The 72,089-nt window shown below is 42.1% G+C and overlaps 1 protein-coding gene across 4 annotated transcripts; it reads left to right on the top strand.

The window, feature by feature from the left end:
* The first annotated feature begins 17,638 nt into the window (after nt 1-17,638).
* On the top strand, nt 17,639-52,669 carry TENT5A (terminal nucleotidyltransferase 5A). Of its 4 annotated transcripts, XM_048495444.1 has the most exons (4): nt 17,639-17,688; nt 43,310-43,526; nt 45,659-46,176; nt 47,705-52,669. In XM_048495444.1, the coding sequence occupies exons 3-4, from the start codon at nt 45,739-45,741 to the stop codon at nt 48,482-48,484; spliced, it is 1,218 nt and encodes a 405-aa protein (XP_048351401.1). In that variant the 5' UTR covers nt 17,639-17,688; nt 43,310-43,526; nt 45,659-45,738; the 3' UTR covers nt 48,485-52,669. The 4 variants fall into 4 exon arrangements, with proteins under 4 accessions (XP_048351401.1, XP_048351384.1, XP_048351412.1 ...); XM_048495427.1 differs by lacking the exons at nt 17,639-17,688; nt 43,310-43,526 and adding an exon at nt 44,995-45,199; XM_048495455.1 differs by lacking the exons at nt 17,639-17,688; nt 43,310-43,526 and adding an exon at nt 44,995-45,195.
* The last annotated feature ends 19,420 nt before the right edge of the window (nt 52,670-72,089 follow it).

Raw genomic sequence — 72,089 nt, forward strand, 5'->3', positions numbered from 1 at the left:
CATTATTAAACTGTGGGTATAGGAAACCATAGAAAGGCGGACATTTTAAGAGAGAGGTGCTGAAATCTTCCTAAGCAAAACTAAATGCCCTGCTTTCTTTATTCCCAGCCATCTGGTCACTCCATATTTAGAGCTCTGAATTTGGCACATCCAGCAGCGCCATCGGCTGAAATTTATTTGGGTTTATCTTTGATATTTCAGAAATTCATCCCAATTATATTACAAGGTAATAAAAGTCCACATAAAAGATTAATTTTTAAAAAATGTCCATGTGAAATGTGTGAAGGAAAGACTTGGTGATTCCATATCTGAAAAATCGTTTGGTTAAGCTTACTGAATGGAAATTATGAGTGAACTCATAAATTATGAGTAAACTGTAGCTTTATGAACACTGCTGTATCCACTGTGGATAGCATCGGCCAGTACTGCTTGCTGGGAGTGCACAGGAAAGATTCAGGTTATGCCTGTAAGAATGCATCAAGTTTGAACATTACATTAATTCTGTATTTAATGAATTTGTGATGGTAAAATTCTGATAATGCTTAATTGGTATGGTTTATTTATTTATTCTTTCAATTTGTAGTCCAAATTCCACGGGGAAAAGAAAACTTCACACTGACATAGGTTGGAGACTGGAAGGAAATCCCAGGACACAGGGAACCAAAGGGAGCGGGAACCCAGAAGCAAATACCTGAAGGGAGAGTACAGAGTAGGCAATAAAACTGAAAAATAAAGAAAACATGAAGCAGAAGAAGTAGGGAACTGAGGTAAGATAGGTCTAACCAGAGAGTGGGCTAACAATCAGGAGGGCGGTAAGTGATCACAGTGAGAGAATACTAGCAGTGGTATAGCTAGGGGTTGGGGGGGGGGGCTAAACCCCCAGGTGCCACTCTCGACGTTCACATGGAGGTGCACTGCAGTGCTGCACCCTTGAACTGCACCCCAGCACAAAACTCAGTGTGAAGTTCAGGGCAGGTGTCCACTTGAATGCCAATCAGCAGACTGGCCTCACTCCCAAACTTCACATGGAACTTGGGAGCATTGCCAGCCTGACTTGTCCCACCCCCAAACACCACATGGAGTTGGGGGGGGGTATGGGACCATTTGATCCTGGCAACAGCTCACCTGGCTTCAAGCATGCAATTCAAAGCATCCAATTCAAAGCTTGATCCAAGTCTTGCTGATGCCAGGATCAAACTGGGCAGGGGATCGACTGGCTCCACCTTTTTATAGTTGGTTCTGCACCTAAGCTTTACCTTTCTGGAGGTGAAGCTTGGGGGTGAAGTCAATAGTATAAAGCTGGAGCTGGACAGCTTCCCTGCTCAGTGAATTATGCATAACAATAACCATCTGGATCTAGAGCACAGTGGTGCACGTTCATATTTGTATGTATGGTGTCATTATGGAATTACAAAACATCACTTACTAAAGATAACATCTATCTGCCATAACTGTGTTGCTCATTAAAGCTAATTCTTCTTAGTATCCAAATGCAGACAGTAGAAAGAGTGGGCATAGTTATCTTAAGATGCTAGTTCATAAAATTACAATTGAATTACCAAGGAGGAAATATCCATAGGGAATAATAGCTTTTCTGTAAAATTCAATTTATAGACCCAAATCTGGTTATAATTATCACTAACAGTACAGTCCTATACAGAGTAACTCCAGTCTGAGCCCATTAAAATAAATGGGCTAAATAGTGGTAACTTTGTATGGAATTATATTGCAAATCTATTGAAGTCACTGCGTAACACTAATTAGGACTGGATATGGTGGGTTTTCCGGGTTGTGTGGCCGTGGTCTGGCAGATCTTGTTCCTAATGTTTCACCTGCATCTGTGGCTGGCATCTTCAGAGGTGTATCACAGAGGGAAGTCTGTTACACACTTTGTACAGTGAGAAAGGAATGTTTTAGTGGGGTATAAATTGTCATGTCCCAGGGTGGGGAGCCAATCAGTAAGTGTTTGGGTGGAACTTGCTATGCAAAGGTGTGGTTGATAGTATAGTATTGCAGGTGGGTTTTTTCATGACAAATGTACAATCAAAAAAATCCAAAGACAGACTAAAACCATATATAACCAAAATCAGCAATATAAAGCTTATCCAAATCCACAGCATAAATGTTAAAACACTTATCCTATATAACAGGCTTATTTATAATTTAGCTCTTACAGCTAGTACATCAATTAACTTTACCTTCATTCTAGCAGCTAAAAACATAAAAATTGCAACATTATATAAGACATCCTCAAAGATGTCGGCCATGAGAAAGAAGACTTTGCCTTCTCTGCTACATGTCATATTTCTTATAATGTCGTGTAAATATTTTTGCCATATATAAGCATAGAAAGGGCAATGTAAAATATAATGTATAATTTCTTCTACCTGCTTTAAGTCACATTTGCATAACCCAGTCACGTAGCTACCATGGGGTGGGGGGGATTGCGCCAAGGGTGCATGCTGTTGGGGTCATGTGGGGGCAGAAAATCACCCCCACATCCCTTTCCCTTCCCCCTCACCCTGCCTCGCCAGGCCCAGCAGAAACTGCTGCTGGGCTGACCTCACTGGGCCAGGCCCGGCAGAGGCCACTGCTGGGCACCCCTGCCCAGCCCCACTCCACCAGCCAGGCCCAACAGCCCAGAGCAGCTTGATGGACTGGGCCATGTGGCTTGGTTGGGATGGGCAGTGGCCCAGCCAGGCTGCTTTTTCAGCCAGCCGCTCTTTGCAGCCAGCTGAACTAAAGTAAGTGGAGGGAGGGGGGCTGTGGGGAGCCTGCCCCCCATGTGCCCCCACCCCCATCCTTCCCCACTTACCTTAGTTCAGCTGGTGACCCAGCCAGGCTGCTTTTTCAGCTGGTTTCTCTTTGCATCCAGCTGAACTAAGGTAAGGGGGGGGGCACAGGGGCGTGACCCAGGCACCATTTTGCCCTCGCTGCCATCCCCCCCCCCAATGCCACTGGCATGACCTAGACTCCTCTAGGCATTTGTCACATCTCCCTTGTAAGTATATTGACCTAAAAGTCTGGAATCTTAAGCTTGTGAACACATTCCTCTGATGGGTCTCTTTAAGTGTGTTTAAGTATTGGGCTCAACATTTGTACATTTTTACCTTAGGAAACCATGGGGCATAATTCATCCTGGAAGCTGTTGTAAGGCATCCCTATTGAATATCGAATCACAAAGTTTACTTCTAACCCAAGATATAATGTTCTTCAAGGAAGGTATTTCATATTGTACAAGTAGAAGGTGAATTTGACTTCCCCAGATATTTAATTTCTCCTTAAATTTATGACTTAGACTCTCCAAGTAGTCATTATTTAAATGTGATCGCTTTATATAGTAAAAGAGTAACCTCAAATCTATCCTAGCAGTGATAGCTGGTAAGCCCAAATGGAGTAGGGGAACAGGGGTACACAGTGACAAACGTAGGATCCTTTTTAGAAATATATTTTGAATAATTTCTAATTTTTCTACTGACTTGATCTTCCAACCCCATATTTCCGCTCCATACAAAACCTGGGAAATAACTTTGCTTTGAAATGCTCTAATGATTGTAAGAATCAATTGACCCCTTTGCCATTAAAAAAAAACACTTTATAAGTATGTTTACAGTACGTTTTGCTATGGAGATCTTTTATTTTAATTGAGTCTTCCAGGAAAGAGATGTCTGGAAGATTAACCCTAGACATTTGTATAAAGAGACTTTTTCAGTAGGTTGGTTCATAATCTGCCAGTTATGCTTCTTTCTGCTGTTACCAAAGACGACAATCTTGGATTTGTTACAATTGATTTTTAATTTGTTATGTATTGTCGAAGGCTTTCACAGCCGGATTCAACTGGTTCTGGTGGGTTTTCCAGGCTGTGTGGCCGTGGTCTGGTGGATCTTGTTCCTAATGTTTCGCCTGCATCTGTGGCTGGCATCTTCAGAGGTGTATCACAGAGGGAAGTCTGTTACTCACTGTGAAAAAGATCCACCAGACCACGGCCACACAGCCCGGAAACCCACCAGAACCAGTTTAATTTGTTAGTTCTGCAATATTCAGCTAACCTGTTCAACATTCTGTTAAGCCCTACTTTTGTAATAGACATAACTGCCATATAAATATAAAGAATAAAGAAGGATAGGGATCTGTCTGCCCTTGAGTACTGGTGGAAAAAAGGCTGGGTCGTTTAAACACTGGCACAATAATTTATATACATGTTAAACAAGAAGGGAGCTAGAAGGCATTTTTATTCCCCTCTTCAGACGTATTGGGTCTGTCAACTGCCTTTGTTGACCACTCTCACTCTAGCCATGGTATTTGTCTGTAATTCTTTCAAAATGGTTAGCAGTTTTCTGTCGATGTTTGTTAATCCCAGCTTTCTCCGAAGTATTGACCTGTCAATGGAGTAAAAAGTGGAGGAGGTTGCCTTTGTTAAGGGCTTTATGTTTGTGAATTGCATCAACCTGGACAGCACAATGGTCAATTGTACTGTGATTTTTCTTGAAGCCGGCTTGTTCTATGTTAATTATCTTGTTCGCCTCATCCCATTTGTTTAATTTCTCTAAAAGGAGGTGAGTGTATAATTTGTATGAGATATCCAAAAGGGTCTGTAATTTACAGCCTGTAGCTTGTCACCTTTGTAAAAAAATTGGGACTATAATGTTTTGCTTCCAGTTATTGGAAACCTTGCAAGTCTCATTTAGCATGGTGGAAAAGCTGGCCAAAGTTTGGGTCCACCAGTTGCTGTTTAATTTAAATATCTCAGGTGGAATAAAATCTTCACTGGGGGCTTTGCTGCAGGGAAGGGCACCTATTAGTTGCTTGTATTTAGTTGCAGATACTGTTTCCCAATCTGGTAATTAAACTATTGGCATGTCCCCCTGCATATTAGTGCCAGCTGTGGTGACATTGTGACTTACAGGATATAGGTCTGTGAAATAACTAAACCATGCTTCAGGGGTAGTCCCTGCATTGTTAACAAACATAGTTTTTTCTAGCCCTCCTGTTATTATAGCCTTTTATAACCTTTTCTCCTGCTTCAGCACCACAGTGTTACAGAGATCTTCCCACATCAACTTACTACAGGCCAAGTTTTTCTTCCTGATCATCAGAGAGCAGGGATTTTCTTTTTCTTTTACAATCCTGATCAAACCACGTATCTCTCTTGACTACAGGTAACCTAAAGGTTGTAAAATGGAGAGTCAGATGTTTAATAAGTGAATTAAAAAGTAATAAAGAGTCTGAGGTAAAGTGAATTAGCTGGGTACTTAAAGATTGTAAGGGCGCCTTTATCTTCCTCTCTATCGATAGGTTCCATGGGAGACGCCTTCTACAGCAGGGCATATGGTGTGCTGTTTTTTCTTAAGGTTGTAAAAAGAAGCAGAAAGGGGCATATGATCACTTTCAGTTCTATTATGTAAGTTAAATCCTTGATCTTCCTAAAATCTTCCTAAAAGCAGCTGTGAGACAAGTATATAGTCTATTGTACTAGCACCCATTGGACCGAAAAAGTAAAAGATCCTAGAGATTCATCAAATTGTGCCCCATCAAGGAATGTAATTTCAAACTCAATAGCCAATGTTAATAGCAGTTTTCCTCCTGCATTTATAGACTGATCATGGGAGTGCCAGGGCAGTAGCAACTTATCGTCTCTCCACAAAGATGACTTTTGAATAAAGGTGGCAATGTTTGGACCCACCTTAGCATTAAAGTTCCCCAGCATTAGTTTTCTCACATTGGGATATTCATCCAACACTCTTTCTAGATTATGAAATAATAATGACCAAATTTGGTACCAGCAACTCTCCCCTACATGCCTACAAGGAGCATAGCATTTTATACAAAGAATTTGACCGGTGATTGAGTTATTAATCTCCAAAACATGTATATAGTTGATGACATACCAATCAAGAAAATGGACTGAGCCCCCTAGCTCCTCTGCAACAAACGTCACTATCTCCCCACTAGCTCTTCCATATGAACTTGATTGTACTTCAGGAAAGGTAAACTGTCCTTCTAGGGAGATACACATGGGGTTATCACACTAGGTTTCCTAAAGACAAATAATTTCATATATTTTCAAAAAGGAGGTAAAGGAACTGTTATTCATTTTCGAGGGCCACCCTGCTATATCCCATGATAAGGCCTTCCAAGTACCCTCCCACAATTCTAGTCAATTTTCAATATCTGAGATAGATGTTTGAGACTTCAGGGTAGGATTTTCCTTTAAAGGGGCAGTTTGGAAGGAGCTGCTTTGATATTCCTCGATTCTGGAATGTAATTCTGCTTGGGGTGTGGTAGGTGCATTGGTGATTTGCTCTTAGGGGGACATGGGGTAAACCCTATGTTCCCTCGGCGCCAGCCCAGTGCGGAGTGGCCTCCAAAGATTCTCCCCAGGTTTGTTTGTGTGTTTTTTGTATTTTAGTGTTTTTTCAGTTTTCAGCCTGTAGGGGGCGCAGTTTTTAGGTTATCAGTACAAAACTTTCAGGGATCTTTCAGGAGACTCTCCTGATGATACCATCCAGGTTTGGTGGGGTTTGGGTCAGGGAATTCAAAGTTATGGACTCCCAAAAGGGGTGCCCCCATCCCCCATTGTTTCCAATGGGAACTAATAGGAGATGGGGGCTAAACTTTTGAGGGTCCATAACTTTGGACCCCTTGAATCAAACTTCACCAAATCTGGGGGGTATCATCAGGAGAGTCTCCCAGAGATACCCTGAAAGTTTGGTGCTGCTAGCTTAATGATTGTTCCCCTGATAGCAGGCAACCTCCAAATTTCCCCAGATTCTCCTTTTAAATCCACCCCGTTCGGCATGGACTTAAAAGGCGAATGTGAGGTCCCCAGTTTAAACATTGAAAGTGATGCTGTTTCGGGGTGGGAGATAATTCACCCCAAAACAGTATCACTTTAAATTTTGTTTAAACTGGGGACCCCAGACTTTCCCTTTAGGGTGGATTTAAAAGAAGAATCTGGGCTCCTTAGTTTAAACACCATTGAAAATGATGCTGTTTGGGGGTGGATTCCACTGGAGGTGTTTTGTGAGAGATGATGCTGACATTTGTTTGGTAAATGTTTTGCTGGGGGTGATTTGTGAGAGATTTACATGCTTAATACCCACTTGCACTGTCTTGTTTCTCAGGCTAACAACCTACCTCATAGGGTTGTTGTGAGGACAAAATTAGGAAAGAGAGTTGATGGGGAGACAGCCATGTATGTTTTGTTGGGGGGGAGGTGTTTTGTGAGCTGGTGCAAAAATCATTGTTTGGTCGTGGTGGGGGAGGGTCTGTGTGTTTGGCCCGGGATGGGGTGGGGGGGGAAAACTCAGGTTTTGTCCCTGGGCTTCAGTTTGCCTAGATAAGCCTCTGGGTGTAGGATGGAGGGGACCTGAAACTTTTTCTGTGACTTGTGATGTTGGTGGTTCCTCACTTTCCACATCAAGCTCAATGGGCTGATTTGTGGATGAGTGAGACATTTGCGGCTTCATTTCTTTTAGAATGTCCTTATCCCAATGAAGTTCCATACAACTTAAGAAGATTTGTTTTGTTTTTTCTAATCTGTCTATCACTGACTTCTGTTCAATGTTCAGGAGATTTTTAGAAGGTGAAATGACATCGTCTTCTAGATGAGTTAGCCAATGATGAATGGTGTCTACCATCAAAGTTGCTTTAATTCTAACATCCTCAACCTGGCACAGCAGAGACCCCCTCTTGGACTCTTCTGTCAGGATATTGAAAATTGCAAGGTGGTCATATGCTGGTCTAGAATGACTGGAATGTAACAGTCAGCAGAATTGTAAAGGTCGGAGCCTCTCTGTCTGGGTCTGCAGTGATTGGCATGTAACAGTCAGCAGAATTGTAAAGGTCGGAGCCTCTCTGTCTGGGTCTGCAGTGATTGGCATGTAACAGTCAGCAGAAGTGAAAAGGTCACAGGCTTCAGGATGATTAGGATCATCTAGCTTAAATGACGGCTGGACAAAACTATATAAGAAGACCCATAATCCCAAATTCAGTACCCTCCTTCACCTTCTTACAGGTTCCGGCCTCAGATTTGTTATTGAAGAGTAGAGAGGGATAGTTATTGTTATTTTTGTTCCCTTTGAGAAACAAGAGATAAAGCTATTCCTGTTGGAACTAAATCTACCGTCTGAGTGTTTCTTTTTCTTTATACCTCGCAAGCAGCTACCTCCTGTTCTAGCTAAGGGCGAGTTGGGCACCTTGGGGTCCTCCAACTGTGCACTCCAGGGCCAACAATTTGGTTATGGGCCTAGCATCCCAAATCCACTGAAGCTAGAGAGTGTCGAGGCAGTGTGACACGATGATATCCACCATGTGCAGTTTGTCTTTGAATCGGCTGACTGCAGGGAACTACTTCCAGCATGGAGTGTGGAAAATGCAGAGCTTTCTACACGTGAAGATTTATGTGGGCTGTAGCTCGAGACCTCCCACCAACCCAGTGTAAAACAGCAGCAGAGCAGGAGGGCAGATGCCAGAGCCAAGGCATCCATAATGTTGGCTGTGGAAAACTCCCCAGCTCATCTATCTACCGGGCTGCTGAGAAGGCTTCTGACTGCTGGGTAAGGTGTTGGAAGGACCTGTACCAGACGCAGACCTGCTGGTTCCAAGGTAATCTTTGACTCAGACGCTTATACAATTTGAAGCTGAAAAGGGGAGGTGAAAATAGGGCTAACCATGTCCAACAAGCCGCGCATTAACTCATTCACGCTTTGCTGGAATGACAGAGGCATGGACTTTCAATTGAACAGCATAGGGCCTATATTAAATTATTCCTTCCTAGATGACAGCTCGGGACAATTTTGTCTATAGTATGCAGAGCATAAAGGAAGATGGATTTAATCCCTAGACTATGTGGATCGCACGGCTTCTGGAGCTCCAGGCACCGAAGAGGAGTTTTGCCTTTGAAGCCACAGCCGCCAGAGAGAAGCCTGCTGCTGCTTTCCAGGAGGGCAAAGTGAAACTCCAGCCTTTCCCTGAACTGTCCAAGGTCATATGCAGTTCGGCCGTTGTTTCCGCTTGTGGTTCTCTACTCAATCATCTTCTCCGAGAATGCCCACAGAAGGGGGGAGAGAAGAAGGCCAGCCTAAAAGCGACAATGGGGAAGAGGGGAAAGAAGGAGCACTCACTTTGGACGTACCATTGCTGAGGAACCGGATGTCCAGGAGAAAACTAACTCCATCTGCTGGCTCTTGGACTCCTGCCTGCTCAGAGCATAGTCGTGAAATGCCTCATCAATACCCATTGACTGGAGGAGTCCAAGGCAAGTGTGAAGCTTTTTTTATGTCAGCTTGGCCGATGGATCACCAGCTGCTGTTACTTCTGCAAGGAACTGCCTACATACCTATGCCTAGGTTGTAAAAAAGTTGCAAAATGTGTTGTGTGTTCCCTGGACTGGATTTTTTGCTTTGTTGAGTCAGTCCCAAGTTTAGTCATTGAACAAGGGTACAAAACTATATTTGATAGACAGGGTTGTAACAGTATGGCAGAATGACATAGAGTGTGCAAAAGGTACACTTCAAGCATAAAATGTATAAGTTATGACTGATAAAGGCAAAAATGAAAATGTAATGAATGTTTCAAGTCTAGCTTAATAAGCCTATGCATGATGATTGTGTGCACTATCTTCACAGAGTCCTAGGATGCAAGTGTCTTAAAGCCAATTCATCAAGCAGCGTTAAGCAAAAGTATGTGGATTTGGAGTGTAAAGCCTTGCAAAAACATTCCTAGACTGTTCAGTCTTTGTAGTAGGGTTAAGGTGTGAAATCCTCATCCAATCCCCAAAAGAGCTATTGGTGACAAATGGAAAGACCATTTGAGCTGGGGTCCATGCAGACTTAGCTGGTCCTTTTTCTTCCAATCAACTTAAGCCAAGGTGCATCGATATATATTTCTGCTGGTTGATGATTATAGCAGATATTCTTACCAAGCTTGCTGTTGAAATCTAAGGGATGAAGCCTCTTTACAAAGGGTTTAAGAAATGGGTTCCTCTAATGATTGAACGGAGGTTCCTCTCTACAAGGCGTGGCTTTGGCTCTGCAATCTGACAGAGTGCGCGGTGGAAAGTTCATGGGGAACAAATTCAAAACATGTATTGGACAGAAAGCGTATTAGCCACAGTGGAGAATCAGAACCGCTTCAGGCCCGGGCTGAAATGGCGTGGCTGAGATATATCGGAGACTAGGTATCTTCAAACAAAGCGGGATTGCATTGATAAATGATGCCAAGGTTCCATCTCCCATTTCTGGGAGAGGGCTGTCTTAGCTGCCACACATGTAATAAACAGGTTGTGGAGCCCTTCGCTATCAATGAAAACACCATTTTTCAGAATGTTTGGCAAAAGGCCCTCCCTGGAAACACCTTTAGAATATTTGGGAGTTTCGGCCAACGCCCTCATTCCCAGACAGCAAACGAAAAAAGGACAAAAAAGAAATGGCAGAGACTGGGCGCTTTGTAGGATATGCGAGAATACCAAAGTTGCTATAGATTTTCATTGGGTCAGTGGAAGAATTGCTATCTCACGAAAAGTGCCAACTTTGAAAAAGCATACAGGTTGGGAACATGTGCATCAAAACTCTGAAGTGTTCCTTACCACTCAGTAAGCTGGCATGACACAGTACTCTTAGTGACAGCATCACAACTCTAATTCCCTGTCTCAAGGTCACACATCTGCTCCCGAGCCTTAAGCAACAACAACAGAACAGTGATAGGGATCAGGAAGGAAGCCAGGGAGAGGAGGGGGCTGAGCAAACTGGAGAAATAGCTATACCACGCAGATCAGAAAGAGCAATGTGCTGCATACCACCAAAAGGTTTATGGTACAAGAAGTGAGAGGCGCTAATTAGGGGACAGAACCACAAGGTTTCCATGATATGTTGAAATGTCCACCTGAGGAACAGGAAAATGGAATCAGGCTATGGACAATGAGTTTGAATCCTTGGTGAACTTAAAAGTGCTTTTAACATTGTTGATAAACCTACTGATGTCGCATCATAGGTGCAAGATGGGTATACAGGCGTAAAACCTATGCCCGGCGGGACTTTGCAAATATAAAGCAAGATTAGTCGCATTAAGGCTTCTCTCTCAAAACAAAGTTTGACATGATCAGACTTCTATGCACCCACTGCAAAGGCAGAATCCATGAGATTAGTGATTGCTCTGGCTGAGCAAAGACTTTTAAATGAGGCACTTTGATTTTGGAAACAGCTTATTTAAATGCAGATTTGCAAGAGACCATATACATGAAGCAAGCACCAGGTTGCGAGCATGAACAAGTTGATAAAGTTTATAAGCTCAACAAAGCTTTGTAATGGCTGCTCAGTCAGCCAGATGTTAAACAGGTGCATACACAGCATTATGTGAAATGAAATTTGACCAAAGTGTACGATGCTCGTATATATACCAGAGGTACTGGTGATGAATGTATCATTTTGATGATTTATGTTGATGATCTCTGTGTGGTTGCAAAACAGACAACCAAATCAAACAACTTTACACTGAGTTGAGTAAACACTTAAGTTGAAAGACTTGGGGTATCTAAAGCAAATACCTGGCATTCAAGTCAGTAAATCTGAAGAAGGGATGTGTTTCTGACACAAAAAACAAAAGATAGAGGGTGTCATACAAAAAAAGCTGGTCTGCAAGATGCCAAAGTGGCACAAAACCCCAATGGTGGCTGATTTTGTAAGCAAGATAACAGCAAAGCATTTGAAAGGCAAGACCTATATCGCTCCTTAATTGGCAGCCTGCTGCACATTGCTAACTGGACAAGACCAGACATATTTTGGCTGTAGTAATATTAAGAACAAGCAAAACCTACTGAGAAAAGACTGGCAGGGCTAAAAAGAGTAATTCGCTACTCTGAAGGAACTGCTAACTATGGCTTTACACTTTTCTAACCAAAACAACAAGGACTTTAGTGGTGTATGCGGACAGCTCATTTGCAGAGGACTCCAGGATGTAAGTCAGTGAGTGGTTATTATATGCAATATGCAGCCATCCCATTTGTTGGAGATCTCGAAACAAAACAACGGTTGCCACTTCAACTGCTGAGGCAGAGTATGCTCTTAATGAGGCATGCAATGAGCTACAATGGGTTATGCAGCGTTAAAAGACCTGGGTGAGAAATGTGAACAACCTATAATAGCTTTTGAAGACTCACAGACATGTATAGCCATGGCAGAGAACCAAACCTTTAAAGTCGTATCTAAACATGTAGCTGTGAAATTCCAAAATGTAAAACAACTGATACAGTCAAATATGATTAAGTTGCAGTACTGTGAATCATCTGCAAACATAGCCGACATCTTAACAAAGCCATTACCAATACAAAAAAAACATAATGACTTGGTGTGCGTTTGGTTTGGGTTTAGCGCAGATGCAATAATTTGCGCTAATTTGCACAAAGTGAGTGAAATAAGTAACTCTGTGTACTGACTATGTACTAACTATGTAATGAGTGTAAATAATGTGAATGAATTTTGTTTGTAAATATTATGTAATGAGGCAACATTCCAACCAGATATGAGAAGGGGTGTCAGGATATTGAAAATTGCAAGGTGGTCATATGCTGGTCTAGAATGACTGGAATGTAACAGTCAGCAGAATTGTAAAGGTCGGAGCCTCTCTGTCTGGGTCTGCAGTGATTGGCATGTAACAGTCAGCAGAATTGTAAAGGTCGGAGCCTCTCTGTCTGGGTCTGCAGTGATTGGCATGTAACAGTCAGCAGAAGTGAAAAGGTCACAGGCCAGGATGATTAGATCATCTAGCTAATGATTTGCTGGACAAAACTATATAAGAAGACTGCATACCCAATTCAGTTCCTTCACCTTCAGGTTCGGGCTCAGATTGTTGTCAGAGTAGAGAGTGGATAGTTATTGTTATTTTGTTCCTTTGAGAAGCAATAGATAAAGTATTCCTGTTGGAACTAAATCTACTGTCTGAGTGTTTCTTTTTCTTATACTGCAAGCAGTTACCTCCTGTTCTAGCAAGGGTGAGTTGGCACCTAGTCCTTCCGCTGTGCACTAGGCCAACATCTTCTTCATCCCTTCTTAGTTCTAACAATACCTGAGCCCATAAGTAATTGGTTTTTTATTTTACTACTCATGAGTAATGAGATTTACTTTTCAAAGTAATCAGATTTTGATTTATCTAAAATTGTTTTATGTAATTTATTTTGTATAATCCCACCAGTCTCAAATTAAAATTTATTTTATTTCTGTATATTCCAAGAGTGTTTGCATCTTTGCCCTTCCCCTGCTGCGGGTGCCTTTTGATTTTCTAATATTTATCTATTGAGTGACCGCCAATCTGTGGGAGAGGGTAGAGAGTGACGATGTGCATGCATGAAACCCTGCCAATTGCTCTCCACTGAACTGGCTGAAAACTTGAAAAGTAACCCGAAGCTCCTGCCTCAAACTAATCACAGTGAACTATTCAGTGGGCAATTGGATCCCTCTTTGCATCTGGTGAACAGGTGGCAAGTCAAACCTGTGGGTATTCAAACATCCCTAATTCTACTTCAGCAAACAGTTTGGAAGTTCTATGCCACAGTTTAGTTTAAGTAGTAATTCAGCAATTGCTCTTTTAAATGGAAATAATTTATATGCCATTAAAGGTTAAAATGAAATGAAATTCAGCAATTGGTGATTTTTACAGGTGCTATGATTATTCTGATTCTATTCCTGTCAAATGAGAAATCATCTCATGATCATTACCCATACACAAAATGGTTTGTATAGGTAAGAAAATCCATAAAATGGCGATCAGACATCTTAAGGGGACTCCGTGGGACATTGCCCAGGGCTTGAACAAAGGCTCAACATTTTACAGTGCAGCTTGTATAAAGAAACAGAAGAAAACTGTGAGCAGAGGAACTGTTATGATTGCTTCTACATTGGCTGTGGATGAGGTATGGCACTGGGTCAATATTACCTTCAGGAAGACTTCACAGAGAGTGCCAAAGATTGTGGAATCACATTTTTGCAGTAATCATATCATAGATTCAATAGGGATTTCCTTAAAGGTGTCAGATGGTTATAATGACAGCCTTATAGTATGACCCTATGTGTACATACGTATTATTTGGCAATAATAAAATTAACCTGTGTGACTTTCTAAAACCATTAATCTTTATACTCCTGTTCTTATGCATCATAAACATTTGAAAACACTTAATTTGAAAAGAATCCTCAGCAGAGTTACAGTCCTGTAAGCCCATTGACTTCAGTGGTCCCAGAATGGTGTAACCCTGATTAGAACTTCACTGTAAAATATTCAACTTCATTGTGGTCTCTCATGTTTGTCATCTTTAAGAAAAAAACCCAGACATGAAAAATAAACATAGTAAACAGGGGGCGGGGCGGAGGGGGGTTGCTGGACATTAAGGCAGAGGCACATCTTCTAGTCATGTATTGTGACTTGGGAGCATTTTAAAAAATTAAAAATCAAAGTCTTGCCTACAGACTTTCCTATGGAAGTAAAATTGCCTTCTTTCCATAGGGGGAGGTGTCATATCAAGAGTATCAAGCACAAAGGCAAGAGTGAAGACTGAGTGTTGGAAAGAATGTGTGCCTTCTGAAAGTGCAACGAAGTCAATGGCCATGGCAGCATGTGCTTTTTTGGGGGGGGGGCATAGAAAGAAAAAGGTGCCAGTTGCTGCAAGCAGTGATTACAAATGTGTCTTTTTAAAGTGCTATATCACTATCAGGAGAGCCTTTTAAAAATATGAAAATTTGTTGACACAAGGCATAAACATTCCACATTACCAAAACTGGGGAAAGAACACAAAGTGGGGTTATCATGGTTCAGTCTAATAGTCATGGTCCAGTCACCAGGAAGTGGGGGGAACCAACAAGGGCCCTGGAAACATTTTTCATGTGAACAAACATTAGTCAGATTCAATTCTCATAAAAAGATTTGGGTAAAAGTGGTTCCAAATGAATGGAATGAAAAAAATGGGGGAAATGTAAGAGAATGTTTGAAAGATGGAGAAAACTCTACAGTAGTAAGGGGCCAGGACTGTCACAATAATAGTGTGCAGAAAACCTCCAAGAAGAAAACTGTCACTCTGTTCTAGGCTGATTATACACTGGTGCTCTGCCTGGCAGTGAGGGTATGTCTCCTTCGGGGCATGGTTTTGATTGCAGACATGTTCACACTTAGGGCACTGCAGATCCTGGAAGACCCATGGTTCTTGAGAGTGGGCAAACCCAGATGTTTTTCCTGGCTTCGTTGTTAACTCTCCTACTGGTCTCTTCTTCCATCCCACTCTTTGCAGGCATTTCTGGGGGTCAACGGCCAGTTTTTTTTAAAAAAAACCCCAAAATTAATAACAAGCCATCACAATAGCAATATGAAGAATAACAATATGAAAAAGGGATTTTTTAAAAAAGCCAGCAATCTTTCAATCAACCAAAAGTGACTCAGAAGTGGAGGCAAGCAAGCCACGCAGCAGGCAGTGGGGCACTTTCTCAAGTGTAAACCAAGAAACACGAGGAGATCCCACTGCAACCCCACTGCAGAGTGAAAAGCCTCAAGGAAAGCACTCCAGGCACAATGGGCCACAGTCAGTGGTGGGATTCAAATAATTTAACAACCGGTTCTGGTCGTGGGATTTAAATAATTTAACATCTGGTTGTTTGCAAGCACCATTTTAACAATCGGTTCTGCCAAAGTGGTGTGAACCTGCTGAATCCCACCACTGGCCACAGTGTAATTGAATTCAGTTACACTCTGCTAAGACCATTGATGTCAATTGATTTAGAAAGGCAGTACTCTGTTCATGAGCGTACTATCAGTAATCCATGTTGTATGCATATGTTAAGAGCAACAAAGTTCCAAGAATTTGTTGGTTAACTTTGCTTTTCATAGTTTCAGGAGCCAGCCACATTGATTTTCTTGAATTAAAATAGTATACCTTATTCCAAGAGTTTGGAGTACATAACATTTTAAACACACAATAGTAAAAGTCAGACATATGTACATAGTCAAAGGTTTTCACAGCCAGAATCAACTGGCTGTTGTGGGTTTTCCAGGTTATCTGCTGCAGGGGTAGGGTGGGATATACATTTAATAATAAATAAATTATATGGCTGTGGTCTGGCAGTATTAGCTCCTAATGTTTCACCTGCATCTATGGCTGGCATCTTCAGAGGCATATCATGGTAAAATATGTTTCTCTCCATAACAGTGTGAAATGTGCGATGGTGTATCTGTTTTGTCCTGAACATGCTCAAATCAAATATAGAACCTGACAACTCTGGCAGCTACTATGTCAGACTATGCAGGGAAGTTATTTAAATCCACAAATGCTGAGACAGTTTCAACAAAAAGAAAGAGTCTGAAAATCCACAAAACTTGGCCACCAGTACAAAAAAATCCCAAAACCAAAAAAGGGGACTTTTAAAATACCATCCAACAATCCATCAGATACTACAAACTCCTGTCGTCCCACTGCCTTACCTCATTCTGGTTTTTGAGATGAGTCACAAATAATTGAACCACTAGGACATATACATGCAAATGCAAATGTGCTTCACCCACCAGGACACATACTAGTGCAATTGCAAAAGAACTCCACGTGGTCGCTTGCAAATGCTTTTTAATCCCCTGCCACCAAAGAGGAGGACAAAACAGATACCCAACCAGACAAATCACTTTACATGTGCCATGGAGAGAAACACATCTTACCATGACAGGCCTCTCAAAATGCCAGCCACAGATGTGGGCAAAATGTTAGGAGTTAAAACTACCAGACCACAGCTATACAGCCTGGAAAAGCCACAATGATCAGACATATCTGTTTAAATAAAGATATAGCACAATTTATTTATACGTAAGGTGTTTGTCAACATATACTTTGTGCATCCATTGAAGTGGCCTTTTAGCCCACAAAAGCCTAAATTTGTTAGTTTTTATGGTATGTAAGAAACTTTTTCATAGTCACCACAACCTATTACTCAGTTGCCCCTAACATTAATACTGTAAGCCACTTGGGAGAGGTCCTTGTTGTTGTTACAGGTTGTGATCTCTTATAATGCATAATGTATATATATATAAATCATGATTATAACAATGAGAGAAAGAAGGCCTAATTCTCATAATCCTGCTGCCTATCAGGACCTGGAGTTCAAAGGAGGAGAATTTATATAACAAAGTTAGGAGAAAGGATAGAATAACTTGGCTGCAGTGAATGGGAAAGCTTTGTGTCTACTGATATTTGAACATTTAGATGCTGCAATTGTTTGTTTTGGAAGGTGCAAGCGATTCCATTGAATAAAAATGCTATTTTAAAGACTGAAATCTTTGTGCGGCATACGAAATCTTTTCTTACCCTTTAACATTTTGATATCAATTGATCTTTCAATGACGTTTTCTATTACTTGGGTTTGACCTAAACTCTAAATAGCTCTATTATTTCCAATGACCTCGTTCTTATTCAGTTTTACAGGTCAGCAGCAAACTAATCAGTCAGCTTCCTGCTAATTAATCCTATTTAGCAAAAGAACTGTTAGCCTGCATTATCTTATCTCTGTTAAAGGGAAGTTTTTAGTGGGACTTGGCACCAGATTACTGCAGTGAATGACAACTTCCCCACTCCCCAAGATACGCAGAGAGCTGGTTGGAGTGAGAGGAGAGAAGTTCAGAACGTCATCTGATCCATCTGAGCTTTCCTTAATATACTTGGGTATTGTAAGTACAGCAATAGCCAGATGGCTTTATAGGTATAATGCATCACACTGTTTTTACTGTTAATGGTGTTGTAACTGGACATGCTTGTACTAAGGAGTCATTTCACATGCTGTAAAGGTGCATAACCAAACATGCACAGCTGTGTGACTGCAAATGCAAACAAAATAATTTTGGGTCTGTGGTATTTGCTTTCTGAAAGAGAATATTCCTCTTATAGAAAAAGAAAGCTTCCAGTAGTACAACATGTGCAGATTTCAGATGGACTGCTGAATCTTCTTTGTGCTCTTCTTAGAAACTGTTACCAGAACTGGAAAGAAACATCACAATAGTCCCAAAGCCTCAACTTCATTTGGTGCATGGAATTGGTATATATATATTTATAAAGAGAGATTTTTAAGTAAGATTATACATGAAGGGATTTATTTCTCTTTTTCAACTATCGAGCCACAGGAAGCAGGTACAAATAGCATAGACACTTCTTTGCATAGTAGGTTAGAAATTGCAGTTATGTCTTTTTCCCTCAGTGGTTATCCCATAAATGACTGTTGGGGTTCAGGGTTAGGGTTAGGTACCATGTGGCACAGGGATTGGCACATGAAGGTGGGATCATGCACCCATGCAGTACTGCAAGCTTTGGATTAGATCATGGAGCTCACTGTCCTCGTGCAACTGTTGGGAAGGAGACAGTTTTGCCCTCTTTCTTCCTGCAACCTCTCCACCAATGCCACATGGCCTGTTGTTCTGGAGAGTCTCTTTAATAGCAGCTATTGGGGGATGCAAGGGGTTACCTCTGAAAAGGGGAAAGCAGTAAGAATCACTTCCAGAAACTTGTTCCATTTGATTGGAATCAAGATAGATAGATAGATAGATAGATAGATAGATAGATAGATAGATAGATAGATAGATAGATAGATAGATAGATAGATAGATAGATAGATAGATAGATAGATAGATAGATAGATAGATAGATAGATAAAGATTTAGTGAAATTAGTAGGAGCTCAAATCCTGAATCTTGTGGCGTTTAGAGACAGGATTGTTGAGGAAAACTGCAGAGATACAAAAAAGGCAACGGGCATTTTAAAGCCAGTAGAGTATAATAGTTTTTCATTTCATTTCATTTCATTTCATAACCTTTATTGGCTCTGAGCCCTCCAGGGGAGGGCGGTATAAAAATGAAATAATAAATAAATAAAATAAGATACAATGGTTAAGAGCAGCAATTCTGGTCTCAGGAACTAGGTTTGATTCCCTGCTTCTCCAACATGAGTGACAGATTTTATTCTGGAAAACCAGATATGATTCCCCACTCTTTTGCATAAAGCCTGCTGGGTGAACTTGGGCTAGTCACAGTTCTCTCAGAGCTCTCTCATCCTCACATACCTCACAAGGTGTTTGTTGTGAGGGGGGAAGGGAAGGTGATTGTAAGCCACTTTGGAACTCCTTATGGGTTGTAAAATCACCTTTTTTTTCTAGCATATGAAGTTCTGTCAGTCAATATTGGGCCATGCAATGACTCTCTAGATTTTCAGTCAGAGGTCTTTCCCAGACATTTTGAGGGGAGTATAGAAAGTATATCAGGATGTAACTTAGAACATGTGTGCTATCCCTGCTATACCCCTCATATACATAGATGGGGACTGGCATTGTAGAGGACCTGCCAAGGTCAATGCCCCTTTAATTTCTTGGCCTTCCCAGCTCTGCTGCTTCTGTTCTTTACAGTGATCTCTGGCAGGGGTAAAAAGAAGCAACAGTTACCACTGTTCACCTCTCTTCTGGGTGGCTGGGGAGTTTCAGTCCAGAATAATAGGACAAATGAAGAGGCAGTGTCAAGGAGAAAGTTGTTGGATGTGTAACATTCATATTTATTTGGCTGGCAACATGGTGATTTACCATGAATCAGCATAAATAAAATCTATTATCCAGATTAAATATATCTCAATCAATTAGTTATTAACTAAATATCAAGTGGAACATAACTGGCATAATCACACAAGTGCAGGAGAAATGTTACAAGCGAGAGACAAAATAATATTGCCAGTATTTTTCATTGTCTTTGGAAAACAGTATTTCTCTCTGATAAATTTCACATGCAGTTGTAAGGTAAATACAAAATATCAAAGTGGGACAGTAGCTAAACATTAAACATTAAAATAGACAAAAATGCACTATAATAAGCTGACATTCATAATTTCCCCTCTGTTTTCCCCTGCGTTTTCCTCATTAATGGAAACATATGAATTATGTACTACATTTGGAGAACAAACCTGAGCAGGTCTACTCAGAAGTAAGTTCAGCTTTGGTCAGTTAGGCTTATTCACAGGAAAGGGTTCTCAGGATTTCAGTCTTAGAGAGTCTATGGAAACTGTCTAAATTAAGAGAAGAAAAGATCACCCAGTTTTAAAAAGAACAGTAAAATATCTCAAGATTATCTTTTACCCTTTAAAAGTATTTGAAAACACTGGTTCAGTTTAATATTGTTTTAAAGGCTGACTAAGAAAACCTTGCCAGGATGAAGGCAAACATCATGTAAAAGAGTAATTACAGTGGACTGTTTATCTGTCGCCAGACATCCTAGTTTGTCTAAATAGATGTACAATATCAATAAATCAAAAGCTTGTACATCTTGTTTCTCCTGCCCTCTTTTCAGGAAGGCTACCTGCCTGCAGGGGAAAAAAATTAAATGGTACATTATGATGATCTGCTTTTTTTTTAAAAAAATAGATTTTGTATGGAGTGAGGGGAAAGAAGTAGGACTGTGACATCGCAGCTCCTGCTATTAAGTACAAACTTGCAGGTTTGTAAGAAAACCTGAGATGAGATGTCCCTATGTTTACAGAGCCACATGAAGCTCCCTTGTACTGAAATCAGACCATTGGTCCAGCACAGTCAGTATTATCTATACAGACAGGCAGTGGCTCTCCAGGGTCTCAAGCAGATGTCTTTCACATCACCTACAACCTGATCCTTTTAACTGGAGATTCCGGGGATTGAACCCGAGACCTTCTGTATGCCAAGTGGATGCCCTATTGCTGACCCACAGCCCTCTCCTCCCACAAAACATCCTTCACTACTATTAGTATAGTATCATATTCAGTGACCTTTTCCCTCCGATCAAATGTCGACTTTGCAAACCTGGGGCAAAAGTTTATTCAGAATGTGGAAGGACTCCACAGACAGCTTTGGCATGGTTACTGTTTCTTTATGTCCCCTCTTAAATCACCACTTCATCTCTTGTTATTTTAATTCAGTAATTGGAAAATTTCTTTGTGTTATGCTTGGAAATTGTTTGCGCTATAATTACATAATAAATAACAATGGAGGCAGTAATAATAGTGGCATTGACAATTGTGCTGATGTGCATAGGAAAGTTTTACTGGAGATTGACAAGTCTGTCGTAAGTGCATCTGTATTGTGTCACATCCCTGTTCCTGCTGTGAGAATATTTTGGCTTCTCATAGCAACTGGCCAGACGCCATGGGAAAGTTGAAAAGCAGGGCAGGATGATGACTGTACACCCCCCCCCCCCGATCTGTCAATCAGAGATAATCTGTCTCTAAGTAGGGAGGCTGGGGTTCTGGCTATCACAGCTTAAATGGCCTTTAAGAGACCTGCTTTCTTAAACCTGATGACTATCAAATGCATTGGACAACTCAGGGTTCTGGAACATTAAGATTATCGGTATCTTCCAATGAAAAATCACAGTTACTCAATAAAAATGGGATTGCCAGTATATCAGCTGAATCCTCCTGAAACAATGGAATAATTGTGGCATATTTTTTCTTAAACTTTGACAAATCTGGGACAATGAAAGGAAATATGAGTGATAGTTTCCACTTCTCCCTGATTGCAATTCTCTCGGTTCTATCCATTTTTTTCCTACCTGCCACATAGTAAAGCTGAGGTATTCTCAAGTCTTTGTGTCCCCCTTTTCATTCACCATTAACAGCTTCTCCTGTATCCTATGAGTGTTCAGTTCCCAATTCCTACTCTGTTCCTCCTTTCTTCCAGTCAGTCCCTCTAACCAAGCATCTTTTCTTCATGTTCCTGCATTTCCACCAACTCTTTACTGATCTCACTCGTCTGCTCAGAACTCTTAACATTCCCCCCTCCACTTCCTGTCAAGAACACCCCCTCAGTTGTCTTTAGGCCTTGTGTGATTTCCCCCTACATGTCAATCATTTTTATTAGACTTTCCTTTTCTTTTGGCATCTGTCTTTTCCATCAACTGTTTTCTCAGGTTCTTCCCCCCTCCCCCCCCACACACAAATTTCTGCCCATCCAACCCCTGAGGATCCTCAGCCCCAGCTTCTCTGTCTTTTGCAACATATGCTCATGGAGCTTTTCAGCTTCAGTTCCTTCTACACTACTCTTCCTTACTCAAGGTGATACTTTTCTGGCCAACTAACAACTTTCCTGTTTCTCATAGAAGCTTAAAAATGCTAGTTCTGTTCATGGGGAGGGGGAATCTTTGAACTTATCTAGCATTACTTGGTCAGTTGCTACTGCAGAAATCTGCACTCAGTACTGTACATGTTATATTACATTTTAGTGTGATAACCTCCAGAGACTACATCTAGGTTGTAGGAACTGGGCACATCCTTTGAAGGAAGATAAATGGGATAAGGCAACACAATGGGTGCATAGGGCTACCAGCCTCCTGGAGAGGCCTGAAGAGCTCCTGGAATTCCAACTGATCTCCAGACAGAGATTCCCTGAATCTCTGCAGCCTTGAGGGAAGACTCTATGGCTTTACACCCCACTGAGAGGGTTTACACCCACCCATCTCCAAACCCTGTCCTCCCAAATTTCCAGAAAATACCTAATCCAAGTTGGTTCCTTTATGCACATGAAATATATTGATAGTAATAGCAAGAAGTATGAAGATTTCTTTGCAGCATGGAATGATTAAGAAAGTTTTCACAACATCAGATAGAAAGCCAGTTTAAAAGCCAGTCCAAACTTCAGGAATGCCAGTTGGCCAGACAGAGTGGTATTATTACAGTGTCTCACTGGCTTTACGCCAGAAGCACAACAGCTTCTGAATAGCGTGCAGTGTAAATTCGGCAGCATTGGCATTACAGTCCTACAATCTGGACCTACACAGAAGTATGTTTGTATAACTAGGAGTCTGGTTTGGTACAGAATTGTCTCCATCTGCTTATTGTGCAGAAAGTCTAAAGTAACAGGCATTTCTATAAGCTTGAATTTTTTTTTTTTGTACTCTTCAGCATATAGGTCTCTTCACCTAGTATAACTCCTCTTTGGTGTACTACAGCTGTTCTTCATTTGCAAACCAGCAATAATCTCATGGCTGATCAAGTAGGAAAAGCAGCTTTAAAGATTCTGAGCTAAGGCAGGACGCAATGGATAGCTGATCTCTGGCACATGAATCCTTTTGGAACAGGGCCATGACCTCTTAAAGCCACTCATTTTGAGATTAAACTTGACTGGACTTGAAATAGCTAAACCATTTCCCACCCATTTTGACCTATTGCTTTCATTAGGGCTGCCCTATTGAATAAAGGCCCAATTCTATTTTTTTTGTCTTTAGTTAATGTAGTACTGTAAAGAATATTTGTTATACTTGAAATTATAGCTAGTAGCGATGTGTTTGATATGCAGAAGCTGCTGTAGATCAGTCCACCGGCCACCAAAATTTCCCCTTTACACAATACTGAGTACATATGTTGGATCCGAGGTTCACACCTTGTGAGTGCAACAGTGCTGTTTATCCCGTTCAAGAAGCCCACATGTACATTCATGAGTTTTCCCAACTGGCAAAACAGCACCCCAGGACCATTTAAGGAATCGAGAAGAACTTGCAGCTCAATATAACTGAAACACGCAACACTGGGTGGGGACCTCAGCCCAACTTTTGTTTTCCCTGATGTATAAAAAGGCCACATGAGACGTCATTTTGCCACCTCTTTTTCAGCAGTGGAGCACAAAACTCCATGACACGCAGTGAGCCTGGGGATATCCTGTGGCTTCTCTATAGCGAGTACTGTTGCTGCATCAGCCTACCTCCCCGCCCCACTCCCCCCCCAAAAAACTGGCAGGGTGGGATTTGATGGTTACTTCAGGACAAAGTAGGTTGCCAACCTCCAGATACTAGCTGGAGATCTCTTGTTATTACAACTGATTTTCAGGAGATTGAGACCAGTTCACATGGAGAAAATGGCCACCTTGCAGGGCAAGTTCTATGACATTATGATACCCCACTGAAGTCCCCCCTTCCCCAAACCCTGACCCCCCCCCCCAGGTTCCACCTTTAACATCTCCAAGTATTTCCTAACCTGGTGCCTGCAACCCTAAGGCCAGGTAGAAAGTTCGCTGGAGAGATTTTGTTCATTGATGTTGGGTCATGGAACTGGTGGACTGGACCACATCTAGAGCCAATGGAAGGAACAATGTGGGTTCTGGCCAAAACCATACGTTAGATTGACCAGCATCCTGAGCCACTCAAGCATCACAGCAAGTTTACTCAGTGCAATTGGACATAGCACATTGGGTAGCAGGAATTGTTGAGGTCCTGTGGCTAGGCAATATCACTGACTCACCCAGTATGGGATGAGGACCATGAGACAAGGCTCCTCTCAGGACATTATTTGATGGGCAGGCTGTCATACATGAGGCACAGCAAAAGCACAGTGCTGAGATTTGAACCAGAATAGGTTTGCTTAACTGATGTTAGTCCAAATGGTTAGAACAAGGTGGCAAAGGGTTATTTATGTACTTCAAACATTTCTGTGCCACCTTTCTACTCAAATAGAATTCTCAAAATGGCAAACATTTTAATGATACAACATCTGAGATATTAACAAAAAAAGTATTCACCTGATGTTGGAAGGTAACAATACAGATCGACAAAAGTTTCAGCACCATGACATAGAAAGCCCTTTTTTGAGTTGCCACCCATGCAGCCCCAGAGGATGGGGGCAACCACTAGTCATTAAGATATGATGGCAACAAGTTCTATAGCATTTTAATGATTACAGTCAGCACCTTAAATTGGGACTGGAAGCAAATTGAGAGCCAGTGTAGGTAGAACAAAACAGATGTCATATAATCCCTGAGACCCATGCCAGTCAACATTCTGGCCGCAGCATTCTGTACCAGCTGTAGCTTCCATACAGTCTTCAAGAGCAGCCATATGGAGTGTATTGCAGCAATCTAATCTAAATATCACTGAAGCATGCAGCTTTTCTGCCCAGCAAGGCCCCCAGTTTGCTCATAGTCCTGTAGTCTGCAGACATGGCACAGTCAGGTCTCCTTGAACAGTACTAGACCCTTTGGCCTGGAGGTGGCTAGACTTGTAGGGCTGGAAACACTAGGTTTACACCTGGTGGGCTGGTTGATCCAGTAAGCTTCCTTTCCCAGCCCTAGGCTAAAATAGGCTAAAAGGGAACCCAGGGGTTCTTCTTTTTTGATCACCTGTTTCTCCAGTTTATTGAAAGCTGAAGCTTTCTTTAGTTTAAGCTTGAGATTGTACATCTTCTCATCCACTGCAGAACACTGCAAAACCACTGCAGAACACTGCCACTCAGTCACAAGTCTGAAATGTGATCCAGAAGAATACCATGATCAATGGTATCAAAAGCCACCAAGAGATCTAGAAGAACTGACATGGCCACCTTCCCCCTATTCATCTCCTAGCACAGATCATCCACCAGGTGACCAAGGCCATTTCAGTCTCATAAACAGGCCTGAAACCAGACTGGAATGAATCCAAAAGAATCCCTGAAGTTGCCCAGTCACCATTTGTTCAATTGCTGTTCTCAAGAATGGTACGTTTGAGATTGGATGGTAGTCATTCAGCTCTCCTGGCTCTAACATAGTCTTCTTTAGGAGTGAACACATTACTACCTGTTTCAAGACAGGGGCGACACCCCCACACCCGGGATGAATAAGTTCCTTGTTGCAGATCAGCCATTAATAATGTTGTATGTTGTAACCCGCCCTGAGTCCTATCGGGATAGGGTGGGATAGAAATCTAATAAACAAACAAACCCCTACTTTAATCCATCCACTTGTGTTTTTATTCTGTAATGTGGGGCAATGGATCATAATGGTGAAACTGAAGACATTGAAGTCAGTAGATGATAAAAATCTATATATTGTATTTAACTGAGAGAACAATTCTTGTTAGCCTGCAGGAGATCTGCTGGCTTTAAATTTTGTTTTTTACTATTTTACTTAACATGCATAGTGTAAACAGAAACAGATGCTAGAACAATATTCCATAGAACAGCATTTACTAAGCATGTGTCTGTTAGCAGCAAGCAAAACACATTTTCTTATAGCAATTAAGTGCAATCAAGTATAGTATTAATGTTTATCATCTGGAATGTATTGAAGATGATTGCATGTATGTGCAAAGGAAACAAAAGCTGAATTGGCACTCAAGGAAAAGGCTCTGCAACACAAATTATTTAAGTGATGTACATCCTCCAAGTGTTTGCTTCAGAGTGCCAGTCTGAACTTGAATGACAACATAAGACCTTTTGGTCATTGAATGAACTCCTAGTAGGGTCAGTCCTACTGGTTATGGAGAAAGTGAGTTGGGAGAGCATGGTACTTCTCAATTAAGGTAGATAATGTCATAAGCATTGCATAATAAACTGGCATCCCTTTGTGGGGATGATGAATGCAGCAAAGTCGGGTCAGCTGCAGGGAGGGAAAGGGAAGGTCAGAGGACTTCCCAGGTATGCAGGAAAAAAAAGCAGGGGAGACTGGCTTGATTTCTGAAATTACTCTGGAATGGATGGACTGCTTAGAAGAGCCAAGTGTTTGTTAGAGAAAAAGGGAAGGAGGAACAGCCAACCTGATGATCTCAAGAATTCTTGAGGGACAATTTTGACAGATGGCATACCTTCCCATAATTCCTTGCAGGCCTCCAGCTTGTGACCCCCAAATCTGTGAATCTCAGAAATCAACAGGCTATTTAAAATACACTGAAATGTTTATGACAGTTTCTGTTGTCTCCCACCTTCTTCTCTTTTCCCACCTCTCTTGCTTGAACTCCAAAATCTTCTCCTTGTTCATAAATAGAGAGAAAAGCGAGGCCAATTATACAGTGAATATAGGAGAACACACAGCCCATACAATAGCCATCTATGGAAGGATGTGTGTAAGCATGAGACAATTGTCAGAAGAAGTCAAAGTCTTTGGGGACTGAGTAGCTACCTGTTCATTCACAGCTGCCATATAGAGATGTGCCTTCTTGCTACAGAAATAAGGAAGGAACTGATGTCAAGGCAAATGACAACAGGGATTAAAGAGAGATCTCTTCAAAATGCATGTTTTTCACAATGAATCTGAAGCAAACAAAGCTGTCTAGTTCAATCTGAAGAAAAGCGTGGTGAGCCAAATTTTCATGAGGCAAGGTTTTTTCAGTCAGAGATAATCATCAAACTGCACAATAGGGGTGAGATGGGGTTGTGCTTTTAGCATGAGAAAACTTGAATTGTTGTTATTAATCTTGGGAAGAAATGTAAGCTTCTAGACCATGAAACATTCCAGACCTTCTCTTCCAGACCCCCTGCTGCTCTGTGTTACAAGGCAGTTCCTAAACTTCTTATTATTCTTAAACTTCCTTTCTCCTTCTGCTCTTGGGTTTGGTTTGCCCCCACTCCCATGGAAGGTTTTTCTGGAAGTGATTCATTTACATTTCTTAAGAACAAAAATAAGTTCATAGTTATTATTATCCTACTATTTTTCTTGCTTGTAATGCATGTAATTCTCCTAGATCTTTATAATTAAATTTGTTAAAATTTATGTGCCAGTCAAGAAGAACCCCTAAAATTATTAGGGAGAATTCCCTCACTTCAATTCAGCTGTTCTCTGCGCATCAGTATTTAGGAAACAAGCATAAATATTTTTTATACACTGATCATTATGATAACTCCATAAAGTTTACAGTGGGATTTTTTAAAACTTTTGCAACATTGGAATGTATCATTGTCATTTTATACAGGACAAGTGAAGCATTATTCCAATAAAAATTGCCAGAAGAAAGTAGGACAGAAACTACACAACTATATGCTTTGAGAAGTATTTTCTTGTTTATGTTTGCCCATATAGCTCTTACTCCTTTTCATTTTTGCCAAGGAATAGATGATTTTAATAACTCTTTTGTTTGTAAGTAAACAATAAGCTCTTCTGGGACAATGTTAATGGAGGTCAAGTAAAGAAAAACATCTAAGAATACCTACAAAAGACACATTCCATGTTTGAAACCCATTTCCTTAACTTGTGCAGAGGATATAAGGAAAAGAGACCTCATGATATAAGATTTAGATTTTGGCTATTATCGGTGGGGACGATGACATCGATTGTGATGGAATGGGGGTAGCCAAGGAGGACATGGTCATTGATTGTGGGGTGGGCAACTAGTGATGATTGGTAAGGTAGGCAAATAATTGTACCCCTGCTTGAAGTGGAAAAAAGAAAAAACATGGCTAGGCAAGCAACAAGGTGTCAACACTTTCCTTTCTTTGCCAGCCATTAAGCTGTCCCTGAGGGAAAGAAGATGGTGAAGCAGAGACGGTCAAGAGAAGGATGTGATAGTGCCTCTGCTGCTGTTTTCTTCTTCCTTTCCTCTTCTCATCTCCTCAAACCAAGAGGAAAGTTTATGAAGAACTAGAGATGGCTGGGAAAACTCCCCTCTCCCTCCTATGCATGACTCATAGGCCGTTTCTGCATGGCAGCAGAAACTCGGGACTGCTCGCACAGTATTGTGTGGGTGGCCTCAAAGCTGCAGTGAACTGCAGAGGTGGCTCTGCACAGAGCTGCCTCAGGTTTGTCCAGTTCACCTACCTCTCCTCCCTGTGCAGCTGTAGACGGCCGGAAGGACATGCCAACGCTGCCCTCCGACCTCTGGGGGTCAGAGGGCAGCATCGGTGTATCCCTCCAGCCTTTTAGAGCTGTGCAGGGAAGAGAGGTAGGTGACCAGAACACTGGAGGGGCCAAAAATGGTGCCCTCATGCCGTTGCATTTCGCACCACACCGGCAGGAAAGTGACACTTTTGAAAAGATTTGCTCAGGGATTCGCACTGGTTGGCGGGGGTGAGCATGGTGCTGTTACGATGCAGCAGAAGAAGAAACTGTGCAAACAGCACCCCAGGGACGGTGTTTTTACAATCCCTAGGGCGCTGTTTTTCAGCCATGCGGAAACGGCCATAGATCTTCATTTAAAAATCTATACAAATGGCAGCATGCCAGAAAAACAGACCGCCCTACTGCCTGTCCATAGACTAAGTTAGTAACCCCCCCCCCCCCAGATACTGCCTTGCGGTCAACAGAGAGTGTTCCTCCTCTTTGATAGATTAACAAACGGGAGCTTTAATCACAGGACCAAAGTAGATGTGATACCATCTTTAGGGTGGCTACAGGGATGTCACCATGTCTTGTTTGGCACATGAAGGTTTCCCTACCCACTGGCACAAGAAAACACCAGGTTTTGCCAGAGATGAGCGCCTAGCAAGTGATCAGTAGATAGCCAGGAAATTGAACATCTTTTTCAATAGTTCGTCTTCTTTCGAACTGGTTTCCTACACGTGCAGGGTCAGTTTGTAATTACCTCTTCCAAAGGTCACGATTTTGAGTGTCTTCTGGGGTAAGGTTCTTTGCTCGCAGGTCTTAATTGATTGTGTCCAACCCTTCCTATTTATTTTTGTATTTTCAGATGGATATAATAAATGAATAGCAATTAGAGATGGACAATAACATAAAACATGAAAACCTATATATAATCTAGAAAAAGGGTCTACAACATAGATTACAAAAATCAGTCTCATAGCTGTAAATGAAGAAAGTTATGTATAAAAAACAAATAAGACATAATGTGGAAAGCATCTTGGAGAAAGCAAATGCAATGGGCTAGAGCAGAATAAGTACCCACATTTTAAAAACTTTGCTCAGACTCAGTTCCCTTTAATGAGGGGAAAATAGCTCACGGTGGCTGGGGATGGTGCAGTGAAAGTGGCACCATGCTGCCTCAAAAGGAGTTTTGGAGGGAAGGCTGGAAATCCAAAAAGTCTCCTGCCACCTGGATAGCCCCACAGGTCAAACTGGTTTACACGACTTCCAGTGGTGTAAGTCTGTGGCTGAGGAAGGGGATGTTCTTTTGACAAAAGCCTAGTGGAAGCCAGCTAGAGTTGGCTCCACCTTTGGGAAAAGCCCTAGCCCACCCTCCCAGTTATGCTGGTGTGGCTCTGAGAAGGCAGCCTCTTTCAGGTTGGGTGTACTGGAGCTGTGTGGCACCCACCCATTGCCCTATTTTTCCTCCCTCCCAGCTGGCATAGGTAGTACTTATGCAAATACTTATGCAGTGCAGACCTGGGCCCCTTCCAGGTTGCCCCCTCCCCCCCAGATTGGGCTCTTCAGCTGCTTAATTGTTGGGACTCTGCTGAAATAGGGAATATGACAACTGGGTTACCATTGTTGAGATAGGATGCTGGACTAGATAGTCTGATCCAGCCAGACTCTTACATTCTCATTCCATATTCCACAAGTCCAAATTAGGTGATTCGTTGATAAAGTAGTAAATGTGATAAGTCATAACCTGGACACATCCTAGAATCCTCACAAAACCAGTTCATTGTATCAAACTCTACTGACAGAGTCATCTCCGGTCAATCATACTACATTAAAATGATTTCACTCAACAAGGGTTTTTCAGTGTACCTAGCGTATGCAGCAAAACCACAGTACTCTAAAGGTCAATGAAAGTCATCTTCCTGGAAAAGATAGTATCAACAATTCTACAATTTTATCCTGCCATTATTTATTTTGATTCCAGGCTAATATGATTTTTTTCTAACATGCATTTCATGACACAGTGTATCTGACCTTTTATAGATATATGACACGTCATATCCTAAGATCCTCAGATTAAAAAGAACTGTTTAATGGAACTAAATTGTAATCATTTGCTTCCACAAAAACCTACATGATCCAGCAGCGGTGAAAATCAGGAAATCCATCCCAGGAGAACTTGGCATGTTTTCTATAAGCGAGTCATGCACACCTGCTGTTTATAAGATCTTGAAAACATACATGAACTCACAAAGCTGCCTCACACTGCATCAGACCCTTGGTCCATCAAAGTTGATATTGCCTCCTCAGGCGGGCAGCAGCTCTCTAGGATCTCAGGCAGACACTTTCACATCACCCACAACCTGACTGCACATTAGCTTCATGTTGTGAGGCAGACATTACAGGGTTGCTGTTTGAGCTGAAATTCCTGTCTTTCCTTAAAGATCTTATTCCCTCCTTCCTTTAAAGTTGGTTTCCTTTCCTCTTGATAAGGTAAATTTAGGCTATTTAGTCATCTTATCCAGCTTAGTTGGTCACAAGCTAAGGTTGCCAGTTCCAAGTTGGGAAATCTCTGGACATTTGAAAGTGGAGGATGGGGTTTAGGGAGAGGAAGGACCTCAGTGGGTATAATTCCATACAGTCCATCATTTGAAGCAGTCATTTTCTCCAGGGCGACTGAGAGCTGTAATCTGGAGATTGGTTGTAATCCCAGGAGATCTCCAGGCTCTACCTAGAGCACAGGTGTCAAACTCGTGGCCCTCCAGATGTTATGGATGACAATTCCCATCATCCCCTGCCAGCATAACGCTGGCAGGGGATGATGGGAACTGTAGTCCAATTGGCTATGCTGGCAGGGGCTGATGGGAATTGTAGTCCATAACATCTGGAGTGCCAAAGGTTCACCACCACGGACCTAGAGGTTGGTAACCTTATCACAAGGGATTTTCAAACTGTGGGGTCTAGAGGACCTAAAAGTAAGTTGTAATTCTTGTGCAGATGGATCGTGAGACTAAGAAAGAGAGGGGGAAAGCTGGGGGAAAAGGCCCTGGGACTTCTATGACTGTAGCTCTACCATCAAAAGGGGGGGGGATGTGGACGGAAATGGGATAGGCAAGGTGCAGTCCCCAAGGCAGTTTTTGGAGGAGAGGCCTTGACACAGTGACCAATCTTTGTTTTGTATGCCAAAGATTTTTTGTTCAAATCCCTAATATCTCCATCTAAAACAATCTGTTTGTTTGTAGGTGGTTAGAGATCCTGGACAGATGTTGCTAGTCAGAAGAAACAATACTGACCTTGATAGCTCTAACTCAGAATAAGGAACTTTCATGTATGAATTCATGCAACATAAAATATAAAACTGTTCAGTGTTTTTAAATAAGAGATTCCTGTGTTTGATGTTGGAGAGGGAGAAAGTAGCATGTAGTTACTTTGCAAATGGATTCCTAAAGAGGAAGGAAGTCTAGAAGTGTGTCTAATCTGTATATATAACTGAGCAATCTGTTCCTGATGACAAAGCATAAAAAGCAAAGGACTCGAGCGGATGTAGCCCAGAGGGTACCCTTTCCTGAACAAAGAGGACCACGACTGAACCACAACTCCCCCACAATCCTTCACTTTACCAACAGAGTCCTCACCTCCAAGAAGGCAGCAGGTGAATGTCTGAAAAGCAACCAGCAGCCAAGGAGGGGCAGAAAGAGAAAGACAGAGCTAGGGTAAGGAGAGAGAAAAAGAACTGGAATAAGTGAGCAGAAACAGAGAGCTGGGTGGGGGGGGCAGAAAGTTAAAAAGAGAGCAGGGGTAGTTGAGCAGATTGAGAGAGCTGCGGTAGGGGAGCAGAAACAGAGTTGGGGGAGTTGGGCAAAACAAGAAAGAGAGAGCTGGCGTAGCAGGGCAGAAAGGGAAGATTAAGAGTAGGGGTGGCAGGATGGAGAAAGAGGCAGAGAAAATGGAGGCGACCAGGGTACTTATGGAGAACTCTCCCCAGCTTCACAGGTACCCTGATGGCTCCTCCCTTCCTATGCAAAGCTAGAATTCAGCCTTGCAAACTGTGTGGGGGGGGGGGGGGCGGCGGCTATGAGGATGGGATTGAGCTTTGCCAACAGGAGGGGAGTGCCTATAGAGATGGGGAGAATTCTTCCCATCTTCACAGGTACCATGCTGGCTTCCACCTTCTCACCCTTTGCAAAGTCTTGATCCAATTTTGCAAATGGGGGGGGGGGGTTGCCTGTAAAGATGGGGAAAACTCTCAACTCTTCCCATCTTTGCAGGCACCCTACTGTCCCTCTCCCACTTTGCAAAGTTGGGATCCAGTTTTGCAAACAACAGTTTTCTAGAGCCTGTTGTCTTTTCTCACACAGCGGGCTTTATCGCTAGTGTAATATGAACAGATAAAATTACAAGAAAAATCTACATTTGAAGTGTAAGCTCTTAGCAAACAAGCCCACCATATTATATGTTCTTCCCTTAATTAAACCCTTTTGCATGTACTTTTCTGTGTAATTTAAGATTGAAACAAACCACAGTACCTTCTCTCATTATGATACAAAATATCAGGAACTGAATTAATGCTCATAACAGTGGTGACGCCAACAAATGGTTTCAAGAATTACTGAGAGGACCTATTTAACCTATGCAAATGTTTCAACAATTTGAGAAATATCATTATTCCAGTTTTAAGTTACTCATTATGATGCTTAAAGATTTCAGCTCATTTGGAGCAACATCAGAGATTGGAATGCAGTTACACAAACTGCACAATTGGAAGATTGTGCAGACATTAGGTTTTATTATTTTTCTGCAGAACCTGCTCCTATTATAGTTTTTCTATTCTCCTTGGGTGGAAAGATATTTAGTGCAGGGAAAATATCATAAATGAGCCAAAAAAGACTTTCAAAATGTCTTTAAAGCAAGTTGTATGGTTCTCACCTACAAAGTGGTTTATTAATATGTACCAAACTGTTTTTTCCTCATGGTAGTTATGAATTTTTTAATTGGAAAAAGCTATTCCAGTTCTCTATTGATACATGATAGTTAGCATCCCATACAGATGTGTAAGAACTTAAGTTTGCCCATTTACATGTCAGCAGGCATCACTAAATACAGTGGAACTTGCTGTGAATTGGTTTGATATGTGAATTGATGCCCTAAAAAGCCATCAATTATTTCAAGTAATCCACAATATTGTCCCATTTTGTAAATGGGGAGTTGTATTCATTACGTTCTTTGTTGAAAATGGTTGAACCTTGACTAATAACTCCAGATTCTAAGAAATATGAGTATATATAGGCCAATTGGGGCTGCTTTGATAGCTTCACAGCTGTGAAGGGGAAAAGTCCTATAATATCAATTCAGATATAACCCTAAACCATTAATTAAACTAATTAATTAAATTAATACCCTTAAACATCAATTAAACTAACGGTAGTTAGCAGGATAGTCTTATTCTGAACCACTTCACTAACTGTTTTATTAAGAGTTCATTATGCTTTTAACTGAAACGAGTTCACTCATAACACTAATTTGAAGTTAGTTCACTAATTACAGTTGGATTTAACTGTGGTTTTGCATGTTGCATGAACATGACTATGTTGGCTTAATCCTAGTTCATTTCCCAGTCATGCCCTAACAGAGTATTTGGCAGATCCACAGAGGATAGATCTACCAGTAACTACTACCCATGGTGATTAAAGAGTAACTCCACATTCAGAGGAAGTAAACCTCTGAATACCAGGGCCAGGAGGCAACAGCAGGGAAGGGTCATAGCTTCTGTGCCCTGTTGCTGGACCTCCAAAGCAATTGGTTGGCCACTGTGTGAGATAGGATGCTGGATTAGATGGACCACTGGTCTGATCCAGAAGAGCTCTTCTTATGTCCTGATGTATCTGTCAATAGAATCCAGTTTTTATAACCTAATTTTCACTATGGATTTTCAGTAACTAAAATAAATAATGGTTTCTGTGTCATGTCTGAACTGAGCCTAGCAGCCCAATCCAGATGAGTGGGGAGGGGGAATCACCTCCCAGATGCAACGCAGATCTGCAGTGGTGGATTTGCCCTTGCCAGGGTACTTGCCCCAGCAGAGGGGCAAAAACACCAGTGAGCAGACACCATGGCCCTCTGGGACACCTGAATGTAGTGCTGATCACCATGTCACTGCTTCTCCTTACTTCAGCCGGCCCTGTGGTGTAGCAGGGGCATGTCAGAGGTGTTCCCAGGGGTGGAGATTATTGTAGTCAGCTTCCACTCACACCCAGTCTTTAGAGCTGGGAACATTGTGGCCCAGGTCTCAGAGTTCAGCCCAATAGAAGCATTTCAGGCAGCTGAGATTTTTTTTCAGCTGCACCCCTGTGCTGCCTGAAAGCCTTCTGGAGTTGGGGGTGGGGGCGCCAGCATGGCAGCAGAGCAGACCCCAGCTGCGGGGCCCTTTGGATTGGGCTGCATATCTTTTAACAGCTAACCCTCATGCAAAAAAACAAAAATGAAAAAGGAATCCATACATATTTCTGTAAGTTAAAACTGCCATCCTGCAAAACTTGCACAAGAATACACACAAATATGGAATATAAAGAAAATATGTTGCATCGCTAGTCCACTTTGTGTTTGAAAAAGCAGAGTTGGACAGGATTATAAGCACTGCCTTACCACAGACCCAATTATCTGTTTGTCCCCAAGAGAACTATGGTTGGCAGCTTAAGGCAGAAAGAAAGCATTTGTTTGATTTCCACTTAACCGTCCTGTATGCACTGCAACTAGAACAGTAGAAAAGCAATTATTGTACAGATTAAATAGAATATTAGATTCCATCTGAGATCTGTATAGAACAAAAGCTTTGAATCATTTCATCAGATGTAGTATGTTGACATTTAAGACTTGAACTAATCCAATTTTTAAAGGATATTTTGCCGCATTTAAATGAACGAATATGGATTTTCAACAGTTCCATATTTGGGACCAAGGGTTGTGGGCTTAGTGTATTTGTTTATTGGGTCTGGCAAATAGCAAATGCCTCCTTGAGAGAGCAAACTCCAGCTTCAGATCAGGCAGGGGTACATCCACCCCTAAATAAATCTACACTGGACTCAGGATATTTGATTAACTATTCTCCACTGTCAAACATACCACCCTGGTGGATAACCTGCCACAGGAGCTTGATGGTTCCTGTGGTTTCGGTCATACCTGGAAAGTAGTTGTGAGTGATGACTGTTTAGCCCCTTAGCTGATGGTTTATGGGTCTCACAAAATTCCATCTGGCAGTATTTGTAAACAGATGTGTGAAACCACTTCATGGGTCATCCAGAGAATTTGTCTGGATTCTCAGCAATATGCAGAGGATATTCAGCTCTGTTTCACACTTATACTGGATCCCACAGAAACTGTAAAACCTTGAATAGATTATGAGAAGCAGTTTTGGAATGGATGGTAATCCTGACAAGATGGAGGTGCTACTGGTAGGCAGAAAAACCGACCTTATTATTGAAATGTCTTCTTTCTGGATGGAGTTGTACTTCACGTGATTTTTGCCTTAGTTACGCCCCTCCTCTCAGCAGTAGCACGCAGAACTTGAAGCAGTCTAACAGGAGGTGCACCGGCGTGCGTGGCAGCCTGCACCTGCGTGCATTCGTTTCCCACCCAAGGACCGGTGCAGCGGCTGCATCCTTGCCACAGCCCCGCCCAGGAATGCCCTGCCCCCGGAATGCCCGCTCATGCCCCCGTTGTGCCCCACCCAGCCCCATTAGCGCTACGCCACAGTTTGAATCCCACCACCATGGGAACCTGTTACTTAAATTTTTGGATCCCACCACTGGGCCCAATTCAAAGTGCCTTTAAATCTTCTATGGCTTGTAGTCAGCATATGTTACTAGTGTACTCCCATATGGACCTACTCAACCATTACAGCCATATTTGTGGACCTGACTTTGGGTATCCCATCATCTGAGGCCAGATGGGTGCAACTCAAGAAAGGTTCTTCTCAGCTATGGCACCAAAAGTGTGGAATTCCTTCCCCGGAAGCATTGATCTGTCCCTCTCTACCATTGTCTTCTGCCACCAGGTGAATACCTTTTTGTTTTGTTTGACCATGCTTCTTGTTTCAGTTTGTAATTGTTGTTATATGTGTTATTTTAAAAGTTTTTTTAATTGTTAACTATTCACTGCTTTGAGTGCCCTAATCGGTTGGAAAGGGAATATAAAAATGTTTCTAAGAATAAATAAAACATCCTATGCTTCATCAGCAGCTAAGACTACAGAATGTTAGCTGTAAAAACAAAGCCAGTGTAGCAGAACTAGGGAAAAAAGGTCCTCAATATCCCTAGAAACTCTGCCATCATCTATTAATCACAAGATAGCTCAATGATGATAGTTCTGGACTGTGAAATGCCTGGAGATTTCGGGGTTGAAGCCTGGAGAGGGCAGGGTTTGGGGAGGAAAGGATCACAGGAGGATACAATGCTATAGAGTCTATTTTTCAAAGACGCCATTGTCTCCAGGGGAACTGATCTCTGCTGTCTGCAGATCCATTGTAATACCAGGAGATCTCCAGGTCCCACTGGAGGCCAGCAACCCTAGATGATAACCCCCCACTTTTCCATGCAGGAAGGCGGAGCAACAGACAAATTACTTCATGATATCACCCTTCCAGGAGAGGAAGTAATCTGGGGCTGTGCATCTCCAAAGCCTGAGCCGAATAGGATTTCTCCTAAGCACTGCCTTTCTTTCAACTGTCTCCACTCAGCCCATTTATCACCACCAACCACCATACCCTTTACATGGATGATTCTCTGCTAGTGTGAAAATTTCACTGGTAGTAATTTCCTGCTAGCACAAGTGCTGCGCCGGTGAGTGATTTTTCTTGCACCTGTGGAATATCCTGACAATACATAGGGAATGGGAGTGGGGTGATATCATAACCATACTTTCCAAGTATAAGACAGAATTGCTTGACAAGCAGTTTTCAAAAGTAACTTTTTGAATTCTTTTGGTCTCTTTCAAAGCTCTTGTGAATTAGTGCAATGTCAAGTAGATGTTTCATTTTAATATTGAGGATCTGGTTGGAAGGTTTTCCTTTGAGGCAATGAAAAGGCCATTCCTTTGAGGCAATGTAAAGGCCATTCTTTGTCCATGGAAGAATGCTAGTGCCTCTTTCAAAAACAGAAGACGCTGGATTCCACTTTCTAGATCCAAAGAATTCAGAAAAGGGTGGAATCAGAAACTTGCAATGCAAGCATTAGTGTCGGCACAGGGAAGATCCAAAGTACAGAACCAATGAACAGATCTTTCACTGGCAGTGAAAGATCAATTACGCATTATGTTAGTTGACCAACCATGTAGTTTCCCAGTGGGCACCCTCTCCAAGTTGGCAGAGCTGCTCTCAAATATGGCGCTAGAGACAGAGACTGCTTATGCTAGGTGACTTCAACATTCATGCATAACGCTCTTCACCAGGATTTTATAATCTCTCTGGCTGCCCTGAACCTCTAGCAAATCGTGCCAAGTCCAACATATAACAAAGGCCACACCTTGGCCTTAATCTTTTGCACAGGTACAAATGGCAGTTCTGCATCATCTGCATAAAGTTGAAAGCAGCTTAGAAGCCAGTTGGGGGAGGGGACACAGATGAAGGCTGAGGCCACATAAACTGTTAACCATTAATATCAAAGTTGAATAAAGTAGGTACCTGATTACAGCTCTGTTTAGTATCATCGTAAGTAGGAACAGAGGCTGACAGATGTCCAGCATGATTACAGCTGACCCATAGCCAAATATTTTCATATAAGCAATGGATAAGACTTAGCAGTTGTCTATATTGGACTTTTTGAATATACTCCATAGCTTAGCATGTGGGATACAACTGAGTTAAAATCAATGAAAAGTGCATAAAAGATGCCACACTTCAATGAGATGTTGTTATCTACCCGATGCTGAAAAATAAGGCCCTGGTCTACAGTTCAATGGCCTGTTCTAAGTCCAGCTTGGGCATCCTCTGGAATGTTTTCAAGATCCTACCAGTTCAATAATTTCTATATATGGTTTACGTATAAATTTATTGGTGACACTGAATAAACTTATTAGGGAAGAATTGGCTGGTTCAGATCTGAACCTTTTTAAAAAATCGAGATAGTGATGAGATAGTGGCCAATCCTCAATCCTTCAGAAAACAGGAGATAAAATCAATCCAAGTGACTAATGCAGCAAGGATTGGTGCCTATTAATCCAAATTTGCTTTCAGTAAATCTGTGGTGATGTTGTTGCCACCTGGGACTTGATCTGATCTCAGACTTCGAGTAAAGTGAACAATTGCCCATCTCTAATCCGCCCTTCTTAGGTAAAGAAGAAGAGTTCGATTTATATCCCCCCTTTCTCTTCTTTAGGAGACTTAGAGGGGCTTACAAATTCCTTTCCCTTCCTCCCTCACAACAAACACTTTGTGAGGTAGGTGGGGCTGAGAGAGCTCAGAAGTACTGTGACTAGTTCAAGGTCACCCAGCTGGCGTGTGTTGGAGTATACAGGCTAATCTGAATTCCCCAGATAAGCCTGCACAGCTCAGGCAGCAGATCGGGGAATCAAACCCAGTTCCTCCAGATTAGAATACACCTGCTCTTGGCCACTACGCCACTGCTGCTCCTGATAAAGGGAGCAGTAATAAACTTACTTCAAGCCTGTTTGCATAATTTATGTGCTCTGGACCCTTTTCAGACTAGTTTTCAGGCTGGTCTGTAGGATGGATACAGTTCTGGTGTCTTTAGTTGATGAACTCCATCTAAATGTTGACAAAGGTTATGCTTCCTGTTGCTCCTATTTCATCTATCTGTAGCCTTTGATACAATAGATGATGCCATTCTGTTGAGCCATTCAGAGGGAGAAGTAGGTATCAGGGGCCATAGACTGGTTTAAATCATTCCTCTTGGACTGGACCCAAAGAAGGTCCCTTGGAGACTGACTATTCTCAAGTTGCCACAAGATGCAATCTTCTCCCCCATGTTATTCAACTTCTATGGAAAGCCTTTAAGAGCCTTTTGGAACCAGATATCATCAGCATGCAGATGACATATGTCTCTGTACCCCTCTATCTAAAAACTGTGGTGATGCGATAGAAATCTTGAGCTGTTGTCTGACTACAACGGTCCAGTGGCTGAAAGCAAATTAACTGACATGAATAGAATAGAATAGAATAGAATAGAATAGAATAGAATAGAATAGAATAGAATAGAATAGAATAGAATAGAATAGAAGCTGGTCGTGAAGGCAGAGATCTTGAAGGATTGTGTTTCCTACCATTAATGGGGTTCAAATAACCCTTGCTAACTCGATTAAAACCCAAAGGTTACACTGGAGAAACAAATCATGCAGCTGCAAAAAATGTTTTCTTCCAACTCAAGTCTAGCCCATAAAATAGCTCTCCACCTTTGACCAGGCTGAACAGGATCCCAACCATGTTAACATCAAGACTAGCCTAATAACACATTCTACATAGGTCTCCCCTCAAAACCACATGAAATACTCCAAATGCTACAGAAAACCATCAGTCAGAAGCCAGGTGGATCATACATATTACTCTCATTTTGAAATTATTTTATTTATTAGATTTAGAAACCGCCCACCCCCGAAGGGGTCTGGGCGGTGTACATCAAACCATAGATCAACAAAGATACACAGTTAAGTAAGTTAAAATCATATGAAGAACTCTATAAAAACATAGCAGCATTTCATATACAGTGCAACAATGGTGCAATAATGGTGGCACCCGTTCCCAAGGCTGGGAGGGGACACAGTGCTGAATAGATGTTATATTGGGCGTGCCAAAGATGGTATAGCACGCAACACAGGGGCATCCAGGAGGGGGAATCTGCAGCCAGCCTCCCCAAATAAATCTGTTGGCTACGCATCAGTTACTGGGCTCAGTTCAAGGTATTGACTATTTCATGCAAAACCGTTCATGGCCCTGGTCTCCCATATCTGCAGAACCACCTTTCTTCCTAAGCTCCACCATGACAGCTCCCCTCATCTGAGCAGGGCCTCCTGCAGATGGGCATCGTCAACAACTTCCTGTTCACTTACATATCCCTCCCTGATTAAATTAGAAAGGCTCCCCCTCTCCTGGAATTCTGCAAACTTTGCAAAACTGAATTATTCAGGAGGAATTTTTTGTACAATAGGGCTGTACTGAAATGAAATGGTTCAGAAGGATGTTTTGGCAAAGTGGGTACGGACTGTGGATGATGCTACTATGTCTGTTGCTGCAAGTATGCTCCAGTTGTGTAATTTCTGCATCATTTAATGCATCATGTGAATGAGTAAATCCACTGGCTTAGTTTACATACAGAGAAAATTGCCTGGATTGGACAATTCCTGGAGATTTAAGGATGCAGCCTGAAGAGGGTGGGGTTTGGGGAGGGTTTAATACCAAAATATCATAGAGTTTAACTTCTACAGCAGCCATTTTCTCCAGGGGAACTGAACTCTGTAGTCTGGAGATCAGTTGTATTTATTTATTTATTAATTATTAGATTTTTATACTGGAGGGCTCAGGGCGGTGTACAAATAAACATATACAGACAGGAGAAGGTTAAAACCAGTACAAATATAATACAAGCCCTGTCTCCTTATTAAAACCAGTAACAGCAATACAGCCAGCATCCGAGAACTAAAACCGACACCCCCCACCCCGGGGAAACCGAAAAGGTCCCCACTAAAATGGGCCACATAATTAAAACAAACAGAGAACAAGGGGAGGAGGGTAGGGGACTGGGGGCACCCTCAGCAGCCGACACCCCAAAAGCCCGGGGGAACAATTCAGTCTTACGGGCCCTGCGGAACTCACCATTATGAAAATTCAATGGGATTTACTCTGTAACAACAACAATAACAACCTTTGTTGTTTTCTCTGTAATAAGTGTGTTTAGGGTTGCAGCCTTACAGTAGAGTGCTAACACCACTTTCCTGGGAATTACTGTCATTGGATAAAACTGAATGGACTCTGAGTGGACCTATAAAAGGTTGCTTTCCTATGGACCTATTCCAGGCTGAATAATCACAGATTCCCCACGAGAACTTTCCAACTCTGCATTTACACTATAATAAAAAATGTCACAATTTAGGTTTTGTTCATAGGCAGGCAAAAATCTTTAGTGGGGCAGATGTTTGCTGCTACTATTTGTTTCACCACCACTTAAAAGGAAGGGCAGGCTAGGGGGGGGGGAGCTAAAGAAGCAGCTGAAAGGGATGAGTGCACAATTTCTGAAGAATTCATGCAGGATGCCCTCTGGGAACGCCTCTGTTCCTTATGCGACCTGAAATTTCCCCTCTTGCAGCAGCGGCAAAGCTCCTTCTGAAGCAATCTGGGGCCCAGAAGAAGACCTCTTATCCGGCAGGGGGCGTCATTGCAACGCACCAGGTGCTTCCGCTGTAAGCCCCCGGCAGGAGCCACAGGGTGGGAAAGTGAAAGGCGGGGTAGGGGTTAGAGTGCACTACAAGCTCCGACGGGGCATTCGCCCTGGGTGCGCAAATCTCTTTTCCTGTTCAAGTGACACCCGCAATGTGTGTCCCCCAAAAGCATTCCCCTCTCCCCCAGGAGTTTTTCGCCAATCGGTTTCCTTATGCTAGTCTTCCAAGGGGCGCCATTTCAGTAGGGGAGATCATTTGGCACACACGGAACACCCTACCGATTCCAAGCAGCCTGAGGGGACAAGAGGTGGAAGGTAGAAGACGCCATTGTAGAGTCTCATAGTGCAGTTGCTAACTGTCCTGCCATCGAGTCGCCTCAGACTCATGGCGACGCCTATGAAATAATGTAGAGCCTTCCTTGTTGAGAGAGCCCCCCCCCCCTCCATGTTTTGGCCACACTGATGGCCAGGAGCTCTGAAGTCCAAAGACTGTTTTGTGGGATGGGAGGCAACTGGGATGGATATTGTACGCAGGTAAACGGGAAGGGGACTGGGAGCATGACAAGAAAAAATTCGGACGAGAGTCCCTTAATGGAGCCCAGGGCTATCTTTTGCTCTCTTAAATAGCATGTAGGATTGGGGCTGCTGGACACTTGATTTTGCCCTGGAGATTTTCTTTTAGGAGGAAGTCCGTTCCAAGACGACGTGCTTTAAATAAGGGGGTGGGGAGGAACTGACTGACGGAGACGTATCGGACTTTGTGGTCACAGAGCGAGCAGCCCCCTTCTCTCCTGTAGTCTGGAGTTTATGACGAGTAGGTTCAACCCCACCAAGGAATTAAGTCCGGCTGATTCCAGTTTTCTGTTCGAAAAAGTTGCAGTCGGTTTGCAAGTGCAAGTCTCGTAGTTTCTGGCCTCCAGCGACGAGCCTGAAAGCCGCCTTCCAGCCTGGCCCCCCTGACCCAGCGTGGGGCAGCTCGCCCCAGGAGGCTCCGGATCAGGGAGACGGAGAAGCTGCGGCGCTCTGGCCGGCCCCCGCCCGCCAGGAGCTCGACGCCTGTGAATGGGCCTTCTCGGGCGCGTGGGCGTGTGTTTACTTCCCCTCGCCACTCTCGTCCCCCGCTCATTCACACGGAGCTGGCGCGGCTCCTTCGGCGAGCGGCTCTCCAATTGGCTCTTCGCCCCGCAGGCCTGGAGGGAGGAAAATAGCTCGTCACGGCCAAGGCCGCGGTGATTGGCGAAGCCCTTCGCTGCACATCACGGTGCTCCGGAGTCGCCCTGCAGCTGTTGCTGGGACGTCAGGACCAGTGACGTCCTGCCCGCTCCTATTACTGCTCTTCCAGCTGCCGCTGCTGTGTGCAACCTCCACCCCCCCACCGCCCCCCCGGAGCCCACTGTCTCCTTCTCTTTTATCTTCCCGCAGCAGGAGACGTGACGGCCTCCTCTCGGCCCACGCACCAGTCGTCAGGGGGCTGGAGCCCTGATCATGCCTCTCCAGTCTGGCACACCGCCGGTATATAAGAAGGAGGACCTGGATTTGCGCAGGTGGACTCTGTTGACAGCCGTGGTTCGCCTTTAGGATTTGATCGGCTGTCAGGTTTTGGGGCGGTTGTGCACTGAAGATTGGAAGGGGAAAAAGAGTGAGTTTTCTGTGTATTGTTTCCCCTGTCATTAGCCACTTCAATTTTTTCAACAAAGTTCACAACAACGTAATTTGGGGGAGGGGGAGGAGCGGACTCGCTATCATCAGCTTTCCTTTATAGCAAAATAATCTAGTACCTATAGAGGAGGGTAGTTCTTAAAGTTTGCAACTTCTGTTATACTGTTCGGTGTGCTTTGTTTACGTTGTGAAGTGCCCTGATAGGACTCCCTCCTCCCCTCGCCCCAATATGCATCGGAGAAAACGAGTGGCTTTTCTTGGATGCCGCGAAATCCGCACAAGTGTGTTTTGTTAACTGGAAACAAAGTGCGGTGCAGGCAGCCACGGCCGTTAGATTGATTCTAGACTAGAGAATAAAATGCAAAATAGAAGGTGATATATTGGATTAACTTGTCTTGAGTTTGCAGACTTCTGAGTTACACAGAGCGACCCATCCTGCTGTAAAGTTCCATGAAAAAGCTGCTTTGTTACTCCTTCCCCCGTCACTGCCTCCGTTTGATTTCCAGGCGGCTTCTTCTGGCCTCTTTATCTTCTGCTCCAACACCCTATTCTGACCCCCCGAAATGCGGACTTGGTATCCAAAGCCGCGACATCCAAGAGTAACCCTTTTTCGTGGACGTAAGCTTCACTTACTCCTCAGGGCCGGCTTCCAAGGAGGGAATTTGGACCCTGCTGTCGGACTACCAGGATCACCTGTATCTTAGTAAACTCGACTCCAGAGTCATATTATATAAGAGAGGGTTCAAAAACCCTAAGCAGGAATTTCTGCGCTGGTGGTGTAGGTGGTCCTAACTGTCACCGAATTCACCTGCAATGAGCGCGGGTTCTTGGCGTGTTTTGAAGGCTCTTGAAGGCTTTGCTCCCGAGTCCTAAACATCACCCGTAGCTTTGCAAGTGACTTCTATGGAAGGGCACTGTGCTGCCCAGAGGGATGGCCTGGGGGCCAGTCGGGTGGCATTAGACGAATGGAGGATGGGCTGCAAGTGCGGGGGAACAACTTTGACGCCTGAACGCCTCAACCTGAGAGATGCAGTTTTCAGACATAGCCGCAGCAGTTGTACTCTCCTTCGGTTGCACTAAATCGGCTATTTAGTAGTCAAGATGCCCCAAACCGAATTCAGCCCTCTGGCCAAACAAACGGCGCTCCTCTCTTCCGCCCCGCTTTCAGCCCCACACAATTGCCAAGGTTGGCTACGCTGTGGGACGAGGTATGGGCGGGGGGACCTTGGAGTCGTCCACGAGCGCCCAGTTCCTTCCAGGAAGTTCCAGCAGGATCCAGACCCGGGAGGAGGAGGAAGGATTTTTGGCACGGGAGGTGGGGAAAAACTGACAGCGGAGGAGGAAGAAGCGGCAAAGCTGTTGTGCAAAGCAGAAGCCAGCTGTTTATGCAAATGAGGGGGCGGGCTCCTCATGCAGATGAGAGGGGCGTGACGAGCAGAGGGCGACTCGGATCCCCGGAAGAGCCAGAAGCCCCGTATAAAAAAAAACTACTGAGGAGGTTGCTAGAGCAGAACCAGCGGAAGCTCCCGAGAGGGCGAAGCAGCGCGAGCCCCGCAAGCTGGCGGAGGGTGGGGAGGCGAGCCACGCGGCGGGGCACCGGGCATGCCCGCATAAGCGCACCACCCCGCCGAGCTGCACCCGCTCCAGCTGTGCGTAGGTGTCCAGCCAGCTTGCACTCCCTCCCTCCCTTCCGTCTCAGCCCTCCCCATCCTTTCCCATCGGGGGTCAGAAAGGCTCCGCTCGCTCTCTCGCTCCGGGCAGGTGATCGAGCACCAGACTGACCGCTCGGGTGGGTATTTGGAGAGAGGGGGGTGGTGGATAACGGACCCGGGAGAGGGAGTTGAGCTTTGTTTTATCATCCCCCCCCCGGGGGCAAATTCGAGGTCAACTTGGGGCAGGGGTGGCTTCACTTTAGGGCACCCTTCGGGCGATCCAAATCCTTTGCCGCTTTTCCGTAAAGGATGAACGGACTACACTGTAGGGGGGGAGGCGCAGAGATGCGGGGGTGGGCTGGCTGGCTTTCAGTTGCGCTCGGAGGGTCGGATCTTGAGCCCTGGGCTGTCATTGCCCGCTCTGATGGCTTTCGCTTTCCTTTCCCTTCGTCTTCCCCAGATAGGAGCGAGGAAAGGGAACCGCGTTGCCGGTTGTTGTTTTCGCTGGTGCAAAAAAAGCTTGGCCGACGGCGCGGGACCATGGCCGACGAGGAGAGCGCTCGCGACGGGGCCACCGCCGAGCCTTGCGCGGGAGCCTGCGAGGGCAGCCGCTGTAACATGCTCAGCTGGGAACAAGTGCAGCGCCTGGACCGCATCCTGACCGAGACCATCCCGATCCACGGCCGGGGGAACTTCCCCACGCTGGAGATGCAGCCGCGGCAGATCGTCAAGGTGGTGCGGAGCCGCCTGGAGGAGCAAGGCATCGGCGTACGCGATGTGCGCCTGAACGGCTCGGCGGCCAGCCACGTCTTGCACCAGGACAGCGGCCTGGGCTACAAGGACCTGGACCTCATCTTCTGCGCAGATCTGAAGGGAGAGGCCGAGTTCCAGACTGTCAAAGATGTCGTCTTGGACTGCCTCTTGGATTTCTTACCGGAAGGCGTGAATAAAGAGAAGATCACCCCCCTGACTCTGAAGGTAAACTGCCTGTAGTCTTAATCCCGGCTGTTCTTTGCAAAAAAGGGCTGGTAGCCAGGAGTGGAAAAGAGGAGGGCTACCTAAAGAAAGAGAAAGAGGCAGCCGGTGCTAGACTAGCTGGCTGTGAATTTGCAGCCAACTAGTCTAGCTCTGGCTGCCTCTTTTCCTGTAGGTCGCCCTTCACTTTTCTAAGGCAGAATTCGTGCCTCTGTAGCTATTAATGTTAAATATAAGCCCCCCCCCCTTTTTTCCAATCCTCTTTGTTGAACACTTAATTGGAATGTTCATGCTTTCAAAATCTCACTGAAAAGAATATTAGAATACAGTAATAATTAGGTCTTTTCTGGTTTGAGAAAAAGGAAGTCTGATGCATAGCTTAATTAAATTGACGTGCTTGGACTTAAGCCAGTTTAGTTCCACTGTTTTTTAACTTGACTAAGCCACCTAAACTATGAATATTTTGATTTAACTGGGTTGCATACACATGAGCCCACTAGAGGGAAATGGTGTTCCTCAACCTTCTTGCCTCACTAACAGAATGGGGAAGCTGAAAGGACTATCATTCTAGCCCTAGACTCTAGTCCCTCTGTTCTAAACCTTATGGATTCTGAAAGCTGGTCCTTAAATTTTGCAGATTTTTACTCAAGCAGAAATATTTTTTTAAATAAACAAACTTACAGTATTGTGGAAAATGATTTACAGTGCAGCTGTAAGCAGTATCACACCCTTCTCCCTGAAGCCAGTGAGCCCTAGAAGGGTGTAACTGTGTTTAGGATTTCACTGCTGCAGTACAAGGCATTATAATGCTGTCCTATGCAGAGTTACACCAATGGGTTCGATTGCAAAATCTCCGCACAGGGTTGTATTGTTATAGACTTCACTGGAACCAAATTTAAAGTTTACTGGATTAGGGCAGAATTTTACTGGGTTGGGCTATTTTGTCCGCCTGACTGCAATGAGACGAGCATCCACAACCTCAAACTGGACTGTCCATCTGCAGGATTTGTTGGGTTGGTCTGAGACTAGGAGAAGTTCCTAAGGCCTTACAATTATTTTGAAGTGGCTCGAGTATTAGTTCACGGGAAAACTGCCACTAATTTCAAAGGGAGATGGAAACAATGTTCTTCTTGCAGATTTGTGTTTCGGGTTAAATGCATGTCTTCATAACCGTCCCTCTGAATTATCTGTGTGGTGCATGAATATTTTTGTCTGGAGGTGGGCGTTCGATTTCTGATCTTTAGAAGAAACGCCTTAATGAAATGCTTGCAGAATATGTCCTTTGTGTAATGCTGGTGCCATAAGCACTCCCTCTCCCTTCAGTCCTTTGCAACCTCATGTCTGTAAAACCACATGCTAAATCTGTCTACAACGTCTCTTTCTTCTGCCTGGGCTCTATGAAGGGCTCTGCTGCAAACTAGGCCCAGGGTGGAGCCCAGAGAAAATGCAAATGAAGGCTCTGAAAAGAGGACGTGCTTTTTATTAGTCTTCCTTATATGCTCCTTTATTTTGTTTGTGTTTCAAATTGTAGGAAGCCTATGTGCAGAAAATGGTGAAAGTGTGCAATGATTCAGACCGGTGGAGTCTTATCTCCCTATCCAACAACAGCGGCAAAAATGTGGAGCTGAAATTTGTGGACTCTCTGAGGAGGCAGTTTGAGTTCAGTGTAGACTCCTTTCAAATCAAGCTAGACTCCCTCCTCCTTTTTTATGAATGTTCTGAGAACCCAATGACCGAAACTTTCCATCCCACTATCATTGGGGAGAGTGTCTATGGGGATTTCCAGGAAGCCTTTGATCACCTTTGCAACAAGATAATTGCTACCCGCAATCCAGAAGAAATCAGGGGAGGAGGCCTCCTTAAGTACTGCAACCTCCTTGTAAGAGGCTTCCGGGCTGCTTCTGAATCCGAGATGAAGTCACTCCAGAGATATATGTGCTCCAGGTTTTTCATTGACTTCTCAGATATTGGAGAACAGCAGCGGAAACTGGAGTCGTACTTGCAGAACCACTTTGTAGGGCTGGAGGACCGCAAGTATGACTATCTCATGACTCTTCACGATGTGGTGAATGAGAGCACGGTGTGCCTCATGGGGCATGAGAGGCGGCAGACGTTGAATCTTATCACCATGCTGGCCATTCGGGTCCTAGCTGAGCAAAATATCATCCCAAATGTGGCCAATGTCACTTGCTACTACCAGCCAGCCCCATATGTAGCAGATGCTAACTTCAACAATTACTATATTGCCCAGGTTCAGCCGATGTTCCCCTGTCAGCAACAGACATACTCGACTTGGTTGCCCTGTAATTAACATCTGTTTTAATAGACTTGGTGGGGAAAGTGTTTTTTTCTGTCAAGCAACTAAAGAGGAAGGATGGCACTCTCCTTTTTAAAAAATGGGGTGGTTTTTGAGCAGTGGTAGTCTGCTCTAGCTTTCTCATCTCGAAGAAAGCTGGTGGTTCTTCTCTTTAATATCATGAAGTGTGATTTAGACAAGAACCCCACACTTAATTGAATTCTACCCCAGAGCACAAGAGGCCTGTCATGAAAAGCAAATAGCTCCCCTTGAAGTAAACCAGGGAGGAATGCTTGATGACAATATGGGTTGGCTTAGTCTTCTCCCATAGCTATGGCATAGTGAAAATTGGGAAGCCTTTATTTTTTTAATTGAGATCTGCGGGTAGGGGGTGGGGAAGGGAGAATTTGATAGGGATGGGGGGAAAGCTAAAAAGTGTTCAAGAACTAGAAGTCGTAACAGATGCTGCAATAAGATGCTGCCTTCAGGGCATGGAATCAACCAGCATTGTCTGTGGGCCCATACTATAGAATATAGGTCACGTAAAGAGAACACTTCAGGAGAAATAGCTTGTTCCAGCTCAACAGCAGTAGATGGGACAGTTATTAAAAAGTCAGGGGGAGGGGGAGATAACAAATTCCATTGTTTCCAGCTGTGTGCATGCTTCACATTATGAAAAAAATGTGGAAAAGCAAGAAAATCAGCTGTCACAAGCAGCATATGCTTCCGGACCAAAGATTTCACAGATAAGTTATTTAAGCAAAGAGGAAGACACAGTAGACAATTAAAAAAAAGAAGATATAACTATATTTGTACACAAAAATGTTAAACAAAAGTGCCTGATGCCTTCAGAAAATTTGAAGTGAAAGAAATATAGTTTTGAGGTTTAACTTTGTGTTTTGTTTTTTATCAGGGACATGAATAGAAAAAAAAATAAGCTTGTGAATAGATGGTGGAGGAAATGCCTAATTTTTTTTTCCTGGCAAATACCTATATAAAATTTATATTGTTTGTGTGATGTTTTCATAGGTATGTGTGTGTATATTGTTGTGTGTATGTGTGTGTATATATATTTGTAGCATTATATGTATATACACACAATTTTGAACACGGTCTAGGAAAATGTAGCAGTTTTAAGGAATGTTTTAAATAAAATAAGTGTGTTTTCCAGTCTGCAACAGGATGTCCTAAAACTGTGGGCACTTTTAGAGAGTTATTGACCTATACCAGAAAATCTGGATAGATGAACCAGTTATAGGTGAGGTGGAATTAAGATGATGCACTTGGTTTCAAAAACAAAGCTGACCATAATTTATTGGCGGAGTCTTGGCAGCATCCTGTCTGGTCAAATATTTCACTGGCTGACCCTTTTTTCATATTTTGTATTGTAATATGGTTTCGACACTCATCAGTCCTAATGCTGCAGACTTTCACGATGCATAGACATGGCAGTGAAAGGTGACTAAAGGCAAGTCTGACTTAAACTCCCTGGACAGCTAAACAATATTGTCTTAATTGATGATTTGATCACTAATTATTACTATTTAAAAATGATTTTTGGAATGCATTGAGTATTCCAGGACCACTAGAAGATAGTAAATGTGAAATGAACCATTATGAAGAGTGTTGCACAGATGTTTTCAAGATATCAATGATCAAGAATCTTATTTAAAATTAATAATTTTGCATTGCGACAAACAACCATTGTTTAATTTCCTGTCCTTCAAGCAACTAGTGGAGAGTTGGGAGAATTGTTCCACTGGGAATTTTATCTCTGTTTCTGTACTGATTGTCATACAGAAAAGTTTAACCCTTTCAGCTGCTTCCAGCTGCTGGTCTTTAAAAGTAAACAAAATCTAACTTGGCCTCAAAGGACAGCTGATGTGTACAATTGCACTAAAATATTGAGTTTCATTTTGACCTTTATGCTATTTTCCTGATACTATGGAAGAAAGTAAAGGTTAAGATTTTGAAAGGGTGATTGATCTTTGCCACCCACCACAGTAGTCTCAAGTGGAACAGGACCTGCAGCTCTCTGCACAAAATATTGAAAGTAAAGGGGTTAGTAAGCTGCTAAACAGCCAGTAGATTCTCCCTTTAACCTGATAAATTTAAGGGCAGAGTATTTTCCCTATACTTGTTATTGAACCATTTCCTTTTATATCTAAAGGCCATTTTGACAATGCCATTCACTGCTATTCACTGTTTTGTCCAGGAAAACTTTGGTCATTGTTTTCCATACTTCTTTGGCCCCTTGGCTGAATCCTTTCCCCCCTCTTTTTTGTTCAGTCAGTGTTCAATTAAGAAAACAAAGTGTTTATTTTCTTTGGCCCATTACTATTAGCAGCAACAAATCAAAAGTGAAATGTACTTTGTCAAAATCAAAGCTTCATCATGCAAATAACTTTCTGACAGAAGTTGACAGAAAAAGACTGGGGAAATAGGATCAGCTGGTAGTGTGGTATGTCTTTTCTTACCAAAGCTATTTTACTGCAAATAAATGAGTCATCCACGATTGAAAAGAGGTTGAAGATCTCTGGCAGTGCCAGAAATAAAATGCTGATAATACAGTATATACTTTCCTGCAGAGCAGCTTTTTCCATCTTTTTTAGAAGGTTGTCATTGTTAGGCTGGGGGATACAATTTCTTTAAGGATTTGAGGTTTTTTCTTCTTGTGGTTAACATTTTAGTTCCATTTTTATGGCTGATAGTAACCGGTTGTCCTACAGCTCATGCTCTGGTTAAAGTCTCTGGTTAAAAGAGGATTTTGATAAATACCAATTAATTTTCTCCCGAATGCAAGGATTACAGTAGTAGTCTTTAACTCAAGCAGTGAAAGTTGTGGGGCTCTGTTGTACTGCCTGGTTGTTTGTCAAAAGGCATCTGGTGTTAGGGATGGGAAGATGCCATGACTCTAGGCCAAAACTAAAACAAGAGCACCTTTTTAAAGCAAGTTGGCTTGTGTGGTTTGCACACCCAGCCCTTCATAAAGTCTGACAATGACCCCCCCCCACCCCATCCCATATTTTCTCAAGAAGAAAATGTTCAATGTTCTTAAGGCCTCACTTTTCCTATTCATTTTGCAAAATCTGCTCTTAAGAAACAGTAGTTTAATTGCAATGTTAACCTAATCGAAAATATTGGCTCAATCATACTCATTGGGTTGTGAATCTATTTGATTAATTCTGAATTGGTGGGAAAATAAACTTGTTCTAATAGAAACATATTGTGATATAAAGAGACAAGGAAATTAGGTTCCTTAAACTAGAATATTCAAAGTATGATGCAAGGAATTTTCATATCTTTTCTGAACCTCTGTTGTCCATGTCTGCCGTGTGTACTGTAGATCATCACATACCCTTCTTACACCTATGTAAATATCATTCTGATTTCTCCAAACATTTTGTTGTGAGTCCCAGGCTATATAGATAAATGGAGTTGTACTGTGTGTGTATATATAATCTGCGATATGCAAAAACGAAACAAAAAAATCTTTTGAAAGAAGCAAAAACTGAGACAAATACATTTTCATAATTTTTATTTAAATGCTTTAAAACTTATTTGCTGCTACATATTGCACAAAGTTTCATGCATAGCTTATAAAATGCTGGTTGTAAAATGCTATATCTGCAAGTTGTGTTTATACTGAAGGCTCATCAATTCACAGAAAGCTTTAAAATGTTTTGTGGAGAGAGAAATGTATTAAGGCTAGATAAGAAGAGGGAAATATATATCTAAACGTATTCCATGCTTTTTGGGTTTTTTCTGGGTTCTTTTTGGACTTTTCTGATTTTCACTGCAAGAAAGAAAATCCCATGTACAGTTCTGCCATTTGCTTTCTACGCAAACCATTATTAAATATCCAAAAAGCCTACAGACTTCAAGACGGTTTGGATGCAGTGGGGCAAACTCTTGCAACCTATGAGAAACTATGCTGATTCTTGTTCTCCTTCAGAATTCCATACAACTGTTGTCTTCTGCAAGACATCCTATTGTGGCAGATGCTCCATGGACTGTTCTTTTAGATTTTTTTTGGCTCTAGGTTCTGTTGGAGGTTGAAACAAAGAGCTGATGGAAAACAGACACTTTTTTAACAATCGAAAGCGTTTGCTTCAGTGCTAGAGGGAACAGATTGTGAATTTTGTTTACAGCATCCAATATTTGGATTTTTAAAAAATAAAAATGATGTTATTTTTTCTATTTTTGTCTGGTTTTTTCACTGTCTAATATAGTCTGAACCTGCTTGTGCTGATTACTAGCTATCTTCTGTTAGAAAAAATTTACAGAGGCCACACATTTATGGGAAGCACCCTTTTGACTGGAGAGGGGAGTAAATAAGTCCAGCCAGTCACCTAGTTCCACTTGGCTGTAAATGACATCAGTGTCTAAGGGGCACTGGGCCACAAGTCCTGCTGAAGGGATTATATATTTTGTTTATTGATACTTAGTGTTGCTGCTGTGGTAACAGTCACTTAAAACCAGGGATGTTAGGTGGGGCTGAGAGAGTTCTGATGAACTGTGACTAGCTCAAGGTCATCCAGCAGGAGTGTGGAAACAAACCGGGTTAAAGTTAGCTGCTCATGTTGAGGAGTGGGGAATCAAACCCAGTTCTCCAGATTAGAGTTCACATGCTCTTAACCACTATACCATGCTGGCTGTTAACTCACACTGACACAAACGAAAAGAGATCCAATAACAGATTTATTTTATAAACCCAACTTTTAGTTTGTAAAAACTCTCTAGAGTTTTTTTGTACTGTTTTAGAGTTCTGTTTTACAGACTTCACAGAATTGTCTAGATACTAGTTAGATGTGTATGGTTTAACCAAATAAATGTAGAGTCTTTGAAAAATTTTGTGGCTTCCGTAACACCCTGAAGTCTAGACTGGGGTGAGGGGGAGAAGAGCTTCCATGTGTTAATAACAAAGATTCTTCAGATCCCTTTGGCTGCAGCTTTCAATACATATTTTGCCCTGCTTAGTGAAGGTCATTTAAGGAGCCCAGAGTTATATGGGAAAAGTCCATTTTGTGGTACCTTTCTGTAGTAGTGTCACCTAAGAACTCAAACTAGTATGGAAAGAAGCCGTAATGTGGCCTTCTCTCAGATGACTTGGGATTCAGAATCTGCTTTTATAGTATGATAAATTATTGTAGTTTCCAAGCTTTGAAAGCAATATCAAAAATATTATCAAGCACACCAAGGGCCAACTTGGAAATGTATTAGTAACAGTGTGATGAAGTGGTTCACATTAATTTATCAGTTGCTAATCAGTTGCCTTTTTTGTTGTCCAGAGTACTGACAGTTGTTTTATTTTTGCAGACCAAAGCCTTTCTGCACTCACTGCCAGGGTTTTCCCCAGAGAATCCTGGGAATTGTAGTTTGGAGAGTTACCAAGAATCTCTACTTATCCTTGTGAACTACACTTGCTAGGGTACCCTGGAAAGAAAGAGGGGATGTAAACTAATGCAAGTCTGCTGTCTGGATGTACCCTTCGACACTACGAAGACATTTAGGGTTACATCCCAAATAGGACCTATGGGTTAGGTTAATTTATTTTAAATCCACCTAGATTTTGCATGAAGGTTTTGTGAAACAAGCAAGATTTGGAAAGATAGTTGTTCTACATAAGCTATAAGGATTTTTTCCATTTCCTTTTTTATAAATTTTCTATAAGTATTCCTTTGTGCTTATTATTCCAAAGCACACATGAAACAAAAACATTGCATTGGGCCTATAATAAAACTAACTCAGATTATATTTTATTCTATATTTAGAAGAAAGTTCCACTTGAGGCAACTTACTCCCAAATATGTATAAGTCAACAATTTCAGCTTAAGGCTGAAATTACCCACAAGAATGTTACCCAAAATACCTGTTTTGATTTTACTGTGTAATTATTCACTTCATTTATACCCCATCTTTCTCCCCAATGCCACTTAACATTGTTCTTCTTTCTGCCATTTTATTCTCACAACAACCCTGCAAGGCAGATTAGACTAAGAGTGTATGACTGGCCTAAGGTCATCTAGCAAGTTTCTATGGCAGGGGGTTGACCTGGGTCTCCCACATCCTAGTCCAGCACTTTAACCACTACACTGCACTGCCTTTCACTTTCCAAGCAAATAAGATATGTCCTGATTGAACAAAGAAGATTTACATCAGTATATGGTATTAATATACTTAGCCAACATGAATGTAGCTACACAACTGAATATGCATTTATTTCATATTTATTTTGCACCTACATTACAATATTCATCTAGGTTCCAGAAAGATAAATGAATGATGCCATTTGAACTAACAGGGATATACATTCCCATACAGAATCACAGGTTATTGCACACAACCATAGCATGTCTGGAGTAGCTAATGGAGATTGATTTTATTATGTCTGATAACATTAGCTGTCTGAGAAGAATATGGTGCACTCCTAGAACACTTTTCTCCAAGTATCCTCACTGCATAGTCTTGAGTAGACCAGTTTAAGATTGATGTCACTGATAGGTTGCTTGGCCTGGGGCAACCCATCATTTTTGCAATGAGTCTAACATAATTCAGAGAAAGATGATTTTAAATGGTATGCTTCAGCCCCAAAGAGTTCAGAGCAAATTGGGAATGTTTATTTGCTTTATAGGTGCTACAGAAGCACTAGCAACACTTTTTTGTAGGAGTTTTTTTTCTTGAGAATCCTGCCCATCTCTGGAATCTGAAATGGTGCCTCTGCTTACATATAATAGCTTTATTATTAGGATGAACTAGAGAATGAAATTTGTGGAGGGCCTGGGGAACAGCAAAGGATGGCAAAGGTTAAATGGGAAGATGATTATAGTATTTCCCTTGACCAGTAGCACTTCCATTTCTGTACAGTTTCTTAGGAACAGGGCAGACCCAGACTGTTACCTTAGAAAGAAATATTTGTTTGTTTGTTTATATGCTGCCCTATCCCCACAGGGTTCAGGGTGGATCACAACAAGGTCAATAATAACCAGCCATTTTGTCCAAATGAACTGATCTCTTTTCCCTGGAGATGTGGCATCAAACTCTAAATAAATATTTGTAGTAACCTATTCTTCAGGTGCTTTGGAATAAATGAATATCTTCTCCCTCTTCCTTATATTCATGAGTATAAACATATTAGAGTAGAAATTTGTTTTATCAAGTAGAAGTTCCATTCATGAGTTTGGGGACGTAGACCCTAAACACCTCAGAGATTAGTTGTAATAGCGGAATACTTCCAGTCACCCTAGAGATTGGCAACTCTTTCTTGTTGTGTTAGTTGCTTGCCATGGTTGGTTCTAATAAAGTTCTGAATTATTTTGTACCTGGTGCTTTCGAGTTATTACATTTATTGTGAGAATATGGCAATATACGGTGCCATGCCAGAATCTGATGGAGTGAGTGAGAGGCCTATGAAATGTTTGAGATGCATCAACACACGCTTTCATCCCCTTTTCATCATCCTAGCTGGCTTTGCAAACTCCCCCTACCTTTTCATATTTTGCATAGTAACTAGTTCATTTCAAGGGAGGAAAGAAGGAATTTCCCACCTTTGTCATTGCACGAGTGTGGTTTGTGTTCATAAAGATTTGTCTGCTTGCACCATTATTTTAAAAGTCTATTGAAAGATTAAACTGAGCTTTTGTTGAGCCATGCTAAGAATGTGGTGATGTGCAGTTTCTATGAGTTGAGGATTTCATAAATTTTGAATAAGCTCTTTCAAACCCAGCTATGGAATGTTCCCTCCAGAATCTTCTATGCAAGATAGAGACTGATTTTCCAGTACATCATGTTCCTTTCCTTGGTGCCAAAACTTTCTGGTAGATCCGCTGATGGCATCATAAAACTGCCAAAAATGCAATGTTTGTTATTTAGTAAAATTCAATACATTTGGCCATATTCGCTTTGGAAGATCGTTAGATAATACAGTTTGAGGCAGCACTCTTAAAACTTACAGCCAGATAGAGGCTTCATTTATAAACTTTGAAAAGCATTTCAGTAGCTGTGCTGCTTATGGTTTGTTAAACTTCAGATAGGCGGCAAGAGAACCATAAGCCATATTAACATTGTGTGGCTGAAACTAACCTCCAACCTCAAAGGCCTTATAAAGCAGTTGAAGTAGACCATGATACTTTATTGCATGTTTACATATCTTCAGGGTATTGAAGATCATTTTAAGAAGGGAGGGCATTAAATTCAGGCAACAAGTCTCAAACAGTTTTATTTCAGGTTGTCCAATTCAACCCAAAGTGGCTGTCTAGGAATACAATAGTTTCCGGGCTAACTGCATAAGCAGTCACATTCCTAAAATTTGCATTGCTCCATATTTCTTGGTTCAGTATAATTTCCTGCTGTGAACCTCTATTTACATTTGGCATGTAATGTACATCTTGCAAAGGAACAGTATCAAAAAAGCATATGTTTTATGCATTTGGATTTCTTAGATACAAAAGATCAGTCAACTGAGCTCGGAAGTCCCAAAATAATTCCATACCCCTTTATTTACCTTCTTTGCAATGAGATTAGTTTTTTTAATTATCTATATCAACTATCAAGCACACAATGAAATAAAATCTACATTTTTGAAAGTTTTCTGCAATTTTTGTTTTGTTTTTCATTCTCTAAAACATTTTTTTGCTTGTTTTTCAAAGCAGCAGTCAGTACTAACTTTAGCTGCAGTCTGTGTTTAGTTTCCAAAGTAAATGGTACTATTACCAAAAACTGCCCAGAACTTAGCTTCGAAGCCCATTCTTCTCATCCTTAATGGCTACTGGTTGAAGTTAATCACTTGTTAAGAAAAGGAACAGGATGCCTGTTAAAAAGTTATTTCTTTTCCTTTAATAATATTCCATATAGTCCAAAATTAAACACTGGCATAAGAAATAGGGTTTAAAACTGATTCACTGACCACAATGTTCCTCCTTAATAGATATAAAAAGGAAGGTAATGGAAGAAGAAGGAAGAAGAAGAAGGTAACAAAGGAAGAAGAAGAAGGAATAGAACAAATATACAGGCTAGAAGAAGGAAATAAATGAAGGAAGAAGAAGAAGGAAGAAGGAAGAAGAAGCACCATCTAGGTGAAGGTGCTCAGGTATTCTGAAACAATGTGGCAGTGGATAGCACCCTTAAGCCTGTTAGTTTAGTGTGGGATTTGTGGTAGTGCAAGGAGAAACAACAGCATTAAGGTCGTCTGCCCCAGGCACAACCTGAAACACAACACACAATGAGCCTCAAATGTAAGAAAAGCTACACTTTAGAACAAGCAAATATTTAGAAGGTGGTAGATGAAAACCATGTTTCTAGGATGCTTTTGTGAAGCTAGAAGAAATCTTCCTTGCCTGTCCTCATTGGTTCGATCACTGAGGCTTAAGAGCCCAATAGCCCCATTGTACTATTCAGGAATTTTGTGCCTGTCCTTCTTTCTGACATGCTAACTTTGAACATACAGGGGCTTATTATTTTTTAAGAGGTTACCTATCTTTTAAACTGTAAGACCTACCTGCACTTTGAAGGGGTCCAGTCCTGCAACAGTCACATCATGTGAGACTGTTGATCATGTCCCCCACCCCCCAAGCATGAACTGCTCAGTGTTGACAGATGTAAAGCACAGAGAATGCAGCTCTGACCCATTTTGGCTAGCACCCACTCTATTTCCTGCACTCCAGCTTCTGTGGGGACGCAGGCTGGATCACTAAATAGCCAGAGCAGGCTGAGTACTAAAATGAGGATCTGGAGAAATGTCACACAATTATTTCCTGTTGGCTGTGGATGTGAATTCAAAAAATCCATGTGGTATTTCGGTTTTAAACAAAGATGCCTGGACACCTGTCCTGTTTGCTAGTCATGAACAGCGACCTGATGTTCTGATGCTCAGTTCAATAGCCCATCAGTCTGCTGGTCAGTGTTCAACTGGTTGCTTCACTGTATTCCTTCCTAACTTAACAGAGCAGCACAACTGGATTTTTGCACGGGCACATTCTCACACAGCCCAGTTAAATTCCATACTTCCCCATCCCTGCCATCAGCAGGCATAGACAGGTAGATCACTCACAAATCCTGTAACTAAATCATATAAAAGCTGAATTTCACTACAATCCTATCCTTTGGTGTCCACTAAGGACTGAATAGTCATTAGTGACACTAATGGCCGCTAATCAATTTGAATTGGCATTATTTTTGCACATGAGCAGTATTGCAAAAAAAAAAAAAAAGATTAGGCAGACAATTCATGTTGAAGTGCTGCCTTCGAACACAGTAAGTTCATCAGCTGAACACAATTGCGATGAATTCATAGCATCCCTCGTTTTAAATGCAACTTTATTGCATAGCAATAATCCCTTGGGTTTTTTTGAGTGGGTATGGTGTCATGGCCTAAGTGTGGTAGGGACGGCAAAGAATTTAGAGTCTACCATGTGTGTTGAAATTACTAGTTACAGTAATAAGGCACACTGCAAATGTTCAGCAAAGCCACACAGCCTCCTTGAACTATTTAGCTACAGGCTGCTCTTGTTTTTTAAATAAATGAAGCCAGTATTGCAAAATTCACCTCTCAGCATTAAACTGGCAGCAGGAAACCATTATGGTGGGACACAGATTTATTCCATGAGCATTATTTCTTTAATATAATATATCAAATTGCAGTGTTTTGAAAGTTTCAACAGGAATAGTAGTTTATAGGAAAAAGTTGCTAGAAAGTGGGGTTACTCAGAGTATTGCACTGCAACCCGTGACTTTAGTGGGGAATCTAATAACAGCCCTATTGGTAATTTAATAAAAGAATGTAAAATGTGAATTAAAAAGTTGAGATTGTTGTGGCACCCACAAGGGCTGCCTTCTCTGACTAAGGAGAGGCTCCTTCTGTTATAAACCTCTTATTTTATGATTTTACTGTTTGGGTATAGGAATTCCATCAGGATTGATACTTGTTGAGCAATTGTGGTTCTCACCCACAAAAGACAGCACAGTAACAATCAGGATTTACAGTTCCTCTTTACAGCTAGCTCTTTGGGCTAACATATAATAGAACACAATGTACCTCAACAGTGTGTATAAGATCTTCCACTTTATAGGAGATGAGATCGTTCATAAAGTATAGTTATACCTCTCGAGAATATTAGTTCTGCATTTACAGAAATTTGATCCACTCCTCTGCAGCTTCACAAAAATAAATAATGAAATGAGAAACTTAAGAATTTGTTCAGAGTAGCAGTTAATTACGCTCTAAATGTGGTTTTAAATGCGAGATTCAACAGAAACAATTTGCTAAACAGATTTTGAAGCTCTGTAAAGAAATGGTTTTAAGTAATAGCAGTACAATCATCAACCTATTTTAGGTTTCTTTCCAAATGTGATTGGGCTATACTGGGTGGTAGCCAGCCACCTCTCATTAGCCTTATCCAGTCTGCATGCACATTTTAAAATGTAATTCTCCTGTTATTTCAAAATAAGCTTTCAATGTTGTCCAAATGGAGTATTAAGTTTCAGTTAGGTTGTTTTCAAATTGACCTAAATCTATATCCTGTTTACCACCTGTCAGTGATAATAGATGAGTATTTCTTTGTGGTGAAGGCACTTGATTCAGGTTTGCTTAAGAAGGACCAGATCCAGGGGTTTGCCAAAGAAAATAGAATTAGGCCAGATAATACCTACACAGGGGGAAATTTTCAAAGCTCAGATCTGAATATACTAGTTAGAACAGAAGCAATAGATTCTGTGAATGGCTTCAACATCTATGGAAACAAGAGGACAGGACTTTAGAAGCTATCTCAAACAGAACCTAGGTTCATTGCTTGTTGACTTGAAGTTCTTGGGGCTTTAAACAGTCACAGCATCATAAAAGCACTTGGTGGAGGCTTTCTTTTCTACTTGGTGGACTGTATTTTTTTCAGTCTGTGGGGCTCCACTACTTAGAAGAAGAAGAAGAAGAAGAAGAAGAAGAAGAAGAAGAAGAAGAAGAAGAAGAAGAAGAAGAAGAAGAAGAAGAAGAAGAAGAAGAAGAGGAGTAGTTTGGATTTATATTCCCCCCTTTCTTTCCTGTAGGAGACTCAAAGGGACTTACAATCTACTTAGACCAAGGATAAAGCCTGGATGTGCCAGGCAATTTTCATGTGATTTTTTTGAATATAATTTCCCAAATTAGGATCTAAACTAGTTCAGTCTGATAGAATTCTGTGACCTGATTTTGCAGAACGTATAGATTAGCATTAGCAGAACTAGAATGTCCTCTGATCTGGGTTGCCCCAGGTTAGGCTGTTCTCATCAGATCTCAGAAGCTAAGTACGGTTGGCCCTGGTTAGTATTTGAATGGGAGGCCTTCAAAGAATACCAGGTCATGACTTGGCACAGGCAATGACACACCACCTCTGAATGTCTCTTGGCTTGAAAATCCTGTTGTGTCACCATAAGTCAGCTGGGTCTTGACTGAAAAAACCCACAACAAAAATGGGAAGGTAACTGATTGGAAAAGTACTGAGACTTGAAAGTAGAGTAACAGTGGTGTGTGCATTATTTATTTGCAATTAGTTGAGGGTAGGTTTTGTCCTCGACCTATGGAAAAGAGATACAACCAGAGCAGAGGGGCTGGACAGAGGAGACACCAAGATGAGATAGCACAGTTTCCTTGTGGAAAACTAAATTCCCCACTGACCGGACTATTGGTCAAATCCCCACTTGAAATTTGCACGCAGATCCAAACCTGTTTGTTGTGAAACCTCTTCATCGGAGTTTCTCCCTCCCCACTGCAGCAAGCACACAGCAGACACACCCAGTTGCAGAACTCTTAGCAATCCCCATTACCAGGCGAGCTCGCTTTGCCAGTCTCCCCTGATTGGCTGGCGTGCCTTGATGGGGTGGGACCTTTTCCCACTGCGGAAACATACATTGTAGGGGCGTGATCAAAAAAACCAGCGTGTAAAAGTTTAACATTTAACTGTTTAACTGTGCAAACAGTTTATTGTTACCTGTGTAAACCATTAACAATTCAAAGTTACACGTTTGAGTGTTTAACGTTTGCATCCCCTTCTGCTGGCCAATCGCAAAAGTGGAAACAAAACAAAAAAGGCTGTGGACACATTGCAGTGCTGATTGATTGCCCGAATTCTGCGTCACACTCCAGGGCGGAAAATGAGTCAGGGTTTCAACCCTTATCCCTCCCCTCGGATCAGCTCTGAACCGTGTTAATGGGGTCTATGCCACTTGTAACCAGGTCCTGCCGGAACGCAGATTAACGGGGAGAATGAGCGCCAGAAATTATATCTGCCATGCAAGCAATGGGGAGGTCGTCCCTCAAACCTGGTTAGTTTATGTTCTGAAACCTGGCTAAGACGGTAGTGGGGATTCGACCCAGGGCTGGTAAAACTCATTTTTTTCACATTTTCATAGGTAGTCCACAAGTACAGAGGGGCTGAATTAGACTCTTTCTTGCATATCTAAAGACAGAGAAGAAACAAAAATAAAGGAGGCTGGAAAAATTGGAGTCAGTCAAATATTGTTTCTGTTCTCACCAAAAGCTATTGCTCTGATCCACATTCCTGTATGGGTGGGGCTCTGCTCTGTTTTTGTGTATCTAGAAAACTTTGCTTTTTGTGTACATTTTCTACAATACATAAATTGGTACCTGCAGATCAATCTGATGAATGGCCAAATGCTGCAGAAGGTGGTATATGTTTCAAGTCACTTGAGTGCAGCACAATCAGATGGAATCTGCTGTTATTTTTCCTAGTAGGCACTGACAATTTATCCAAACAGGGGATGGATCCACATCCTCTGCTGTTTGTGTTCACTGAGAGGCAGCAGAGCAAAGAAATTAGGTATGCAACCATAATCCAGGTCATGCTTGTGGTAGATTCTGGAAGTTTCCTTTGTAAGGGTCCAAAGGGAACCAAATGTGAACCACACGCTCTCTGATAAAACACTAAAAACTAACCATAAATTGCCATAAAATCCAATCCAATTAAAGAGCAGCATAAATATACAAGAGTAGCACTGAAATGAAATGCATGCATATTTCTTCATCTCTCTGTGGCCAGCTCCAAAACAAAATGAGGATTTCTGTTCCTGAACAGCTTTCTTCTATTCCTTCCAAGGCATCAGACTTCTGGCAAGGATTATGAAATCATTGTTTATTGTCAAATCCTCTCATGCTAGCAACACTGTACTACTGCATTTGCCATAAAACTCTCCCTCCCTCCCTAGTCAATAAGAACACTTCACAGTGAAGAATGCATCATTTTAAATTGTACAAACTCACTTAAATTCCTGTTCTCAAGGATTTGTCTTCTGCGTTCTAAGAAATGACAAGTGGTCAGAGATGGTTGCGAACTCTTTAGATATCTCTAGGATGAGGCTGACTGCCCATTTGTGTGTGAGCCAATGTACTGTTACTAACTCTGTTGGAGCAATTTGGAGTGTGTTAACCATAAAAATCTCAAAAGTGGTTTGCTCCTTTGATATGATTGATTGCAAACAGCTGCTTGCCAGTTATCCCTGTTACATTACAGATGATTGGCACTGATCGTTCTCACAGCAGTGTGAGTGTTGAGGACATGGGCAGTTTTTTATTTTCATTTTTATTATTATGATTATTTATTAATCTTATATACCACTCCTCCCCTTTTGGGCTCAGAGGATTTTCTGACTGATTAAAATTTATACATGGGCAGCTTTTCATTTGCAAATTCTTGAAAATGGAAAGTGTACAACCAAATGTCTTCCAAACACATGCTCCATGCATCCGTTGACAACAACCCCTCCCATCTGGGTGGGATAACATTTAATTCACATGGGCTCCACCTTCAAATCCTTTGGTCTTTGAGAAGAATTCCAGTTAACACTTGATACATTGAGTTCTGAGGTTCTAGTCTAGAATTCTGCCCCCTCCATTATATTCATTGTTAGATTTCGTTTAGAGTCATGGATATGCCCAGCAGTGTGTGTGAGTGCAGTCCACAGAAACTTCTCCAGAGACATAAATGTAAAAGGTAAAACTTACATTTATTCAGTCATCTTCAGTTCACAACTTTGTTCCAAGAAAAGTAAATAGAAAGAACCCTAGTCTAAAGAGATTACTTTCCCTATGACAAGTGGGCACAACTAACGCGCCATCCACGTGTGTGGAAGGTGAGAGAATGCTGCAGTGGCAAGAGGCCCCACTGAATGCAGGCTGCCATTGACCATGCGGCTTTGGGGTCAAAGAGCTAGAAGCAGAAGTGAAGCTAGCATAGGTGGAAGAAAAGGAAGTTCAGTGGAAGGCGGTCTCCTGGCTCCAGACAAAAGGAGTGAGGAGACAGAACAGAGAGGCAACATCACAGAGTGAGATACATGCCAGTGTTCCAGAGCATGCAGGAGTAAGCTTATTCCAACACTCCCTCTGCGATGCTGCATGCTTTCCAGGTATACAATGTTCAGTTTGTCAGCATGAGCTTTGGAACTTGTCTCTTGGCAGTGGTTTGGTCAAAGATGTCTGCTTTGTCATCATATCAAGTAGGACAAGTATGAGAGTTTTCTACAGTTCCTTCTGCCTGTAAAGAGTCTTACATATTGATCCTTAATTCCAATGTGTTTTGTAAATGCGTGCACTGTTCTTATCTAGAAAGAGAAAAGAGCTATACAACTCTGGTTATCTTCTAGCATTTGTACAGGTAAAGGAGGGTTTCATCAATATCAAAATCTTCTAACTTAACATTAAAGCCATTGTAATTCTCTACATGCCTCAGAAACTGATACTAATTCTGATTCCACGGTAAGATGAGTGAGCAACATAGCGCATGCTTTGTTCTACGGCTCACTTCCAACTTACAGCACCCTTTCCCCATAGAAAAAGTTTACACATAGCTACGCTGGTAGATCTTAGATCTATTGTTCTTTCCCCAGCCCAATCTGCATCAGCATATCCCAATAGTGTGGGATCTTTAGTTGCTGGCAGTTTCAGTTTAAAGTCTAAAAGTACCTCTTAATTACCTCACCACTCGTTTAACAACAGCAGTCCAGTCTCTTGGTGGTGGAGTGTGCTAACCCTTGTTCTGGAACAATATAACTCACAGCTGTAGCCAGCAATGTCAGGAATCTGGTTGTCATTGCCTAAGTACAAAAGCTTGCCTATTGCGGTCCTCAAGGTAATCATTGTTGTCAGGTAGCAAAGTCATCAGGTAGTACTTGTCTGTAGAAATCCAAACTCATTGGGGTAGGCATTGGATTGACACCTTCCAGGTTCGGAACTCTGTAGCAGTTCCAATATTTTCTGCTTCTGGCTAAGAAGATAGCTTCCATCTGGTTCACGCGTTCGATTTGGATCCCCAAGTAGAAGCTGGCATCTCCCAGGTGCTTGACTTCTACTTCCTTGTTGAAAGTTGGGATATAATCTCCAGCACGCGAGATCAGTTTCATTTTCATGGCAAAATAATCCAAAATTATCAACATATGTCAGGGATAAAATGTCCATCTCCCATTTCTGTGCCTGCTATAATAAGACAGGGGTCTGCATTGCCTTGTTTGAAGTCCTGACGCGTTAGCAGCATCTTGGCTAGCTTATCAGTGACCAAGCTTTAGCTGCTTGTTTCAATCCATAAAGTCCTTTCTGAAGTTTCACAGACTAAATGTTTATTCTTTTCATCCTATATGAACCCTGGTGGTTGCTTCATATAAAGCTCCGCTGTTCAATTTTAAGCCATGCAAAGAAATCGCGGTTTTAGCGTCCGAAATGCTCAGTTCTCCATATGTTTCTAGGATGCAGCAATGCTTAAGAGCATTCTAATTGCTAGAATATTTTACAACCAGGTGCAAAAGTCTGATCATAATCTGTTCCATAGATCTGAGAGAATCCTTTAGCAACTAAAGTCTGGCCTTATATCCTCTCTAATCTGACCTTCCGCGTGATCTTGTTTAGCTTTAAAACCCATTTACAACCGATAACGTTCTTACCCTTAGGTATTGGTTCTGTGAAAAGTCCATGTTTGCCTTTTTATGTAGTGCAGCAATTCTCTTCCTTGTGCTGCCCTCTTTCCCACTTCTTTGCTTGCTTCTGGTTCGGAAGGCATTCGCTGTAACTGCAGACCATGAAGCTGGGTTCAAGCGTACAGTGACGGCGCCCTTGCAAAGTAGGTAAGTTTCAATCGGCTGGAACTCCTTGCTTGTTGGAGGCTGCTGTATGAGCGCCTGAGGGCCAAAGGTCTGTTTGCCTCCGCGAGTAAGTCTGTGACTCCTCTGCCTCACCTGTCAGGGTCTGGGATTTCCACTTTAGCTGCGCTCCCTCCTTCCAGGTTGAGCGACATTTTGCTGGCAATCCCTGCATGGTGGAGTGTCATCGCTGGGACTCTCACCAGAGGCGATGTAGGATCAGCTGAAGCCTCCAGCATTATGCAGCCATCTCCCTCTGAGATGGTCAATAATTCCATCACAGCTTGGGCCGTTGCCATCTCTGGAGTCGCTAGATCAAACTGCACAACTCTGCTTATAGTAATTTGGTTAGTTTCTGGATCAAAAAAATCCTGCTATCCACTTTACTTTCTGGAGAATGGCCCAAAGAATATGCGCTGCTTGTGTAGTAGAGGTCTAGCTTGGATCTCTTTTCTTTTGGTATGTGAGCATAAGCTTTTACATCCAAAGAGAGTCATGATGTGTTCTACATTTGGTTTCCTGCCATGCCATAACTCATATGGAGTTGCTTCATAGTGGCTTTGGTTGGCAATCTATTTTTATTGTAGTGGTAAACTGCAGTCATTGCTGCCTCTCCCCAGTGCTTGCGGGGAAGGCCTGAATCAATGAGCATACACCGAATCATGTCCATTATATAGCGATTTCTTCTTTCTGCAATACCATTTTGTTCTTACTGCCAGGCCGAGATGTTAGGCGACAGTGAAGTCTGTGTTGGATCCCATGTTCCCTCAAGAAATTGTTTATAGATATGGAATTGTATTCACCTCCCATGTCCGTTTGAAAACACTTGGGTTTCCTATTAAACAAACTTATTAAGATACCATAGCTCTCTTAACCGGTTTTCGCAGTGTTCCCAAGTCTGAGACTTTTTTCTTTTAAGCAAATAACACACAGTGTACTATCTCGAGTAGTCATCAATGAAAGACAACAGATGGAGGTGTTATTACTCAAGTTGATGCTGAGTTTGATTGGTCCACATAGATCAGAGTGAATTTAAAGTCTAAGAGAGGCTGCTTAAGGAGCATCCTTTGAGCTTTGCTTTGGGAATGAAGGCCTAGTTCCCTTTCCTCTTAAAACAACAATCACACAATTGGTTATCATTTGGGAGACAGTCTTTTATGGAAATACACTGTTACCAAGTCCTTGCTTTCAGCGGCTCTCAGGGATGGCCTCTTTTATCACGGGCGATTGGGCAAACCTCCTATGCCAGAGCTCCAAAGACTGCTGGGTAGAAGTTGCAGCTTGGCACTGCTATTACCAGCAGGCTTGTGGTTCCCTCACAGTCCAGTTCAAAGACTCCATTTCTTAGGGTACCTGTGGAATACAACCAGCTCACCATCCCGCGAGATAGTGCACACAGTTATTCTCCAAAGTGAACAAGCAAATCCTTTTTTCCACTACGATAGTGTTAATGGGGACGCTGACTTCCAGATTAAGTCCGCTTAAAGGTCTGCAATGTACAGAACATTTTCAGCCACAATCTCAGTTCCATTATCAATCAATCAGTCGTGGCAATGTAAAGTAACTTTGCACCTTTCCATTCACTGGAATCTGTTTTCCATTATTCAAAATACACATTGCATCCAGCATCTCTGTCTAATTCCCATTGAACAAAGCAACATCTGAAGCCATGTGCTTCTAGAAGCACCACTATCAATAATCAAGGCTTGCATATTTTTCATTAAGGTTTGTATCATGTGGGTTGTGCAAAAGTTGAACGAATTTTTTTAGGAGTAAAATCCCTTTGTCTGTGTGTGAATAAAGCGAGAAGTGTGAAGAATGGCTTTGCTGCCAGTCTCCAGCATTCTTATTTCGCTTTGTCGACACTCCCTCTGGAGGTGACCAGGGTTTATTACACTTAGGGAAACAGATGGATGGAGCTCCTCGCTTTCCCCTGTGGGATTGGATTTTCTGTATCCAAAATGAGTTTAGTTAAGCCGCCACCTTGCTCTCTGGCTTGGCAGGCAATGTAACTTGAGCCATTCTTCCCTCTGCTCTCCAGAGAGATACTCTTGCTGCTTGCAGAAATTCAGACCTAGTTAGTCCTAGAATTTCCTCAAATGTGCAGTCTTTGCCATTTACAGTAGAGACAAAAGCTGAATATTTCTCAGGCAATGAGCTTAAAAGCAGTCCAATTTTCAGTTCTTCCTCCAGAACTGTGCCAGTGGTTGCTAACTTATCAATCAGATTCAGCAATTTCTCTATATGGCAATCAGCATCTCCATTTTCTTGTAATTTGATTGAAAATAGTTGTTTAAATAAACTCACTTTGCTATTTCTGTCTTGCTCTCCAAAGACCCTTTTTAATGCTTCTAGCATGTCTTTGGCAGAATCTTGTCCTTTAACATACACCAGTTGTGAGTTTGTGAGAGTACTAACAATTACATTCATGGCCTTTTCATCTGCTCTTTGCCATCTAGTCTCTTCATTTCCACTGTTTGGTTTTGGTGTAGTTAAAACAAAACTTATGCCCTCTTCCTTTACTTGGGATTGAATTCTGTAGAGCCATGAGTTAAAATTCAGGCTTGTAAGCTTCTCAAGAATTGCCTTACGCTGAGCCATTTTAATGCAAAAGTCTTTCTCTGCAATCTCAATTAGTCACACACACAAAAAAAGAGGAAGCAAGCTTTCAGGCTATGCAACCTTTTGTTACTCGCTGGCCTGTTAGAGCCAGGTGAGCAAGAAAAACACAAGAACCAAGGCAATGGCTGCTAAGCCATGCAAGGAAAAAAAAAATTGCTCCAACTTTAAAATATCTGGGCTTCAAAAATAACCATCAATCTCTGCTACCATGTTAGATTTCGTTTAGAGTCATGGATATGCCCAGCAGTGTGTGTGAGTGCAGTCCACAGAAACTTCTCCAGAGACATAAATGTAAAAGGTAAAACTTACATTTATTCAGTCATCTTCAGTTCACAACTTTGTTCCAAGAAAAGTAAATAGAAAGAACCCTAGTCTAAAGAGATTACTTTCCCTATGACAAGTGGGCACAACTAACGCGCCATCACGTGTGTGGAGGTGAGAGGATGCTGCAGTGGCAAAGGCCCCACTGAGCAGGCTGCCATTGACCATGCGCTCGGGTCAAAGGCTAGAGCAGAAGTGAGACTAGCATGGAGAAGAAAGGAAGTTAGTGGGCGGTCTCCTGGCCCAGACAAGGAGGGCAAACAAGAGAGGCAACATCACAGAGTGAGATACACAGCACCCCCCAGTGTCCAGGCATGCAGGAGTCGCTTATTCCAACATTCATGTCACACAGTTAATCTGTCATTTTAAATTATTCTGAAACAACTCTCCAAGAACTGGCAAAGGGAAAAGAGCAGTCATTATCAGAACTAAAATAAGGCCCCTTCCACACAAGCAAAATAATGTGTTTTCACACTTTCACAACTGTTTGCAAGTGGATTTTGCTATTCCGCACAGCTTCAAAGAGCACTGAAAGCAGTTTGAAAGTGCATTATTCTGCATGTGCGGAATGAGCCAGACAAAGAAGTGGGAAATCATACCTTTTAAAGCATATAGAAGATTGTAGCCAGTTGAAAATCAGAAAGCAAACCATTTAATATGAAAACATATGGAAACGATCTGCCATGATTTTCCCTGATGGAACCACAAAATGGGTGTTTGGAGAAACAAACATTGACAGAGAACACAACTGTTTTCAGGTAACCATACATTTACACTAAGGATGTTTCCTATATATCCTTCAGAGTCTTCTTTTTTAGGCATCTGTTCAAAAGTAATAAAAGATGTACTCTTTTTTTCTGGGTGTCTATATTTACAGCTGGTTTGGGTAACCCAATGTATAACTCCAAGACAAACCTTCTATGGTTTCAAAGAGGCATATTTTAAGGGGCATTAGGCACAGATAAAATATACCTTGAACAGAAACACTTTTTAGAGGGGCTTTGGCCCTTTCATGATATCTCCTTAATGTGACTGGCACAAAGAGGAGAACCAATTGAGGGAAAAATAAAATATTGCCTATGACAGACTTGTGTGAGTGTTTGCTTTCCGATGTTAATATATTTTGTGAATCTTGGTAAACAGTTTTTCATCTTTAAAGAAAAGTTGTGGCTTAGTCCACTGATCCAAGTGAAAACCTGGCCGTGAGTCAGGCTGTCTGGCTGAAGGCCCTGCACGTGTGGATAGTCACAGAGCTAGAGATTGACTTTTGCCAAGAACAAGCGGAGAGGGTGATCTGAAATCCAGAGCGTTAAAACTGAGCAACAAGTGATTTACTGAAGACAGTAGGATTGGAGCTGCCTTTGGCAAGAGATCTCGTCCCATACAAATCTAACATGGAAAAAAATGACAGATACAAAAGATTTATCCCTCTGTATGAGATTTAAATCCAAAGGTTTAGGCAGTTATGAATATAAAACTAAATTTTGTGTATGGAAACCATGCAGAATTGGGCATGTTTTGAAAATTGTCCATTATTGTCCAAAATTATGTTTTTACTTCCCTGACAGCAAACTTTGCTCAGGTATCTCCATTTTATAGTAATTTCTTAACCCTGAATCCAGGTGAGGTGACAAAAGTACATTTGCTGATTGCCCACACATCATATAAGGTATACAATGAAGCTTTCTTGTTTGCTTAGGAAATTAAAAAAATGTTGATCTTCTACACATACTGGCAAATATATGTAGTTTTACTGGACAACCAGAGACAATCACACTTTTTGTTCCTGATTTAATAATTTGGCTTGATAAGTTTCAGGGAAGGGTATGCTTTGGTATCCTCTCAAGTATTTTAGGTACTTTCATGCATGCTGATTAATGCACTTTTAATCTGCTTTCCATGCACTTTAAGGACTCCTCTCAAGTATCTTAGACTTTTCCCACACACAGTGCTTACCCCATATAATATATGGCATCAATCTTACAATTTTTTCCACCCACTCCTTTTGCAATTTTATTTTCATTTTAATCAGTTTCATTTTGTCCCTACAGGAAACAATTTGTTCAGGGGGTGGAGGGGTGGAGTCACATCAGTCGTATTGTGGTAGATGATCGATCTGGACATGCCCTTCTTTATCCTAATTTTTGTGTGTGTGTGTGTGTGTGCATGCACTCTAGCAACCTAATACATTATCGTGAATGCATCCACATGTCTTAGTTCAGTCTGCCCTGATTGGTCAATGAGGCCATCCATGGTTTTTGTTTCAATAAACTGCCTCCGTCTTTGTTCAAGATTCTCTGATCTATGCTTCCAGCTGAGCACCATTTTATTGCACATTGGAGAATCTTTGTGTGGGGAATACATTTAGTGCATTCCCTTCAGCCCCTTTGTCTTTGGAAAAATTTGCACTTAAAATGGATGCCACAAATTGAGGCACAATTCACCATCATGTATATTTGTATGCCATCCAAAAATCCAGAGACTCAATCGGTTTGTCCACTTTTGTTTGCACATATACACCATTGAACCATTGCATACTCAATAGTAGGAAGGGAATTGGGAAAAATGGTTGAACAAGGGCTGAAGGGACGGTTGAATTACTACATGGGGGTGTGGATAAGGGTTGGGTATTTGGAGCGGTGGAGAAATAAACTCTGGACATTGCATGCTCAAGGGAAGCTGGCTCGGAAACAGTTCAGGAAAAACATTGCAATAAAAGCGTTCCTGAAAACAAGTGCAAAAAAGTGAGTGGAAACATTCCTCGAATCAAATGCAGAATTCTAACAATAAAACATAGCATTTGGTGGCAGGAAACACTGTAAAAGACAGGTGCAAAAAAGGCATGAGGAAAAATTTCTGGAGAAACTACATGTCAATTCCTCCAACCATAAAGAGTTACTGGATTAGTTTCTCAGAGGAAATAAGAAAATTAACTGAGTCAACAATTGTTCTGTGTTCACAGAAATCTTAGATGAATTCATCTGCTTCTTCCTTATAGTACAAACCTATGCAATCTAAGCACGCTGATTTTCATCAGGTTACATTGGAGTATTAGGGTTGCCAACTCCAGGATGGGAAATTCCTGAAGATTTGGGGGTGGAGCCTGGGGAGGGTGGGGTTTGAGAAATAACCTCAATGGAGTAGAATACCATGGATTCTACCCTCCAAAGAATCAATTTTCTCAGAAAGAACTCATCTCTCTGGTCCGGAGATCAGCTGTAATTCTGCGAGATATCCAGGTCCCACGTGGAAGTTGGCAACCATAGTAACTGAGCACAGGATTGCCTTGCTAGTCAATTTAAAATGAAGAGGGTCTCTTTGATTGACAGGCTTTCTGTGTCTAACTTTCACAGACTCACCAAAGCCAAATTCCAGAGGTGTAACCATGTATGTCTGTCGCTAACAACATTGCAAAAAACCCCGTTGCACGTTCAAGACTGAAAAAATCTGTTGCAGTAGGAGCTTCCATGACCAAAGTCCACATCATCAAAAGCATGTTTTATGTAGCTGATAGAACTATGTGTAGTGATGGGTACAAACAGAAGAAAAAACAGGGAAGGGAATGAAT

The sequence above is a fragment of the Sphaerodactylus townsendi genome, linkage group LG01 (assembly GCF_021028975.2).
Source record: "Sphaerodactylus townsendi isolate TG3544 linkage group LG01, MPM_Stown_v2.3, whole genome shotgun sequence".
NCBI lineage: Eukaryota > Metazoa > Chordata > Lepidosauria > Squamata > Sphaerodactylidae > Sphaerodactylus > Sphaerodactylus townsendi.

Excerpts from the sequence above, each read along its gene's own strand:
- TENT5A (XM_048495444.1), top strand. The coding sequence starts at position 45,739 with ATGGCCGACGAGGAGAGCGCTCGCGACGGGGCCACCGCCGAGCCTTGC. Across the intron at positions 46,177-47,704 it reads TCACCCCCCTGACTCTGAAG|GAAGCCTATGTGCAGAAAAT; the intron begins GTAAACTGCCTG and ends TTCAAATTGTAG.